This window comes from Oryctolagus cuniculus, chromosome 18 (genome assembly GCF_051225735.1).
Source record: "Oryctolagus cuniculus isolate XC-2025 breed Fujian yellow rabbit chromosome 18, ASM5122573v1, whole genome shotgun sequence".
NCBI classification, from domain to species: domain Eukaryota; kingdom Metazoa; phylum Chordata; class Mammalia; order Lagomorpha; family Leporidae; genus Oryctolagus; species Oryctolagus cuniculus.
Genome location: NC_142884.1, coordinates 31,941,991 through 32,014,079, shown reverse-complemented (window position 1 = coordinate 32,014,079; position 72,089 = coordinate 31,941,991).

The window sequence follows — 72,089 nt, the reverse complement described above, 5'->3', positions numbered from 1 at the left end:
TGGCATATTGAGTTCAGGGCACAAGAGGAAGGTTCTTTTTCAATCAGGGCACAGCTGTTGGCTTGCTCCACTTCTGGCTTGCTGTCATTGTTTTGGGTGCCTCAGCTGATTTGTGGTTTCTTGTGTGGCAATTTACTAAATGTTTTCGGGGTCTGAGTTGGTTTTGTCTTCTTCCTTCCCAAATTTTGTATTCTGATGCAATACAAGCAAGATTTTGGACAGAGTAGCCATTATGAAAGAAAAAAAAAAAAACCACAGCAAATTGACCTTTCAGGATTAGAAATCCATAGGCAACACAACCAAGATGAGATTCTGTGTTTTGGAAAATGACATGGAACGCTTCTGCTGAGGTGACAGATTCTAATTCCCTCCAAATGGAGTGTGAGAGCGATTTTGAGCTGAATTCAATCAGAATTCCAAAGTCAGTCTGTGGAAGGGGGGGATGAATCTGGAAACAGCCAGTTTCTTTGTGTCTAAATCCAGCCAAATATCACAAAGGACTCTTGCATTTCTTTGGCTTTTTCACATTTCCCTTATTTATCATGGTTTGTAATGAATTTTCTGATGTGAGCTTTGGTTTTGAGGCTGGCATATTGAGTTCAGGGCACAAGAGGAAGGTTCTTTTTCAATCAGGGCACAGCTGTTGGCTTGCTCCAATTCTGGCTTGCTGTCATTGTTTTGGGTGCCTCAGCCGATTTGTGGTTTCTTGAGTGCCAATTTCCTAAATGTTTTCTGGGTCTGAGTCGGTTTTGCCTTCTTATTCCCAAATTTTGTATTCTGATGCAATACAAGCAAGATTTTGGAGAGTAGCCATTATGAAAGAAAGAAAAAAAAAAAAAAAACACAGCGCATTGCCCTTTCAGGATTAGAAATCTACAGGCAACACGACCAAGATGAGTTTCTGTGTTTTGGAAAATGACATAGAACGCTTCTGCTGAGGGGACAGATTCTAATTCCCTCCCAAATGAGTGTGAGTGCGATTTTGAGGTGAATTCAATCAGAATTCCAGAGTCAGTCTGTGGAAGGGGGGGATGAATCTGGAAACAGCCAGTTTCTTTGTGTCTAAATCCTGCCAAATATCACAAAGGACTCTTGCATTTCTTTGGCTTTTTCACATTTCCCTTATTTATCATGGTTTGTAATGAATTTTCTGATGTGACCTTTGGTTTTGAGGCTGCAATATAGAGTTCAGGGCACCAGAGGAATGGTCTTTTTCAAACAGGGCACAGCTGTTGGTGTGCTCCAATTCTGGCTATTGTCTTTGTTTTGGGTGCCTCAGCTGAAATTTGGTTTCTTGAGTTTCACTGTGATTGTCAGGTTAATTCAGTCAGAATTCCATAGGCAGTCAGCTTTAGTGGTGGATGAATCTGGGAACAGCCGGTTTCCTTGCAACTAAATCAAGCCCTATATCATTATAGATTCTTGCATTTTTTTGGCTTTTTTCTCTTTTTTCTTATTTATCATGGTTTGTAATGAATTTTCTGATGTGAGCTTTGGTTTTGAGGCTGGCATATTGAGTTCAGGGCACAAGAGGATGGTTCTTTTTAATCAGGGCACAGCTGTTGGCTTGCTCCACTTCTGGCTTGCTGTCATTGTTTTGAGTGCCTCAGCCGATTTGTGGTTTCTTGTGTGGCAATTTCCCAAATGTTTTCAGGGTCTGTGTTGGCTTTGCCTTCTTCCTTCCCAAATTTTGTATTCTGATGCAATGCAAAGAAGAGTTTGTACAGAATAGCCATTATGAAATAAAAAACACAACAAATAGGCGTTTGAAGCTTAGAAATCTACAGGAAACATGACCAAGGTGAGTTTTTGTGTTTATGAAAATAAAATGGAACACTTTGGCTGAGGTGACAGATATTAATTGCCTCCAAACTGAGTTTCACTGTGATTTTCAGGTTAATTCAGTCAGAATTCCACAGGCAGTCAGCTGGAGGGGTGGATGAATCCGGGAACAGCCGGTTTCCTTGCGACTAAATCAAGCCCTATATCATTATGGATTCTTGCATTTTTTTGGCTTTTTTCTCTTTTTTCTTATTTATCATGGTTTGTAATGAATTTTCTGATGTGAGCTTTGGTTTTGAGGCTGGCATATTGAGTTCAAGGCACAAGAGGAAGGTTCTTTTTCCATCAGGGCACAGCTGTTGGCTTGCTCCACTTCTGGCTTGCTGTCATTGTTTTGGGTGCCTCAGCTGATTTGTGGTTTCTTGTGTGGCAATTTCCTAAATGTTTTCGGGGTCTGAGTTGGTTTTGCCTTCTTCCTTCCCAAATTTTGTATTCTGATGCAATACAAGCAAGATTTTGGACAGAGTAGCCATTATGAAAGAAAAAAAAAAACACAGCAAATTGACCTTTCAGGATTAGAAATCCATAGGCAACACAACCAAGATGAGATTCTGTGTTTTGGAAAATGACATGGAACGCTTCTGCTGAGGGGACAGATTCTAATTCCCTCCAGATGGAGTGTGAGAGCGATTTTGAGGTGAATTCAATCAGAATTCCAAAGTCTGTCTGTGGAAGGGGGGGATGAATCTGGAAACAGCCAGTTTCTTTGTGTCTAAATCCTGCCAAATATCACAAAGGACTCTTGCATTTCTTTGGCTTTTTCACATTTCCCTTATTTATCATGGTTTGTAATGAATTTTCTGATGTGAGCTTTGGTTTTGAGGCTGGCATATTGAGTTCAGGGCACAAGAGGAAGGTTCTTTTTCAATCAGGGCACAGCTGTTGGCTTGCTCCAATTCTGGCTTGCTGTCATTGTTTTGGGTGCCTCAGCCGATTTGTGGTTTCTTGAGTGCCAATTTCCTAAATGCTTTCTGGGTCTGAGTCGGTTTTGCCTTCTTATTCCCAAATTTTGTATTCTGATGCAATACAAGCAAGATTTTGGAGAGTAGCCATTATGAAAGAAAAAAAAAAAAAAACACAGCACATTGTCCTTTCAGGATTAGAAATCTACAGGCAACACAACCAAGATGAGTTTCTGTGTTTTGGAAAATGACATAGAACGCTTCTGCTGAGGGGACAGATTCTAATTCCCTCCCAAATGAGTGTGAGTGCGATTTTGAGGTGAATTCAATCAGAATTCCAAAGTCAGTCTGTGGAAGGGGGGGATGTATCTGGAAACAGCCAGTTTCTTTGTGTCTAAATCCAGCCAAATATCAAAAAGGACTCTTGCATTTCTTTGGCTTTTTCACATTTCCCTTATTTATCATGGTTTGTAATGAATTTTCTGATGTGACCTTTGGTTTTGAGGCTGCAATATAGAGTTCAGGGCACCTGAGGAATGGTCTTTTTCAAACAGGGCACAGCTGTTGGTGTGCTCCAATTCTGGCTATTGTCTTTGTTTTGGGTGCCTCAGCTGAAATTTGGTATCTTGAGTTTCACTGCAATTGTCAGGTTAATTCAGTCAGAATTCCACAGGCAGTCAGCTTTAGTGGTGGATGAATCTGGGAACAGCCGGTTTCCTTGCAACTAAATCAAAACCAATATCATTATGGATTCTTGCATATCTTTGGCTTTTTTCTCTTTTTTCTTATTTATCATGGTTTGTAATGAATTTTCTGATGTGAGCTTTGGTTTTGAGGCTGCAATATGGAGTTCAGGGCACAAGAGGAAGGTTCTTTTTCAATCAGGGCACAGCTGTTGGCTTGCTCCAATTTTGGCTTGCTGTCATTGCTTTGGGTACCTCAGCTGACTTTTGGTTTCTTAAGCGGCAATTTCATAAATGTTTCCTGGGTCTGAGTTGGTTTTGTCTTGTTCCTTTCCACATTTTGTATTCTGACACAATGCAAACAAGAGTTTGGGCACAGTAGCCAGTATGAAATAAAAAACACAACAAAAACAGACGGTTTCCTTGCGACTAAATCAAGCCCAATATCATTATGGATTCTTGCATTTCTTCGCTTTTTTTGCATTTTTGTTATTTATCATGGTTTGTAATGAGTTTTCTGATGTGAGCTTTGGTTTTCAGGCTGGCATGTTGAGTTCAGGGCACTGGATTAATGGTCTTTTTCAAACAGGGCACAGCTGTTGGTTAGCTCCAATTCTATCTTTCTGTCATGGTTTTGGGTGCCTCAGCAGATGTGTGGTTTATTGAGCGGAAATTTCCTAAATGTTTTCTGGGTCTGAGTTGGTTTTGCCTTCTTCCTTCCCAAATTTTGTATTCTGAGGCAATACAAACAAGAGTTTGGACAGAGTAGCCATCATGAAATAAAAAAGAAAACAAATAGGCATTTGAAGCTAAGAAATCTACAGGTAACATGACCAAGGTGAGTTTTTGTGTTTTGGAAAATCAAATAGAACACTTTGGCTGAGGTGACAGATTTCAATAGACTCTAAACTTAGTTTCACTGCGAATATCAGGTTAATTCAGTCAGAATTCCACAGGCAGTCACCTGGAGGGTTCGATGAATCCGGGAACAGCCGGTTTCCTTGTTACTAAATCCTACCCAATATCACTAAGAACTGGCGCATTTCTTTGCTCATTTCTCATTTTTCTTATTTATCCTGGTTTGTAATGAATTTTCTGATGTGAGCATCGATTTTGAGGCTGGCATATTGAGTTCAGGGCACAAGAGGAAGGTTCTTTTTCAATCAGGGCACAGCTGTTGGCTTGCTCCACTTCTGGCTTGCTGTCATTGTTTTGGGTGCCTCAGCCGATTTGTGGTTTCTTGAGTGCCAATTTCCTAAATGTTTTCTGGGTCTGAGTTGCTTTTGCCGTCTTCCTTCCCAAATTTTGTATTCTGACGCAATACGAACAAGAGTTTGGACAGAGTAGCCATTATGAAATAAAAACCACAGCAAATAGGGCTTTGAAGCTTATAAATCTACAGGTAACAAGACCGAGGTGAGTTTTTTTGTTTTGGAAAATCAAATGGAACAATTTGGCTGAGGTGACAAATATTAATTGCCTCCAAACTGAGTTTCACTGCGATTTACAGGTTAATTCAGTCAGAATTCCACAGGCAGTCAGCTGGAGGGATGGAAGAATCCGGGAACAGCCGGTTTCCTTGAGACTAAAAAAGCCCAATATCATTATGGATTCTTGCATTTCTTTGGCTTTTTTCTCATTTTTCTTATTTATCATGGTTTGTAATGTATTTTCTGATGTGAGCTTTGGTTTTGAGGCTGGCATATTGAGTTCAGGGCACAAGAGGAAGGTTCTTTTTCAATCAGGGCACAGCTGTTGGCTAGTTCCAATTGGCTTGCTGTCATTGTTTTGGGTGCCTCAGCTGACTTTTGGTTTCTTCAGCAGAAATTTCCTAAATGTTTTCTGGGTCTGAGTTGGTTTTGTCTTCTACCTTCAAAAATCTTGTATTCTGATGCAATACAAGCAGAGTTTGGACAGAGTAGCCATTATGAAAAAAAAAAAAAAAAAACAGCATATTGCCCTTTCAGGATTAGAATTCTACAGGCAACACGACCAATATGAGTTTCTGTGTTTTGGAAAATGACATGGAACCGTTCTGCTGAGGGGACAGATTCTAATTCCCTCCAAATACAGTGTGAGTGAGATTTTGAGGTGAATTCAATCAGAATTCCAAAGTCAGTCTATGGAAGGGGGGATGAATGTTGAAACAGACAGTTTCCTTTTCTCTAAATCCAGTAAATATCACAAAGGACTCTTGCATTTCCTTGGCTCTTTCACATTTCCCTTATTTATCAAGGTTTGAAATGAAATTTCTGATGTGAGTTTTGGTTTTAAGGCTGCAATATGGAGTTCAGGGCACCGGAGGAATGGTCTTTTTCAAACAGTATACAGCTGTTGGCTTGCTCCAATTCTGGCTTGCTGTCATTGTTTTGGGTGCCTCAGCTGACTTCAGGTTTCCTGAGTGGCAATTTCCTAAATGTTTTCTGGGTCTGAATTGGTTTTGCCTTCTTCCTTCACAAATTTTGCATTCTAACACAATGCAAACAAGAGTTTCGACAGAGTAGCCATTATGAAATAAAAAACACAACAAAAGATGTTCGAAGCATATAAATCTACAGATAACACGACCAAGGTGAGTTTTTGTGTTTTGGAAAATCAAATGGATCACTTTGGCTGAGGTGACAGATATTAATTGCCTCCAAACTGAGTTTCACTGCGATTTTCAGGTTAATTCAGTCAGAATTCCACAGGCAGTCAGCTGGAGGGGTGGATGCATCTAGTAACAGCCGGTTTCCTTGTGACTGAATCAAGCCCAATATCATTATGGATTCTTGCATTTCTTTGGCTTTTTTCTGATTTTCCTTATTTATCATGGTTTGTAATGAATTTTCTGATGTGAGCTGTGGTTTTGAGGCTGGCATATTGAGTTCAGGGCACAAGAGGATGTTCTTTTTCAATCAGGGCACAGCTGTTGGCTTGCTCCAATTCTGACTTGCTATCATTGGTTTTGGTGCCTCAGCCAATTTGTGGTTCTTTGAGCGGCAATTTCCTAAATGTTTTCTGGGTCTGAGTTGGTTTTGCCTTCTTCCTTCCCAAATTTTGTATTCTGCCACAATACAAACAAGAGTTTAGGCACAGTATCCATTATGAAATAAAAAACACAACAGATAGGTGTTTGTAGCTTAGAAATCTACAGGTAACAGGACCAAGGTGAGTTTTTCTGTTTTGGAAAATACAATGGAAACTTTGGCTGAGGTGACAGATATTAATTGCCTCCAAACTGAGTTTCACTGCGATTTTCAGGATAATTCAGTCAGAACTCCACAGGCAGTCAGCTGGAGGGGTGGATGAATCCGAGAACAGCCGGTTGCCTTGCGACTAAATCCAGCACAATATCACTAAGAACTCGTGCATTTCTTTTTCTTTTTTCTCATTTTTCTTATTAATTATGGTTTGTAATGAATTTTCAGATGTGAGCTTTGGTTTTCAGGCTGGCATATTGAGTTCAGGGTGCAAGAGGACAGTTCTTTTTTAATCAGGGAACAGCTGTTGCCTTGCTCCAATTCTGGCTTGCTGTCATTGGTTTGGGTGCCTCAGCCGATTTCTGGTTTCTTCAGTGGCAATTTCCTAAATGTTTACTGGTTCAGAGTTGGTTTTGCCTTCTTATTCCCAAATTTTTTATTCTGACACAATGCAAACAATAGTTTGGACAGAGTAGCCATCATGAAATAAAAAAGAAAACAAATAGGCATTTGAAGCTACAGGTAACATGACCAAGTTGAGTTTTTGTGTTTTGGAAAATCAAATGGAACACTTTGGCTGAGGTGACAGATAGTAATTGCCTCCAAACTGAGTTTCACTGCAATTTTCAGGTTAATTCAGTCGGAATTCCACAGGCAGTCAGCTGGAGGGGTGGATGCATCCGGGAACATCTGGTTTCCTTGTGACTAAATCAAGCCCAATATCATTATGGATTCTTGCATTGCTTTGGATTTTTCTCATTTTTCTTTTGTATCATGGTTTGTAATGAATTTTCTGATGTGAGCTTTGGTTTTGAGGCTGGCATATTGAGTTCAGGGCACAAGAGGATGGTTCTATTTCAAACAGGGCACAGCTGTTGGCTTGCTCCAATTCTGGCTTGCTGTCATTGTTTTGGGTGCCTCAGCTGATTTTGGTTTCTTGAGCGGCAATTTCCTAAATGTTTTATGGGTCTGAGTTGGTTTTGCCTTCTTCCTTCCCAAATTTTGTATTCTGAGGCAATACAAACAAGAGTTTTGACAGAGTAGCCATTATGAAATAAAAAACACAACAAATAGGCGTTTGAAGCTTATACATCTACAGGTAACAAGACCAAGTGAGTTTTTGTGTTTTGGAAAATAAAGTGGAACACTTTGGCTGAGGTGACAGATAGTAATTGCCTCCAAACTGATTGTCACTGCGATTTTCAGGTTAATTCAGTCAGAATTCCACAGGCAGTCAGCTGGAGGGGGGGATGAATCTTGGACGAGCCGATTTCCATGCGACTAAATCAAGCCCAATATCATTATGGATTCTTGCATTTCTTTGGCTTTTTCTCATTTTTCTTATTTATCATGGTTTGTAATGAATTTTCTGATGTGAGCTTTGGTTTTAAGCTGGCATATTGAGTTCAGTGCACAAGAGGAGGGTTGTTTCTCAATCAGGGCACAGCTGTTGGGTTGCTCCAATTCTGGCTTGCTGTCATTGTTTTGGGTGCCTCAGCTGATTTGTGGATTCTTGAGTGGCAATATCCTAAATGTTTTCTGGGTCTGAGTTACTTTTGCCTTCTTATTCCCAAATTTTGTATTCTGATGCAATACAAGCAAGATTTTTACAGAGTAGCCATTATGAAAGAAAAAAAAAAAAACAAAGCAAATTGGCCTTTCAGGATTAGAACTGTACAGGCAACACAATCAAGATGAGTTTCTGTGTTTTGGAAAGTGACCCCTTCTGCTGAGGGGACAGATACTAATTTCCTCCAAATTGAGTGTGAGTGCAATTTTGAGGTGAATTCAATCAGAATTCCAAAGTCAGTCTGTTTAAGGGTGGGATGAATCCTGAAACAGCCAGTTTCCTTGTGTCTAAATCCAGCCAAATACCACAAAGGACTCTTGAATTTCTTTGGCTTTCTCAGATTTCCCTTATTTATCGTGGTTTGTAATGAATTTTCTGATGTGAGCTTTGGTTTTGAGGCTGGCATATTGAGTTCAGGGCACAAGAGGAAGGTTCTTTTTCAATCAGGGCACAGCTGTTGGCTTGCTCCAATTCTGGCTTGCTGTCATTGTTTTGGGTGCCTCAGCTGATTTGTGGTTTCTCGAGCAGTAATTTCCTAAATATTTTCTGGGTCTGAGTTGGTTTTGCCTTCTTCCTTCCCAAATTTTGTATTCTCATGCAATACAAACAAGAGTTTGGACAGAGTAGGTATTATGAAATAAAAAGTACAACAAATAGGCGTTTGAAGCTCAGAAATCTACAGGTAACACGACCAAGGTGAGTTTTTGTGTTTTGGAAAAGAAAATGGAACACTTTGGCTGAGGTGACAGATATTAATTGCCTCCAAACTGAGTGTCCCTGTGATTTTCAGGTTAATTCCATCAGAATTCCACAGGCATTAAGCTGCAGGGGTGGATGAATCCAGGAACAGCTGGTTTCCTTGCGACTAAATCAAGCCCAATATCATTATGGATTCTTGCATTTCTTTGGCTTTTTCTCATTTCTCTTATGTATCATGGTTTGTAATAAATTTTCTGATGTGAGCTCTGGTTTTAAGGCTGGCATATTGGGTTCAGGGAACAAGAGGATGGTTCTTTTCAATCAGGGCACAGCTGTTGGCCTCCTCCAATTCTGGCTTGCTGTCAATGTTTTGAGTGCTTCAGCAAATTTGTGGATTCTAGTGTGTCAATTTACTAGATGTTTTTTGGGTCTGTGTTGGTTTTGCCTTCTTCCTTCCCAAATTTTGTATTCTGATGCAATACAAACAAGAGTTTGGACAGAGTAGGTATTATGAAATAAAAAACACAACAAATAGGCATTTGAAGCTTAGAAATCTACAGGTAACACGACCAAGGTGAGTTTTTGTGTTTTGGAAAATCAAATGGAACACTTTGGCTGAGGTGACAGATATTAATTGCCTCCAAACTGAGTTTCACTGTGATTTTCAGGTTAATTCAGTCAGAATACCACAGGCAGTCAGCTGCAGGGGTGGATGAATCCTGGAACAGCCTGTTTCCTTCGAGTGAATCAAGCCCAATATCATAATGGATTCTTGCATTTCTTTGGCCTTTTTCTTATTTATCATGTTTTGTAATGAATTTTCTGAGGTGTGCTTTGGTTTTGAAGCTGCAATATGGAGTTCAGGATCCGCGGGAATGGTCTTTTTCCTTTTTTTTTTTTTCTTGACAGGCAGAGTGGACAGTGAGAGAGAGAGACAGGGAGAAATTTCTTCCTTTGCCGTTGGTTCACCCTCCAATGGCCGCCGCGGCCAGTGTGCTGCGGCGGGCGCACCGCGCTGATCCGATTGCAGGAACCAGGAGCCAGGTGCTTTTCCTGGTCTCCCATGGGGTGCAGTGCCCCAGCACTTGGGCCATCCTCCACTGCACTCCCTGGCCACAGCAGAGGGCTGGCCTGGAAGAGGGGCAACCGGGACAGAATCCGCACCCAGACCGGGACTAGAACCTGGTGTGCTGGGGCCGCTAGGTGGAGGATTAGCTTAATGAGCCGCGGAGCCGGCTGGGAATGGTCTTTTTCAAACAGGGCACAGCTCTTGGCCTGCTCCAATTCTGGCTTGCTGTCATTGTTTTGGGAGCCTCAGACGATTTGTGGTTTCTTGAGCGGCAATATCCTAAATGTTTTCTGCGTCTAAGTTGGTTTTGCCTTCTTCCTTCCCAAATTTTGTATTCTGCCACAATACAAACAAGAGTTTGGGCAGAGTAGCCATTTTGTAATGAAAAACACAGCAAATAGGCGTTTGAAGCTTAGAAATCTACAGGTAACACGACCAAGGTGAGTTTTTGTGTTTTGGAAAATCAAATGGAACACTTTGCCTGAGGAGACAGATATTAATTGCCTCCAAACTGAGTTTCACTGCGATTTTCAGGTGAATTCAGTCAGAATTCCACAGGCAATCAGCAGGAGCGGTGGATGAATCCGGGAATAGCCGGTTTCCTGGCGACTAAATCCAGCCCAATATCATTATGGATTCTTGCATTTCTTTTGCTTTTTTCTCATTTTTCTTATTTATCATGGTTTGTAATGAATTTTTTGATGTGAGCTTTGGTTTTGAGGCTGGCATATTGAGTTCAGGTCACCAGAGGAAGGTTCTTTTTCAATCAGGGCACAGCTGTTGGCATGCTCCAATTCTGCCTTGCTGTCATTGTTTTGGGTGCCTCAGCTGACTTTTGGTTTCTTGAGTGGCAATTTACTAAATGTTTTCTGGATCTTAGTTGGTTTTGCCTTCTTCCTTCCCAAATATTGTATTCTGACACGATACAACCAATAGTTTGGAGAGAGTTGCCATTATGAATTAAAAAACACTACAAATAGGCCTTTGAAGCTTAGAAATCTACAGGTAACATAACCAAGGTATGTTTTTATGTTTTGGAAAATCAAATGGAATACTTTGGCTGAGGTCACAGATATATATTGCCTCCAAAGTGAGTTTCACTGCGATTTTCTGGTTAATTCAGTCAGAATTCCACAGGCAGTCAGCAGGAGTGGTGGATGAATCTGGGAACAGCCGGTTTCCTTGCGACTCAATCAAGCCCAATATCATTATGGATTCTTGCATTTCTTTGGCTTTTTTCTCATTTTTCTTATTTATCATGGTGTGTAATGAATTTTCTGATGTGAGCTTTGGTTTTGAGGCTGGCATATGGAGTTCAGGGTACCGGAGGAATACTCTTTTTAAAACAGGGCATAGCTGTTGGCCAGCTCCAAATCTGGCTTGCTATCATTTCTTTGGGTGCCTCAGCTGAATTTTGGTTTCTTGAGCGGCAATTTCCTAAATGTTTGCTGGGTCTGAGTTGGTTTTGCCTTCTTCCTTCCCAAATTTTCTTTTCTGATGGCATGCAAACAAGAATTTCGGCAGAGTAGCCATTATGAAATAAAAAACACTACAAATATGCGCTTAAAGCTTAGAAATCTACAGGTAATACGACCAAGGTGAGTTTTTGTGTTTTAGAAAATCAAATGGAACACTTTGCCTGAGGAGACAGATATTAATTGCCTCCAAACTGAGTTTCACTGCGATTTTCAGGTGAATTCAGTCAGAATTCCACAGGCAGTCAGCTGGAGGGGTGGATGAATCTGGGAACAACCGGTTTCCTTGCGACTAAATCAAACCTAATATCATTATGGAATCTTGCATTTCTTTGGTTTTATTCTCATTTTTCTTATTTATCATGGTGTGTAATGAATTTTCTGATGTGAGCTTTGGTTTTGAGTCTGGAAGATGGAGTTCAGGGCAGAAGAGGATGGTTCTTTTTCAATCAGGGCACAGCTCTTTGCTTGCTCCAATTCTGGTTTAATGTAATTGGTTTGGGTACCTCTGCTGACTTTTGGTTTCTTGAGCGGCAATTTCCTAAATGTTTTCTGCGTCTGAGTTGGTTTTGCCTTCTTCCTTGTCAAATTTTGTATTCTGACGCAATACAAAAAAGAGTTTGTTTAAAGTAGCCATTATGAAATAAAAACCACAACAAATATGCTTTTGAAGCTTAGAAATCTGCAGGTAACTCGACCATGGTGAGTTTTTGTGTTTTGGAAAATCAAATGGAACACTTTGGCTGAGGTGACAGATATTAATTGCTTCCAAACTGAGTTTCACTGTGATTTTCAGGTTAATTCAGTCAAAATTCCACAGGTAGTCAGCTGGAGGGGGGGATGAATCTGGGAAGAGCTGATTTCCTTGAGACTAAATCAAGCCCAATATCATTATGGATTCTTGCATTTCTTTGGCTTTTTTCTCATTTTTCTTATGTATCATGGTTTGTAGTGAATTTTCTGATGTGAGCTTTGGTTTTGAGTCTGCAATATGGAGTTCAGGGCACAAGAGGAAGGTTCTTTTTCAAACAGGGCACAGCCATTTGCTTGCTCCAGTTCTGGCTTGCTGTCATTGTTTTGGGTGCCTCAGCTGATTTTTGGTGTGTTGAGTGGCAATTTCCTAAATGTTTTCTGGATCAGAGTTGGTTTTGCCTTCTTCCTTCCCAAATTTTGTATTCTGACGCCATACAAACAAGAGGTTGGACAGAGTAGCCATTATGAAATAAAAAAAAACACAAGAAATAGGAGTTTGAAGCTTAGAAATCTACAGGTAACACGACCAAGGTGAGATTTTGTGTTTTGGAAAATCAAATGGAACACTTTGGCTGAGGTGACACATATTAATTGCCTCCAAACTGAGTTTCACTGCGATTTTCAGGTTAATTCTGTCAGAATTCCACAGGCAGTCAGCTGGAGGGGTGGATGAATCCGGGAAAGATGGTTTCCTTGCGACTAAATCAAGCCCAATATCATTATGGATTCTTGCATTTCTTTGGCTTTTTTCTCATCTTTCTTATTTATCATGGTTTGTAATGAATTTTCTGATGTGAGCTTTGGTTTTGAGGCTGGCATTTTGAGTTCAGGGCACCGGAGGAATGGTCCTTTTCAAACAGGGCACAGCTGTTGGCCTGCTCCAATTCTGGCTTGCTGTCATTTTATTTTGGGTGCCTCAGCTTATTTGTGGTTTCTTGAGCGGCAATTTTCTGAATGTTTTCTGGGTCTGAGTTGCTTTTGCCTTCTTCCTTGTCAAATTTTGTATTCTGACGCAATACAAACAAGAGTTTCAGCAGAGTAGCCATTATGAAATAAAAAACACAACAAATAGGCATTTGAAGCTTAGAAATCTACAGGTAACACGACCAAGGTGAGTTTTTGTGTTTTGGAAAATCAAATGGAACACTTTGGCTGAGGTGACAGATATTAATTGCCTCCAAAAAGAGTTTCAATGCGATTTTCAGGTTAATTCAGTCAGAATTCCACAGGCTGTCAGCTGGAGGGGTGGATGAATCCGGGAACAACCGGTTTCTTTGCGACTCAATCAAGCCCAATAGCATTATGGATTCTTGCATTTCTTTGGCTTTTTTCTTCGTTTTCATATTTATCATCGTTTCTAATGAATTTTCTGATGTGAGTTTTGGTTTTGAGGCTGCAATATGGAGTTCAGAGTAACGGAGGAATGGTCTTTTTCAAACAGGGCACAGCTGTTGGCCTGCTCCAATTCTGGTTTGCTGTCATTCTTTTGAGTGCCTCAGCCGATTTGTGGATTCTTGAGCGGCAATTTCCTACATGTTTTCTGGGTCTGAGTTGGTTTTGCCCCCTTCCTTCCCAAATTTTGTATTCTGACGCCATAGAAAGAAGAGTTTGGGTAGAGTAGCCATTATGAAATAAAAAACACAACACATAGGCGTTTGAAGCTTAGAAATCTACAGGTAACACGACCAAGGTGAGTTTTTGTGTTTTGGAAAATAAAATGGAACACTTTGGCTGATTTGAGAGATATTAATTGCCTCCAAACTGAGTTTCACTGCGATTTTCAGGTTAATTCTGTCAGAATTCCACAGGAAGTCAGCTGGAGGGGTGGATGAATCCGGGAACAGCCCGTTTCCTTGCGACTAAATCAAGCCCAATATCATTATGGATTCTTGCATTTCTTTGGATTTTTCACATTTTTCTTATTTATCATGGTTTGTAATGAATTTTGTGATGTCAGCTTTGGTTATGAGGCTGCAATATGGAGTTCAGGGCACCGGGGGAATGGTCTTTTTCAATCAGGGCACTGCTGTTAGTCTGCTCTAATTCTGGCTTGCTGTCATTGCTTTGAGTGCCTCAGCCGATTTGTGGTTTCTTGAGCGGCAATTTCCTACATGTTTTCTGGGTCTGAGTTGATTTTGCCTTCTTCCTTCCCAAATTTTGTATTCTGACGCAATACAAACAAGAGTTTTTGCAGAGTAGCCATTTTGTAATGAAAAACATAGCATATAGGCGTTTGAAGCTTAGAAATCTACAGGTAACACGACCAAGGTGAGGTTATGTGTTTTGGATAATAAAATGGTCTGAGGTGACAGATATTAATTGCCTCCAAACTGAGTTTCACTGCGATTTTCAGGTGAATTCAGTCAGAATTCCACAGGCAGTCAGCTGCAGTGGTCGATGAATCCAGGAACAGCCGGTTTCCTTGAGACTAAATCAAGCCCAATATCATTATGTATTCTTGCATTTCTTTGGCTTTTTTCTCATTTTCCTTATTTTTCATGGTTTGTAATGAATTTTCTGATGTGAGCTTTGGTTTTGAGGCTGCAATATGGAGTTCAGGGCACCAGAGGAATGGTCTTTTTCAAACACGGCACAGCTGTTGGCCTGCTCCAATTCTGCCTTGCTGTCATTGTTTTGAGTGCCTCAGCCGATTTGTGGTTTTTTGAGCGGCAATTTCTTAAATGTTTTCTGGTTCTGAGTTGGTTTTGCCTTCTTCCTTCCCAAATTTTGTATTCTGACGCAATACAAACAAGAGTTTGTTTAAAGTAGCCATTATGAAATAAAAAACACTACAAATAGGCATTTTAAGCTTAGAAATCTACAGGTAACATGACCAAGGGGAGTTTTTGTGTTTTGGAAAATAGAATGGAACACTTTGGCTAGGTGATAGATATTAATTGCCTCCAAACTGAGTTTCACTGCGATATTCAGGTTAATTCAGTCAGAATTCCACAGGCAGTCCGCTGAAGGGGTGGATGAATCCGGGAACAGCCGGTTTCCTTGCGACTAACTCAAGCCCAATATCATTATGGATTCTTGCATTTTTTTGCTTTGTTTTCCGTTTTCTTATTTATCATGGTTTGTAATGAATTTTCTGATGTGAGCTTTGGTTTTGAGGCTGGCGTATTGAGTTCAGGGCACAAGAGGAAGGTTCTTTTTCAATCAGGGCACAGCTGTTGGCCTGCTCCAATTCTGGCTTGCTGTCATTGTTTTAAGTACCTCAGCCGATTTGTGGCTTCTTGAGCGGAAATTTTAAATGTTTTCTGGACAGAGTAGCCATTATGGAATAAAAAATACAACTAATAGGTGTTTGAATCTTAGAAATCTACAGGTAACACGAGCAAGGTGAGTTTTTGTGTTTTGGATAATAAAATGGTCTGAGGTGACAGATATTAATTGCCCCCAAACTGAGTTTCCCTGCGATTTTCAGGTTAATTCAGTCAGAATTCCACAGGCAGTCAGCTGGAGGGGTGGATGAATCCGGGAACAGCCGGTTTCCTTGTGACTGAACCAAGCCCAATATCATTATGGATTCTTGCATTTCTTTGGCTTTTTTCTCATTTTTCTTATTTATCATGGTTTGTAATGAATTTTCTGATGTCAGCTTTGGTTTTGAGGCTGCAATATGGAGTTCAGGGCACCGGAGGAATAGTCTTTTTCAAACAGGGCACAGCTGTTGGCCTGCTCCAATTCTGGCTTGCTGTCATTGTTTTGAGTGCCTCAGCCGATTTGTGGTTTCTTGAGCGGCAATTTCCTAAATGTTTTCTGGGTCTGAGTTGGTTTTGCCTTCTTCCTTCCCAAATTTTGTATTCTGACGCAATACAAACAAGAGTTTGGGCAGAGTAGCCATTATGAAATAAAAAACACTATAAATAGGCGTGTGAAGCTCAGAAATCTACAGGTAACAGGACAAGATGAGGTTTTGTGTTTTGGCAAATAAAATGGAACACTTTGGCTGAGGTGACAGATATTAATTGCCTCCAAACTGAGTTTCACTGCGATTTTCAGGTTAATTCAGTCAGAATTCCACAGGCAGTCAGCTGGAGGGGTGGATGAATCTGGGAACAGCCAATTTCCTTGCGACTAAATCAAGTCCAATATCATTATGGATTCTTGCATTTCTTTGGCTTTTTTCTCATTTTTCTTATTTGTAATGGTTTGTAATGCATTTTCTGATGTGAGCTTTGGTTTTGAGGCTGGCATATTGAGTTCAGGGCACAAGAGGATGGTTCTGTTTCAATCAGGGCACAGTTGTTGATTTTCTCCAATTCCGGCTTGCTGTCATTGTTTTGGATGCCTCAGATGATTCGTGGTTTCTTGAGTGGCAATTTCATAAATGTTTTCTGTGTCTGAGTTGGATTTGCCTTCTTATTCCCAAATTTTGTATTCTGATGCAATGCAAAGAAGAGTTTGGACAGAGTAGCCATTATGAAATAAACAACACAACAAATAGGCATTTGAAGCTTGGAAATCTACAGGTAACAAGACCAAGGTGAGTTTTTGTGTTTTGGAAAATAAAATGGAACTCTTTGGCTGAGGTGACAGATATTAATTGCCTCCAAACTGAGTTTCACTGCAATTTTCAGGTTAATTCAGTCAGAATTCCACACGCAGTCAGCTGGAGTGTTGGATGAATCCGGGAACAGCCGGTTTCCTTGCAACTAAATCCAGCTCAATATCATTATGGTTTCTTGCATTTCTTGGCTTTTTTCTCATTTTTCTTATGTATCGTGGTTTGTAATGAATTTCCTGATGTGAGCTTTGGTTTTGAGGCTGGAATATGGAGTTCAGGGTACCGGAAGAATGGCCTTTTTCAATCAGGACTCAGCTGATTGCCTGCTCCAATTCTGGCTTGCTGTCATGGTTTTGGGAGCCTCAGCTGACTTTTGGTTTCTTGAGTGGCAATTTCCTAAATGTTTTCTGGGTCTGAGTTGGCTTTGCCTTCTACCTTCCGAAATTTTGTATGTTGATGCAATACAAGCAAGATTTTGGACAGAGTAGCCATTATGAAATAAAAAACACAACAAATAGGTGTTTGACGCTTTGAAATCTATAGGAAACATGACCAAAGTGAGTTTTTTTGTTTTGGAAAATAAAATGGAACACTTTGGCTGAGGTGAAAGATATTAATTGTCTCCAAACCGAATTTCACTGCCATTTTGAGGTGAATTCAGTCAGAATCCCTATTCACTCAGCTGGGAGTTGTGGATGAATCTGGAAACAGCTGTTTTCTTAGGAATAAATCAAGCCCAATATCACTAAGAAAACTTGCATTTCTTTGGCTTTTTTCTGATTTTTCCTATTTATCATGGTTTGAAATGAATTTTCTGATGTGAGCTTTGGTTTTGTGGCTGGCATATTGAGTTTAGGGCACAAGAGGAAGGTTCTTTTTCAATCAGGGCACAGCTGTTGGCGTGCTCCAGTTCTGCTTGCTGTCATTGTTTTGGATTCCTTAGCTGATTTGTGGATTCTTTTTCTGCAGTTTCCTAAATGTTTTCTGGGTCTGAGTCGGATTTGCCTTCTTATTCCCAAATTTTGTATTCTGACGCAATACAAGCAAGATTTTGGACAGAGTAGCCATTATGAAAGAAAAAAAAAAAAAACACAGTAAATTGCCCTTTCAGGATTAGAAGTCTACAGGCAACACGACTAAGATGAGTTTTTGTGTTTTGGAAAATGACATGGAACACTTCTGCTGAGGGGACAGATACTAATTCCCTCCAAATTGAGTGTGAGTGCGATTTTGAGGTGAATTGAGTCAGAATTCCAAAGTCAGTCTGTGGAAGGGGGGGATGAATCTGGAAACAGCCTGTTTCCTTCTGTCTAAATCCAGCCAAATACCACAAAGGACTCTTGAATTACTTTGGCTTTCTCAGATTTCCCTTATTTATCATTGTTTGTAATGATTTTTTTTTTGTGAGCATTGGTTTTGAGGCTGGAATATGGAGATCAGGGCACTGGATTAATGGTCTAGTTCAATCAGGGCACAGCTGTTGGCTTGCTCCAATTCTGGCTTGCTTTCAAGGTTTTGGGTGCCTCAGCCCATTTGTGGTTTCTTGAGCGGCAATTTCCTACATGTTTTCTGGCTCTGAGTAGGTTTTGCCTTCTTCCTTCCCAAATTTTGTATTCTGGCGTAATACAAACAAGAGTTTGGACAGAGTAGCCATTATGAAATAAAAAACACAACAAATATGCGTTTGAAGCTTATATATGTACTGGTCACAAGACCAAGGTATGATTTTTTGTTTTCGAAATTAAAATTGAACACTCTGGCTGAGGTGACAGATATTAATTGCCTCCAGAACCGAGTTTCACTGCGATTTTCAGATTAATTCAGTAAATTCAGTTAGGATTCCACAGGCTTGCATTTCTTTGGCTTTTTCTCATTTCCATTATTTATCATGGTTTGTAATGAATTTTCTGATGTGAGCTTTGGTTTTGAGGCTGGAATATGGACTTCAGGGTACTGGAGGAATGGTCTTTTTCAAACAGGGCACAGCTGTTGGCTTGCTCCAATTCTGGCTTGCTGTCATTGTTTTGGGTGCCTCAGCTCAATTTTGGTTTGTTGAGCGGCAATTTCCTAAATGTTTTCTTGGTCTGATTTGGTTTTGCCTTCCTCCTTCCCAAATTTTGTATTCTGACGCCATACAAACATGAGTTTGGGCAGAGTACCGATTATGAAATACAAAACACGACAAATGGGCATTTGAAGCTTAAAAATCTACAGGTTACATGACCAAGGTGAGTTTTTGTGTTTTGGAAAAAAAAATGTTACACTTTGGCTGAGGTCACAGATATTAATTGACTCCAAACTGAGTTTCACTGTGATTTTCAGGGTAATTCAGTCAGAATTCCACAGGCAGTCAGCTGGAGGGGTGGATGAATCCGGGAACAGCCGGTTTCCTTGCGACTAAATCAAGCCCAATATCATTAAGGATTCTTGCATTTCTTTGGCTTTTTTCTCTTTTTTCTTATTTATCATGGTTTGTAATGAATTTTCTGATGTGAGCTTTGGTTTGGAGGCTGGCATATTGAATTCAGGGCACAAGAGGAAGGTTCTTTTTCAATCAGGGCACAGCTGTTGGCTTGCTCCAATTCTGGCTTGCTGTCATAGTTTTGGGTGCCTCAGCCGATTTGTGGATTCTTGAGCGGCAATTTCCTTAATGTTTTCTGGGTCTGAGTCGGTTTTGCCTTCTTATTCCCATATTTTGTATTCTGATGCAATACAAGCAAGATTTGGACAGAGTAGCCATTATGAAAAAAAAAAAACACAGAAATTGCCCTTTCAGGATTAGAAATCTACTGGCAACATGATCAACATTAGTTTCTGTGTTTTGGAAAATGACATGGAACCCTTCTGCTGAGGGGACAGATTCTAATTCCCTCCAAATTGAGTGTGAGTGGGATTTTCAGGTGAAATCAATCAGAATTCCAAAGTCAGTCAGTGGAAGGGGGGATGAATCTTTAAACAGCCAGTTTCCTTGTGTCTAAATCCAGCCAAATATCACTAAGAACTCGTGCATTTCTTTGGCTTTTGTCTCATTTTTCTGATTTATCATGGTTTGTAATGAATTTTCTGATGTGAGCTTTGGTTTTGAGGCTGGCATATTGAGTTCAGGGCACCGGATCAATGGTCTTTTTCAAACAGGACACAGCTGTTGGCTTGTTGCAATTCTGGCTTGCTGTCATTGTTTTGCGTGCCTCAGCTGTTTTTGGTTTCTTTAGCGGCAATTTCCTACATGTTTTCTGGGTCTGAGTTGGTTTTGCCTTCTTCCTTTCCAAATTTTGTATTCTGACGTAATACAAACAAGAGTTTGGACAGAGTAGCCATTATGAAATAAAAAACACAACAAATATGCGTTTGAAGCTTATATATGTACAGGTAACACGAGCAAGGTAAGTTTTTGTGTTTTCGAAAGTAAAATTGAACACTCTGGCTGAGGTAACAGATATTAATTGCCTCCAAAACCGAGTTTCACTGTAATTTTTTTGTTAATTCATTCAGAAACCAAAGACACTCAGTTGGGAGGTGTGGATGAATCTGGAAACAGCCGTTTACATGGCCATAATTCAAGCCCAATATCCCTAAGAACTCCTGCATTTCTTTGGCTTTTTTCTCATTTTTCTTATTTATCATGGTTTGTAATGAATTTTCTGATGTGAGCTTTGGTTTTCAGGCTGGCATATGGAGTTCAGGGCACAAGAGGAAGGTTCTTTTTCAATCAGGGCAAAGCTGTTCTCTTTCTCCAATTCTGGCTTGCTGTCATTGTTGTGGGTTCCTCAGCTGACTTTTGGTTTCTTGAGTGGCAATTTCCTAAATGTTTTCTGGGTCTGAGTTGGTTTTGCCTTCTTCCTTCCCAAATTTTGTATTCTGACGCAATACAAACAAGAGTTTGGACAGAGTAGCAATTATGAAAAAAAAAACAAAACAAATAGGCATTTGAAGTTTTGAAATCTACAGGTAAGAAGACTAAGGTGAGTTTTTGGGTTTTGGAAGATAAAATGGAACACTTTGGCTGAGCTGACAGATATTAATTGCCTCCAAACCGAGTTTCACTGCGATTTCTTTGTTAATTCATTCAGAAACCAAAGACACTCAGTTGGGAGGTGTGGATGAATCTGGAAACAGCCGTTTACATGGCAAAAAATCAAGCCCAATATTACTAAGAACTCCTGCATTTCTTTGGCTTTTTTCTCATTTTTCTTATTTATCATGGTTTGTAATGAATTTTCTGATGTGAGCTTTGGTTTTGAGGCTGGTATATTGAGCTCAGGGCACAAGAGGAAGGTTCTTTTTCAATCAGGGCACAGCTGTTGGCTTGCTCCAATTCTGGCTTGCTGTCATAGTTTTGGGTGCCTCAGCCGATTTGTGGTTTCTTGAGCAGCAATTTCCTAAATGTTTTCTGGGTCTGAGTCGGTTTGGCCTTCTTATTCCCAAATTTTGTATTCTGAATCAATACAAGCAAGATTTTGGCAGAGTAGCCATTACGAAAGAAAAAAAAATACACAGCAAATTGCCCTTTCAGGATTAGAAATCTACAGGCAACTCGACCAAGATGAGTTTCTGTGTTTTGGAAAATGACATGGAACACTTCTGCTGAGGGGACAGATTCTAATTCCCTCCAAATTGAGTGTGAGTGCGATTTTGAGGTGAATTCAATCAGAATTCCAAGGTCTGTCTGTGGAAGGGGGGGATGAATCTGGAAACAGCCAGTTTCTTTGTGTCTAAATCCAGCCAAATACCACAAAGGACTCTTGAATTACTTTGGCTTTCTCAGATTTCCCTTATTTATCGTGGTTTGTAATGAATTTTCTGATGGGAGCTTTGGTTTTGAGGCTGCAATATGGAGTTCAGGGCACCGCAGGAATGGTCTTTTTAAAACAGGGCACAGCTGTTGGCTTGCTCCAATTCTGTCTTGCTTTCAAGGTTTTGGGTGCCTCTGCTGATTTGTGGTTTCTTGAGCGGCAATTTCCTAAATATTTTCTGGGTCTGAGTTGGTTTTGCCTTGTTCCTTTCCAAATTTTGTATTCTGACGTAATACAAACAAGAGTTTGGACAGAGTAGCCATTATGAAATAAAAAGCACAACAAATATGCGTTTGATGCTTATATATGTACAGGTAACACGAGCAAGGTAAGTTTTTGTGTTTTCGAAAGTAAAATTGAACACTCTGGCTGAGGTGACAGATATTAATTGCCTCCAAAACCGAGTTTCACTGCGATTTTTTTGTTAATTCATTCAGAAACCAAAGACACTCAGTTGGGAGGTGTGGATGAATCTGGAAACAGCCGTTTACATGGCCATAATTCAAGCCCAATATCCCTAAGAACTCCTGCATTTCTTTGGCTTTTTTCTCATTTTTCTTATTTATCATGGTTTGTAATGAATTTTCTGATGTGAGCTTTGCTTTTGAGGCTGGCATATTGAGTTCAGGGCACAAGAGGAAGGTTCTTTTTCAATCAGGGTACAGCTGTTGGCTTGCTCCAATTCTGGCTTGCTGTCATTGTTGTGGGTTCTTCAGCTGACTTTTGGTTTCTTGAGTGGCAATTTCCTAAATGTTTTCTGGGTCTGAGTTGGTTTTGCCTTCTTCCTTCCCAAATTTTTTATTCTGACGCAGTACAAACAAGAGTTTGGACAGAGTAGCAATGATGAAATAAAAAACACAACAAATAGGCATTTGAAGCTTTGAAATCTACAGGTAAGAAGACTAAGGTGAGTTTTTGAGTTTTGGAAGATAAAATGGAACACTTTGGCTGAGGTGACAGATATTAATTGCCTCCAAACCGAGTTTCACTGCGATTTTCAGGTTAATTCAGTCAGAAACCACAGACATTCAGCTGGGAGGTGTGGATGAATCTGGAAACAGCCATTTACATGGCAAAAAATCAAGCCCAATATTACTAAGAACTCCTGCATTTCTTTGGCTTTTTTCTCATTTTTCTTATTTATCATGGTTTGTAATGAATTTTCTGATGTGAGCTTTGGTTTTCAGGCTGGCATATGGAGTTCAGGGCACAAGAGGAAGGTTCTTTTTCAATCAGGGCACAGCTGTTGGCTTGCTCCAATTCTGGCTTCCTGTCATTGTTTTGGGTGCCTCAGCTGATTTGTGGTTTCTTGAGCGGCAATTTCCTAAATGTTTTCTGGGTCTGAGTCGGTTTTGCCTTCTTATTCCCAAATTTTGTATTCTGATGCAATACAAGCAAGATTTTTTCAGAGTAGCCATTATAAAAGAAAAAAAAAAACACAGCAAATTGCCCTTTCAGGATTAGAAATCTACAGGCAACGCGACCAAGATGAGTTTCTGTGTTTTGGAAAATGACATGGAACACTTCTGCTGAGGGGACAGATTCTAATTCCCTCCAAATTGAGTGTGAGTGCGATTTTGAGGTGAATTCAATCAGAATTCCAAAGTCTGTCTGTGGAAGGGGGGGATGAATCTGGAAACAGCCAGTTTCCTTCTGTCTAAATCCAGCCAAATACCACAAAGGACTCTTGAATTTCTTTGGCTTTCTCAGATTTCCCTTATTTATCATGGTTTGTAATGAATTTTCTGATGGGAGCTTTGGTTTTGAGGCTGCAATATGGAGTTCTGGGCACTGGATTAATGGTCTTGTTCAATCAGGGCACAGCTGTTGGCTTGCTCCAATTCTGTCTTGCTTTCAAGGTTTTGGGTGCCTCAGCTGATTTGTGGTTTCTTGAGCGGCAATTTCCTAAATGTTTTCTGGGTCTGAGTTGGTTTTGCCTTCTTCCTTCCCAAATTTAGTATTCTGATGCAATGCAAAGAAGAGTTTGTACAGAGTAGCCATTATGAAATAAACAACACAAGAAATAGGCGTTTCAAGATTTTAAATCTGCAGGTAACACGACCAAAGTGAGTTTTTTTGTTTTGGAAAATAAAATGGAAAACTTTGGCTGAGGTGACAGATATTAATTGCCTCCAAACGGAGTTTCACTGTGATTTTCGGGTTCATTCTGTGAGAATTCCACAGGCAGTCAGCTTTAGGCGTGGATGAATTTGGGAACTGCTGGCTTCCTTGCGACTAAACCAACCCAATATCATTATGGATTCTTGCATTTCTTTGGCTTTTTTTCTGATTTTTCTTATTTATCATTGTTTGTAATGAATTTTCTGATGTGAGCTTTGGTTTTGAGGCTGCAATATGGAGTTCGGGGCACAAGAGGAAGGTTCTTTTTCAATCAGGGCACAGCTGTTGTCTTGCTGCAATTCTGCTTGCTGTCATTGTTTTGGGTGCCTCAGCTGATTTGTGGATTCTTGTGTTGCAGTTTCCTAAATGTTTTCTGGGTCTGAGTCGGATTTGCCTTCTTATTCCCAAATTTTGTATTCTGATGCAACATAAGCAAGATTTTGGACAGAGTAGCCATTATGAAAGAAAAAAAAAACACAGCAAATTGCCCTTTCAGGATTAGAAATCTATAGGCAACACGACCAAGATGAGTTTCTGTGTTTTGGAAAATGACATGGAACCCTTCTGCTGAGGGGACAGATTCTAATTCCCTCCAAATTGAGTGTGAGTGCGATTTTGAGGTGAATTCAATCAGAATTCCAAAGTCTGTCTGTGGAAGGGGGGGGATGAATCCGGAAACAGCCAGTTTCCTTCTGTCTAAATCCAGCCAAATACCACAAAGGACTCTTGAATTTCTTTGGCTTTCTCAGATTTCCCTTATTTATCATGGTTTGTAATGAATTTTCTGATGGGAGCTTTGGTTTTGAGGATGGAATATGGAGTTCAGGGCACTGGATTAATGGTCTTGTTCAATCAGGGCACAGCTGTTGGCTTGCTCCAATTCTGTCTTGCTTTCAAGGTTTTGGGTGCCTCAGCCGATTTGTGGTTTCTTGAGCGGCAATTTCCTAAATGTTTTCTGGGTCTGAGTTGGTTTTCCCTTCTTCCTTCCCACATTTTGTATTCTGACGCAATACAAACAAGAGTTTTGACAGAGTAGCCATTATGAAATAAAAAAAAAAAAAAAACAACAAATTAGCGTTTGAAGCTTATAAATCTAAGGGTAACATGACCAAGGTGAGTTTTTGTGATTTGGAAAATAAAATGGAACACTTTGGCTGAGGTGACTGATATTATTGCCTCCAAACTGAGTCTTACTGCGATTTTCAGGTTAATTCAGTCGGAATTCCACAGGCAGTCAGCTGGAGCTGTGGATGAATCTGGGAACAGCCGGTTTCCTTGCAACTAAATCAAGCCCACTATCATTATGGATTCTTGCATTTCTTTGGCTTTTTCTCCATTTTCTTATTTATCATGGTTTGTAATGAATTTTCTGATGTGAGCTTTGGTTTTGAGGCTGCAATATTAAGTTCAGGGCACAAGAGGGAGGTTCTTTTTCAATCAGGGCACAGCTGTTGGCTTGCTCCAATTCTGGCTTGCTGTCATTTTTTTGGGTGCCTCAGCCGATTTGTGGTTTCTTGAGCGGCAATTTCCTTAATGTTTTCTGGGTCTGAGTCGGTTTTGCCTTCTTATTCCCATATTTTGTATTCTGATGCAATACAAGCAAGATTGGGACAGAGTAGCCATTATGAAAGAAAAAAAAAACACAGAAATTGCCCTTTCAGGATTAGAAATCTGCTGGCAACATGATCAAGATGAGTTTCTGTGTTTTGGAAAATGACATGGAACCCTTCTGCTGAGGGGACAGATTCTAATTCCCTCCAAATGGAGTGTGAGTGCAATTTTGAGGTGAAATCAATCAGAATTCCAAAGTCAGTCAGTGGAAGGGGGGGATGAATCTTTAAACAGCCAGTTTCCTTGTGTCTAAATCCAGCCAAATATCACTAAGAACTCGTGCATTTCTTTGGCTTTTGTCTCATTTTTCTTATTTATCATGGTTTGTAATGAATTTTCTGATGTGAGCTTTGGTTTTGAGGCTGGCATATTGAGTTCAGGGCACCGGATCAATGGTCTTTTTCAAACAGGACACAGCTGTTGGCTTGTTGCAATTCTGGCTTGCTGTCATTGTTTTGCGTGCCTCAGCTGTTTTTGGTTTCTTTAGTGGCAATTTCCTACATGTTTTCTGGGTCTGAGTTGGTTTTGCCTTCTTCCTTCCCAAATTTTGTATTCTGACGTAATACAAACAAGAGTTTGGACAGAGTAGACATTATGAAATAAAAAACACAACAAATATGCGTTTGAAGCTTATATATGTACAGGTAACACGAGCAAGGTAAGTTTTTGTGTTTTCGAAAGTAAAATTGAACACTCTGGCTGAGGTGACAGATATTAATTGCCTCCAAAACCGAGTTTCACTGCGATTTTTTTGTTAATTCATTCAGAAACCAAAGACACTCAGTTGGGAGGTGTGGATGAATCTGGAAACAGCCGTTTACATGGCCATAATTCAAGCCCAATATCCCTAAGAACTCCTGCATTTCTTTGGCTTTTTTCTCATTTTTCTTATTTATCATGGTTTGTAATGAATTTTCTGATGTGAGCTTTGCTTTTGAGGCTGGCATATTGAGTTCAGGGCACAAGAGGAAGGTTCTTTTTCAATCAGGGTACAGCTGTTGGCTTGCTCCAATTCTGGCTTGCTGTCATTGTTGTGGGTTCTTCAGCTGACTTTTGGTTTCTTGAGTGGCAATTTCCTAAATGTTTTCTGGGTCTGAGTTGGTTTTGCCTTCTTCCTTCCCAAATTTTTTATTCTGACGCAATACAAACAAGAGTTTGGACAGAGTAGCAATGATGAAATAAAAAACACAACAAATAGGCATTTGAAGCTTTGAAATCTACAGGTAAGAAGACTAAGGTGAGTTTTTGAGTTTTGGAAGATAAAATGGAACACTTTGGCTGAGGTGACAGATATTAATTGCCTCCAAACCGAGTTTCACTGTGATTTTCAGGTTAATTCAGTCAGAAACCACAGACATTCAGCTGGGAGGTGTGGATGAATCTGGAAACAGCCATTTACATGGCAAAAAATCAAGCCCAATATTACTAAGAACTCCTGCATTTCTTTGGCTTTTTTCTCATTTTTCTTATTTATCATGGTTTGTAATGAATTTTCTGATGTGAGCTTTGGTTTTGAGGCTGGTATATTGAGTTCAGGGCACAAGAGGAAGGTTCTTTTTCAATCAGGGCACAGCTGTTGGCTTGCTCCAATTCTGGCTTCCTGTCATTGTTTTGGGTGCCTCAGCTGATTTGTGGTTTCTTGAGCGGCAATTTCCTAAATGTTTTCTGGGTCTGAGTCGGTTTTGCCTTCTTATTCCCAAATTTTGTATTCTGATGCAATACAAGCAAGATTTTTTCAGAGTAGCCATTATAAAAGAAAAAAAAAAACACAGCAAATTGCCCTTTCAGGATTAGAAATCTACAGGCAACGCGACCAAGATGAGTTTCTGTGTTTTGGAAAATGACATGGAACACTTCTGCTGAGGGGACAGATTCTAATTCCCTCCAAATTGAGTGTGAGTGCGATTTTGAGGTGAATTCAATCAGAATTCCAAAGTCTGTCTGTGGAAGGGGGGGATGAATCTGGAAACAGCCAGTTTCCTTCTGTCTAAATCCAGCCAAATACCACAAAGGACTCTTGAATTTCTTTGGCTTTCTCAGATTTCCCTTATTTATCATGGTTTGTAATGAATTTTCTGATGGGAGCTTTGGTTTTGAGGCTGCAATATGGAGTTCTGGGCACTGGATTAATGGTCTTGTTCAATCAGGGCACAGCTGTTGGCTTGCTCCAATTCTGTCTTGCTTTCAAGGTTTTGGGTGCCTCAGCTGATTTGTGGTTTCTTGAGCGGCAATTTCCTAAATGTTTTCTGGGTCTGAGTTGGTTTTGTCTTCTTCCTTCCCAAATTTAGTATTCTGATGCAATGCAAAGAAGAGTTTGTACAGAGTAGCCATTATGAAATAAACAACACAAGAAATAGGCGTTTCAAGATTTTAAATCTGCAGGTAACACGACCAAAGTGAGTTTTTTTGTTTTGGAAAATAAAATGGAAAACTTTGGCTGAGGTGACAGATATTAATTGCCTCCAAACGGAGTTTCACTGTGATTTTCGGGTTCATTCTGTGAGAATTCCACAGGCAGTCAGCTTTAGGCGTGGATGAATTTGGGAACTGCTGGCTTCCTTGCGACTAAACCAACCCAATATCATTATGGATTCTTGCATTTCTTTGGCTTTTTTTCTGATTTTTCTTATTTATCATTGTTTGTAATGAATTTTCTGATGTGAGCTTTGGTTTTGAGGCTGCAATATGGAGTTCGGGGCACAAGAGGAAGGTTCTTTTTCAATCAGGGCACAGCTGTTGTCTTGCTGCAATTCTGCTTGCTGTCATTGTTTTGGGTGCCTCAGCTGATTTGTGGATTCTTGTGTTGCAGTTTCCTAAATGTTTTCTGGGTCTGAGTCGGATTTGCCTTCTTATTCCCAAATTTTGTATTCTGATGCAACATAAGCAAGATTTTGGACAGAGTAGCCATTATGAAAGAAAAAAAAAAACACAGCAAATTGCCCTTTCAGGATTAGAAATCTATAGGCAACACGACCAAGATGAGTTTCTGTGTTTTGGAAAATGACATGGAACCCTTCTGCTGAGGGGACAGATTCTAATTCCCTCCAAATTGAGTGTGAGTGCGATTTTGAGGTGAATTCAATCAGAATTCCAAAGTCTGTCTGTGGAAGGGGGGGGATGAATCCGGAAACAGCCAGTTTCCTTCTGTCTAAATCCAGCCAAATACCACAAAGGACTCTTGAATTTCTTTGGCTTTCTCAGATTTCCCTTATTTATCATGGTTTGTAATGAATTTTCTGATGGGAGCTTTGGTTTTGAGGATGGAATATGGAGTTCAGGGCACTGGATTAATGGTCTTGTTCAATCAGGGCACAGCTGTTGGCTTGCTCCAATTCTGTCTTGCTTTCAAGGTTTTGGGTGCCTCAGCCGATTTGTGGTTTCTTGAGCGGCAATTTCCTAAATGTTTTCTGGGTCTGAGTTGGTTTTCCCTTCTTCCTTCCCACATTTTGTATTCTGACGCAATACAAACAAGAGTTTTGACAGAGTAGCCATTATGAAATAAAAAAAAAAAAAAACAACAAATTAGCGTTTGAAGCTTATAAATCTAAGGGTAACATGACCAAGGTGAGTTTTTGTGATTTGGAAAATAAAATGGAACACTTTGGCTGAGGTGACTGATATTATTGCCTCCAAACTGAGTCTTACTGCGATTTTCAGGTTAATTCAGTCGGAATTCCACAGGCAGTCAGCTGGAGCTGTGGATGAATCTGGGAACAGCCGGTTTCCTTGCAACTAAATCAAGCCCACTATCATTATGGATTCTTGCATTTCTTTGGCTTTTTCTCCATTTTCTTATTTATCATGGTTTGTAATGAATTTTCTGATGTGAGCTTTGGTTTTGAGGCTGCAATATTAAGTTCAGGGCACAAGAGGGAGGTTCTTTTTCAATCAGGGCACAGCTGTTGGCTTGCTCCAATTCTGGCTTGCTGTCATTTTTTTGGGTGCCTCAGCCGATTTGTGGTTTCTTGAGCGGCAATTTCCTTAATGTTTTCTGGGTCTGAGTCGGTTTTGCCTTCTTATTCCCATATTTTGTATTCTGATGCAATACAAGCAAGATTGGGACAGAGTAGCCATTATGAAAGAAAAAAAAAACACAGAAATTGCCCTTTCAGGATTAGAAATCTGCTGGCAACATGATCAAGATTAGTTTCTGTGTTTTGGAAAATGACATGGAACCCTTCTGCTGAGGGGACAGATTCTAATTCCCTCCAAATGGAGTGTGAGTGCAATTTTGAGGTGAAATCAATCAGAATTCCAAAGTCAGTCAGTGGAAGGGGGGGATGAATCTTTAAACAGCCAGTTTCCTTGTGTCTAAATCCAGCCAAATATCACTAAGAACTCGTGCATTTCTTTGGCTTTTGTCTCATTTTTCTGATTTATCATGGTTTGTAATGAATTTTCTGATGTGAGCTTTGGTTTTGAGGCTGGCATATTGAGTTCAGGGCACCGGATCAATGGTCTTTTTCAAACAGGACACAGCTGTTGGCTTGTTGCAATTCTGGCTTGCTGTCATTGTTTTGCGTGCCTCAGCTGTTTTTGGTTTCTTTAGTGGCAATTTCCTACATGTTTTCTGGGTCTGAGTTGGTTTTGCCTTCTTCCTTCCCAAATTTTGTATTCTGACGTAATACAAACAAGAGTTTGGACAGAGTAGACATTATGAAATAAAAAACACAACAAATATGCGTTTGAAGCTTATATATGTACAGGTAACACGAGCAAGGTAAGTTTTTGTGTTTTCGAAAGTAAAATTGAACACTCTGGCTGAGGTGACAGATATTAATTGCCTCCAAAACCGAGTTTCACTGCGATTTTTTTGTTAATTCATTCAGAAACCAAAGACACTCAGTTGGGAGGTGTGGATGAATCTGGAAACAGCCGTTTACATGGCCATAATTCAAGCCCAATATCCCTAAGAACTCCTGCATTTCTTTGGCTTTTTTCTCATTTTTCTTATTTATCATGGTTTGTAATGAATTTTCTGATGTGAGCTTTGGTTTTCAGGCTGGCATATGGAGTTCAGGGCACAAGAGGAAGGTTCTTTTTCAATCAGGGCAAAGCTGTTCTCTTTCTCCAATTCTGGCTTGCTGTCATTGTTGTGGGTTCCTCAGCTGACTTTTGGTTTCTTGAGTGGCAATTTCCTAAATGTTTTCTGGGTCTGAGTTGGTTTTGCCTTCTTCCTTCCCAAATTTTTTATTCTGACGCAATACAAACAAGAGTTTGGACAGAGTAGCAATGATGAAATAAAAAACACAACAAATAGGCATTTGAAGCTTTGAAATCTACAGGTAAGAAGACTAAGGTGAGTTTTTGGGTTTTGGAAGATAAAATGGAACACTTTGGCTGAGCTGACAGATATTAATTGCCTCCAAACCGAGTTTCACTGCGATTTCTTTGTTAATTCATTCAGAAACCAAAGACACTCAGTTGGGAGGTGTGGATGAATCTGGAAACAGCCGTTTACATGGCAAAAAATCAAGCCCAATATTACTAAGAACTCCTGCATTTCTTTGGCTTTTTTCTCATTTTTCTTATTTATCATGGTTTGTAATGAATTTTCTGATGTGAGCTTTGGTTTTGAGGCTGGTATATTGAGCTCAGGGCACAAGAGGAAGGTTCTTTTTCAATCAGGGCACAGCTGTTGGCTTGCTCCAATTCTGGCTTGCTGTCATAGTTTTGGGTGCCTCAGCCGATTTGTGGTTTCTTGAGCAGCAATTTCCTAAATGTTTTCTGGGTCTGAGTCGGTTTGGCCTTCTTATTCCCAAATTTTGTATTCTGAATCAATACAAGCAAGATTTTGGCAGAGTAGCCATTACGAAAGAAAAAAAAATACACAGCAAATTGCCCTTTCAGGATTAGAAATCTACAGGCAACTCGACCAAGATGAGTTTCTGTGTTTTGGAAAATGACATGGAACACTTCTGCTGAGGGGACAGATTCTAATTCCCTCCAAATTGAGTGTGAGTGCGATTTTGAGGTGAATTCAATCAGAATTCCAAGGTCTGTCTGTGGAAGGGGGGGATGAATCTGGAAACAGCCAGTTTCTTTGTGTCTAAATCCAGCCAAATACCACAAAGGACTCTTGAATTACTTTGGCTTTCTCAGATTTCCCTTATTTATCGTGGTTTGTAATGAATTTTCTGATGGGAGCTTTGGTTTTGAGGCTGCAATATGGAGTTCAGGGCACCGCAGGAATGGTCTTTTTAAAACAGGGCACAGCTGTTGGCTTGCTCCAATTCTGTCTTGCTTTCAAGGTTTTGGGTGCCTCTGCTGATTTGTGGTTTCTTGAGCGGCAATTTCCTAAATATTTTCTGGGTCTGAGTTGGTTTTGCCTTGTTCCTTTCCAAATTTTGTATTCTGACGTAATACAAACAAGAGTTTGGACAGAGTAGCCATTATGAAATAAAAAGCACAACAAATATGCGTTTGATGCTTATATATGTACAGGTAACACGAGCAAGGTAAGTTTTTGTGTTTTCGAAAGTAAAATTGAACACTCTGGCTGAGGTGACAGATATTAATTGCCTCCAAAACCGAGTTTCACTGCGATTTTTTTGTTAATTCATTCAGAAACCAAAGACACTCAGTTGGGAGGTGTGGATGAATCTGGAAACAGCCGTTTACATGGCCATAATTCAAGCCCAATATCCCTAAGAACTCCTGCATTTCTTTGGCTTTTTTCTCATTTTTCTTATTTATCATGGTTTGTAATGAATTTTCTGATGTGAGCTTTGCTTTTGAGGCTGGCATATTGAGTTCAGGGCACAAGAGGAAGGTTCTTTTTCAATCAGGGTACAGCTGTTGGCTTGCTCCAATTCTGGCTTGCTGTCATTGTTGTGGGTTCTTCAGCTGACTTTTGGTTTCTTGAGTGGCAATTTCCTAAATGTTTTCTGGGTCTGAGTTGGTTTTGCCTTCTTCCTTCCCAAATTTTTTATTCTGACGCAATACAAACAAGAGTTTGGACAGAGTAGCAATGATGAAATAAAAAACACAACAAATAGGCATTTGAAGCTTTGAAATCTACAGGTAAGAAGACTAAGGTGAGTTTTTGAGTTTTGGAAGATAAAATGGAACACTTTGGCTGAGGTGACAGATATTAATTGCCTCCAAACCGAGTTTCACTGCGATTTTCAGGTTAATTCAGTCAGAAACCACAGACATTCAGCTGGGAGGTGTGGATGAATCTGGAAACAGCCATTTACATGGCAAAAAATCAAGCCCAATATTACTAAGAACTCCTGCATTTCTTTGGCTTTTTTCTCATTTTTCTTATTTATCATGGTTTGTAATGAATTTTCTGATGTGAGCTTTGGTTTTGAGGCTGGTATATTGAGTTCAGGGCACAAGAGGAAGGTTCTTTTTCAATCAGGGCACAGCTGTTGGCTTGCTCCAATTCTGGCTTCCTGTCATTGTTTTGGGTGCCTCAGCTGATTTGTGGTTTCTTGAGCGGCAATTTCCTAAATGTTTTCTGGGTCTGAGTCGGTTTTGCCTTCTTATTCCCAAATTTTGTATTCTGATGCAATACAAGCAAGATTTTTTCAGAGTAGCCATTATAAAAGAAAAAAAAAAACACAGCAAATTGCCCTTTCAGGATTAGAAATCTACAGGCAACGCGACCAAGATGAGTTTCTGTGTTTTGGAAAATGACATGGAACACTTCTGCTGAGGGGACAGATTCTAATTCCCTCCAAATTGAGTGTGAGTGCGATTTTGAGGTGAATTCAATCAGAATTCCAAGGTCTGTCTGTGGAAGGGGGGGATGAATCTGGAAACAGCCAGTTTCTTTGTGTCTAAATCCAGCCAAATACCACAAAGGACTCTTGAATTACTTTGGCTTTCTCAGATTTCCCTTATTTATCATGGTTTGTAATGAATTTTCTGATGGGAGCTTTGGTTTTGAGGCTGCAATATGGAGTTCTGGGCACTGGATTAATGGTCTTGTTCAATCAGGGCACAGCTGTTGGCTTGCTCCAATTCTGTCTTGCTTTCAAGGTTTTGGGTGCCTCAGCTGATTTGTGGTTTCTTGAGCGGCAATTTCCTAAATGTTTTCTGGGTCTGAGTTGGTTTTGCCTTCTTCCTTCCCAAATTTAGTATTCTGATGCAATGCAAAGAAGAGTTTGTACAGAGTAGCCATTATGAAATAAACAACACAAGAAATAGGCGTTTCAAGATTTTAAATCTGCAGGTAACACGACCAAAGTGAGTTTTTTTGTTTTGGAAAATAAAATGGAAAACTTTGGCTGAGGTGACAGATATTAATTGCCTCCAAACGGAGTTTCACTGTGATTTTCGGGTTCATTCTGTGAGAATTCCACAGGCAGTCAGCTTTAGGCGTGGATGAATCTGGGAACTGCTGGCTTCCTTGCGACTAAACCAACCCAATATCATTATGGATTCTTGCATTTCTTTGGCTTTTTTTCTGATTTTTCTTATTTATCATTGTTTGTAATGAATTTTCTGATGTGAGCTTTGGTTTTGAGGCTGCAATATGGAGTTCGGGGCACAAGAGGAAGGTTCTTTTTCAATCAGGGCACAGCTGTTGTCTTGCTGCAATTCTGCTTGCTGTCATTGTTTTGGGTGCCTCAGCTGATTTGTGGATTCTTGTGTTGCAGTTTCCTAAATGTTTTCTGGGTCTGAGTCGGATTTGCCTTCTTATTCCCAAATTTTGTATTCTGATGCAACATAAGCAAGATTTTGGACAGAGTAGCCATTATGAAAGAAAAAAAAAACACAGCAAATTGCCCTTTCAGGATTAGAAATCTATAGGCAACACGACCAAGATGAGTTTCTGTGTTTTGGAAAATGACATGGAACCCTTCTGCTGAGGGGACAGATTCTAATTCCCTCCAAATTGAGTGTGAGTGCGATTTTGAGGTGAATTCAATCAGAATTCCAAAGTCTGTCTGTGGAAGGGGGGGGATGAATCCGGAAACAGCCAGTTTCCTTCTGTCTAAATCCAGCCAAATACCACAAAGGACTCTTGAATTTCTTTGGCTTTCTCAGATTTCCCTTATTTATCATGGTTTGTAATGAATTTTCTGATGGGAGCTTTGGTTTTGAGGATGGAATATGGAGTTCAGGGCACTGGATTAATGGTCTTGTTCAATCAGGGCACAGCTGTTGGCTTGCTCCAATTCTGTCTTGCTTTCAAGGTTTTGGGTGCCTCAGCCGATTTGTGGTTTCTTGAGCGGCAATTTCCTAAATGTTTTCTGGGTCTGAGTTGGTTTTCCCTTCTTCCTTCCCACATTTTGTATTCTGACGCAATACAAACAAGAGTTTTGACAGAGTAGCCATTATGAAATAAAAAAAAAAAAAAAACAACAACAAATTAGCGTTTGAAGCTTATAAATCTAAGGGTAACATGACCAAGGTGAGTTTTTGTGATTTGGAAAATAAAATGGAACACTTTGGCTGAGGTGACTGATATTATTGCCTCCAAACTGAGTCTTACTGCGATTTTCAGGTTAATTCAGTCGGAATTCCACAGGCAGTCAGCTGGAGCTGTGGATGAATCTGGGAACAGCCGGTTTCCTTGCAACTAAATCAAGCCCACTATCATTATGGATTCTTGCATTTCTTTGGCTTTTTCTCCATTTTCTTATTTATCATGGTTTGTAATGAATTTTCTGATGTGAGCTTTGGTTTTGAGGCTGCAATATTAAGTTCAGGGCACAAGAGGGAGGTTCTTTTTCAATCAGGGCACAGCTGTTGGCTTGCTCCAATTCTGGCTTGCTGTCATTTTTTTGGGTGCCTCAGCCGATTTGTGGTTTCTTGAGCGGCAATTTCCTTAATGTTTTCTGGGTCTGAGTCGGTTTTGCCTTCTTATTCCCATATTTTGTATTCTGATGCAATACAAGCAAGATTGGGACAGAGTAGCCATTATGAAAGAAAAAAAAAACACAGAAATTGCCCTTTCAGGATTAGAAATCTGCTGGCAACATGATCAAGATTAGTTTCTGTGTTTTGGAAAATGACATGGAACCCTTCTGCTGAGGGGACAGATTCTAATTCCCTCCAAATGGAGTGTGAGTGCAATTTTGAGGTGAAATCAATCAGAATTCCAAAGTCAGTCAGTGGAAGGGGGGGATGAATCTTTAAACAGCCAGTTTCCTTGTGTCTAAATCCAGCCAAATATCACTAAGAACTCGTGCATTTCTTTGGCTTTTGTCTCATTTTTCTGATTTATCATGGTTTGTAATGAATTTTCTGATGTGAGCTTTGGTTTTGAGGCTGGCATATTGAGTTCAGGGCACCGGATCAATGGTCTTTTTCAAACAGGACACAGCTGTTGGCTTGTTGCAATTCTGGCTTGCTGTCATTGTTTTGCGTGCCTCAGCTGTTTTTGGTTTCTTTAGTGGCAATTTCCTACATGTTTTCTGGGTCTGAGTTGGTTTTGCCTTCTTCCTTCCCAAATTTTGTATTCTGACGTAATACAAACAAGAGTTTGGACAGAGTAGACATTATGAAATAAAAAACACAACAAATATGCGTTTGAAGCTTATATATGTACAGGTAACACGAGCAAGGTAAGTTTTTGTGTTTTCGAAAGTAAAATTGAACACTCTGGCTGAGGTGACAGATATTAATTGCCTCCAAAACCGAGTTTCACTGCAATTTTTTTGTTAATTCCTTCAGAAACCAAAGACACTCAGTTGGGAGGTGTGGATGAATCTGGAAACAGCCGTTTACATGGCCATAATTCAAGCCCAATATCCCTAAGAACTCCTGCATTTCTTTGGCTTTTTTCTCATTTTTCTTATTTATCATGGTTTGTAATGAATTTTCTGATGTGAGCTTTGGTTTTGAGACTGGTATATTGAGCTCAGGGCACAAGAGGAAGGTTCTTTTTCAATCAGGGCACAGCTGTTGGCTTGCTCCAATTCTGGCTTGCTGTCATTGTTGTAGGTTCCTCAGCTGACTTTTGGATTCTTGAGTGGCAATTTCCTAAATGTTTTCTGGGTCTGAGTTGGTTTTGCCTTCTTCCTTGCCAAATTTTGTATTCTGACGCAATACAAACAAGAGCTTGGGCAGAGTAGCCATTATGAAATAAAAAACAAAACAAATAGGCATTTGAAGTTTTGAAATCTACAGGTAAGAAGACTAAGGTGAGTTTTTGAGTTTTGGAAGATAAAATGGAACACTTTGGCTGAGGTGACAGATATTAATTGCCTCCAAACGGAGTTTCACTGCGATATTCAGGTTAATTCAGTCAGAAACCACAGACACTCAGCTGGGAGGTGTGGATGAATCTGGAAACAGCCGTTTACATGGCAATAAATCAAGCCCAATATTACTAAGAACTCCTGCATTTCTTTGGCTTTTTTCTCATTTTTCTTATTTATCATGGTTTGTAATGAATTTTCTGATGTGAGCTTTGGTTTTGAGGCTGGTATATTGAGTTCAGGGCACAAGAGGAAGGTTCTTTTTCAATCAGGGCACAGTTGTTGGCTTGCTCCACTTCTGGCTTGCTGTCATTGTTTTGGGTGCCTCAGCCGATTTGTGGTTTCTTGAGCGGCAATTTCCTAAATGTTTTCTGGGTCTGAGTCGGTTTTGCCTTCTTATTCCCAAATTTTGTATTCTGATGCAATACAAGCAAGATTTTGGCAGAGTAGCCATTATAAAAGAAAAAAAAAAAACACAGCAAATTGCCCTTTCAGGATTAGAAATCTACAGGCAACGCGACCAAGATGAGTTTCTGTGTTTTGGAAAATGACATGGAACACTTCTGCTGAGGGGACAGATTCTAATTCCCTCCAAATTGAGTGTGAGTGCGATTTTGAGGTGAATTCAATCAGAATTCCAAGGTCTGTCTGTGTAAGGGGGGGATGAATCTGGAAACAGCCAGTTTCCTTCTGTCTAAATCCAGCCAAATACCACAAAGGACTCTTGAATTTCTTTGGCTTTCTCAGATTTCCCTTATTTATCATGGTTTGTAATGAATTTTCTGATGGGAGCTTTGGTTTTGAGGCTGCAATATGGAGTTCTGGGCACTGGATTAATGGTCTTGTTCAATCAGGGCACAGCTGTTGGCTTGCTCCAATTCTGTCTTGCTTTCAAGGTTTTGGGTGCCTCAGCTGATTTGTGGTTTCTTGAGCGGCAATTTCCTAAATGTTTTCTGGGTCTGAGTTGGTTTTGCCTTCTTCCTTCCCAAATTTAGTATTCTGATGCAATGCAAAGAAGAGTTTGTACAGAGTAGCCATTATGAAATAAACAACACAAGAAATAGGCGTTTCAAGATTTTAAATCTGCAGGTAACACGACCAAAGTGAGTTTTTTTGTTTTGGAAAATAAAATGGAAAACTTTGGCTGAGGTGACAGATATTAATTGCCTCCAAACGGAGTTTCACTGTGATTTTCGGGTTCATTCTGTGAGAATTCCACAGGCAGTCAGCTTTAGGCGTGGATGAATCTGGGAACTGCTGGCTTCCTTGCGACTAAACCAACCCAATATCATTATGGATTCTTGCATTTCTTTGGCTTTTTTTCTGATTTTTCTTATTTATCATTGTTTGTAATGAATTTTCTGATGTGAGCTTTGGTTTTGAGGCTGCAATATGGAGTTCAGGGCACAAGAGGAAGGTTCTTTTTCAATCAGGGCACAGCTGTTGTCTTGCTGCAATTCTGCTTGCTGTCATTGTTTTGGGTGCCTCAGCTGATTTGTGGATTCTTGTGTTGCAGTTTCCTAAATGTTTTCTGGGTCTGAGTCGGATTTGCCTTCTTATTCCCAAATTTTGTATTCTGATGCAACATAAGCAAGATTTTGGACAGAGTAGCCATTATGAAAGAAAAAAAAAACACAGCAAATTGCCCTTTCAGGATTAGAAATCTATAGGCAACACGACCAAGATGAGTTTCTGTGTTTTGGAAAATGACATGGAACCCTTCTGCTGAGGGGACAGATTCTAATTCCCTCCAAATTGAGTGTGAGTGTGATTTTGAGGTGAATTCAATCAGAATTCCAAAGTCTGTCTGTGGAAGGGGGGGGATGAATCCGGAAACAGCCAGTTTCCTTCTGTCTAAATCCAGCCAAATACCACAAAGGACTCTTGAATTTCTTTGGCTTTCTCAGATTTCCCTTATTTATCATGGTTTGTAATGAATTTTCTGATGGGAGCTTTGGTTTTGAGGATGGAATATGGAGTTCAGGGCACTGGATTAATGGTCTTGTTCAATCAGGGCACAGCTGTTGGCTTGCTCCAATTCTGTCTTGCTTTCAAGGTTTTGGGTGCCTCAGCCGATTTGTGGTTTCTTGAGCGGCAATTTCCTAAATGTTTTCTGGGTCTGAGTTGGTTTTCCCTTCTTCCTTCCCACATTTTGTATTCTGACGCAATACAAACAAGAGTTTTGACAGAGTAGCCATTATGAAATAAAAAAAAAAAAAAACAACAACAAATTAGCGTTTGAAGCTTATAAATCTAAGGGTAACATGACCAAGGTGAGTTTTTGTGATTTGGAAAATAAAATGGAACACTTTGGCTGAGGTGACTGATATTATTGCCTCCAAACTGAGTCTTACTGCGATTTTCAGGTTAATTCAGTCGGAATTCCACAGGCAGTCAGCTGGAGCTGTGGATGAATCTGGGAACAGCCGGTTTCCTTGCAACTAAATCAAGCCCACTATCATTATGGATTCTTGCATTTCTTTGGCTTTTTCTCCATTTTCTTATTTATCATGGTTTGTAATGAATTTTCTGATGTGAGCTTTGGTTTTGAGGCTGCAATATTAAGTTCAGGGCACAAGAGGGAGGTTCTTTTTCAATCAGGGCACAGCTGTTGGCTTGCTCCAATTCTGGCTTGCTGTCATTTTTTTGGGTGCCTCAGCCGATTTGTGGTTTCTTGAGCGGCAATTTCCTTAATGTTTTCTGGGTCTGAGTCGGTTTTGCCTTCTTATTCCCATATTTTGTATTCTGATGCAATACAAGCAAGATTGGGACAGAGTAGCCATTATGAAAGAAAAAAAAAACACAGAAATTGCCCTTTCAGGATTAGAAATCTGCTGGCAACATGATCAAGATTAGTTTCTGTGTTTTGGAAAATGACATGGAACCCTTCTGCTGAGGGGACAGATTCTAATTCCCTCCAAATGGAGTGTGAGTGCAATTTTGAGGTGAAATCAATCAGAATTCCAAAGTCAGTCAGTGGAAGGGGGGGATGAATCTTTAAACAGCCAGTTTCCTTGTGTCTAAATCCAGCCAAATATCACTAAGAACTCGTGCATTTCTTTGGCTTTTGTCTCATTTTTCTGATTTATCATGGTTTGTAATGAATTTTCTGATGTGAGCTTTGGTTTTGAGGCTGGCATATTGAGTTCAGGGCACCGGATCAATGGTCTTTTTCAAACAGGACACAGCTGTTGGCTTGTTGCAATTCTGGCTTGCTGTCATTGTTTTGCGTGCCTCAGCTGTTTTTGGTTTCTTTAGTGGCAATTTCCTACATGTTTTCTGGGTCTGAGTTGGTTTTGCCTTCTTCCTTCCCAAATTTTGTATTCTGACGTAATACAAACAAGAGTTTGGACAGAGTAGACATTATGAAATAAAAAACACAACAAATATGCGTTTGAAGCTTATATATGTACAGGTAACACGAGCAAGGTAAGTTTTTGTGTTTTCGAAAGTAAAATTGAACACTCTGGCTGAGGTGACAGATATTAATTGCCTCCAAAACCGAGTTTCACTGCGATTTTTTTGTTAATTCATTCAGAAACCAAAGACACTCAGTTGGGAGGTGTGGATGAATCTGGAAACAGCCGTTTACATGGCCATAATTCAAGCCCAATATCCCTAAGAACTCCTGCATTTCTTTGGCTTTTTTCTCATTTTTCTTATTTATCATGGTTTGTAATGAATTTTCTGATGTGAGCTTTGCTTTTGAGGCTGGTATATTGAGTTCAGGGCACAAGAGGAAGGTTCTTTTTCAATCAGGGCACAGCTGTTGGCTTGCTCCAATTCTGGCTTGCTGTCATTGTTGTGGGTTCCTCAGCTGACTTTTGGTTTCTTGAGTGGCAATTTCCTAAATGTTTTCTGGGTCTGACACGGTTTTTCCTTCTTAATCCCAAATTTTGTATTCTGACGCAATACAAACAAGAGTTTGGACAGAGTAGCAATGATGAAATAAAAAACACAACAAATAGGCATTTGAAGCTTAGAAATCTACAGGTAAGAAGACTAAGGTGAGTTTTTGAGTTTTGGAAAATAAAATGGAACACTTTGGCTGAGGTGACAGATATTAATTGCCTCCAAACCGAGTTTCACTGCGATTTTCAGGTTAATTCAGTCAGAAACCACAGACACTCAGCTGGGAGGTGTGGATGAATCTGGAAACAGCCGTTTACATGGCAATAAATCAAGCCCAATATTACTAAGAACTCCTGCATTTCTTTGGCTTTTTTCTCATTTTTCTTATTTATCATGGTTTGTAATGAATTTTCTGATGTGAGCTTTGGTTTTGAGACTGGTATATTGAGCTCAGGGCACAAGAGGAAGGTTCTTTTTCAATCAGGGCACAGCTGTTGGCTTGCTCCAATTCTGGCTTGCTGTCATTGTTGTAGGTTCCTCAGCTGACTTTTGGATTCTTGAGTGGCAATTTCCTAAATGTTTTCTGGGTCTGAGTTGGTTTTGCCTTCTTCCTTGCCAAATTTTGTATTCTGACGCAATACAAACAAGAGCTTGGGCAGAGTAGCCATTATGAAATAAAAAACAAAACAAATAGGCATTTGAAGTTTTGAAATCTACAGGTAAGAAGACTAAGGTGAGTTTTTGAGTTTTGGAAGATAAAATGGAACACTTTGGCTGAGGTGACAGATATTAATTGCCTCCAAACGGAGTTTCACTGCGATATTCAGGTTAATTCAGTCAGAAACCACAGACACTCAGCTGGGAGGTGTGGATGAATCTGGAAACAGCCGTTTACATGGCAATAAATCAAGCCCAATATTACTAAGAACTCCTGCATTTCTTTGGCTTTTTTCTCATTTTTCTTATTTATCATGGTTTGTAATGAATTTTCTGATGTGAGCTTTGGTTTTGAGGCTGGTATATTGAGTTCAGGGCACAAGAGGAAGGTTCTTTTTCAATCAGGGCACAGTTGTTGGCTTGCTCCACTTCTGGCTTGCTGTCATTGTTTTGGGTGCCTCAGCCGATTTGTGGTTTCTTGAGCGGCAATTTCCTAAATGTTTTCTGGGTCTGAGTCGGTTTTGCCTTCTTATTCCCAAATTTTGTATTCTGATGCAATACAAGCAAGATTTTGGCAGAGTAGCCATTATAAAAGAAAAAAAAAAAAAACACAGCAAATTGCCCTTTCAGGATTAGAAATCTACAGGCAACGCGACCAAGATGAGTTTCTGTGTTTTGGAAAATGACATGGAATACTTCTGCTGAGGGGACAGATTCTAATTCCCTCCAAATTGAGTGTGAGTGCGATTTTGAGGTGAATTCAATCAGAATTCCAAGGTCTGTCTGTGTAAGGGGGGGATGAATCTGGAAACAGGCAGTTTGCTTCTGTCTAAATCCAGCCAAATACCACAAAGGACTCTTGAATTTCTTTGGCTTTCTCAGATTTCCCTTATTTATCATGGTTTGTAATGAATTTTCTGATGGGAGCTTTGGTTTTGAGGCTGCAATATGGAGTTCTGGGCACTGGATTAATGGTCTTGTTCAATCAGGGCACAGCTGTTGGCTTGCTCCAATTCTGTCTTGCTTTCAAGGTTTTGGGTGCCTCAGCTGATTTGTGGTTTCTTGAGCGGCAATTTCCTAAATGTTTTCTGGGTCTGAGTTGGTTTTGCCTTCTTCCTTCCCAAATTTAGTATTCTGATGCAATGCAAAGAAGAGTTTGTACAGAGTAGCCATTATGAAATAAACAACACAAGAAATAGGCGTTTCAAGATTTTAAATCTGCAGGTAACACGACCAAAGTGAGTTTTTTTGTTTTGGAAAATAAAATGGAAAACTTTGGCTGAGGTGACAGATATTAATTGCCTCCAAACGGAGTTTCACTGTGATTTTCGGGTTCATTCTGTGAGAATTCCACAGGCAGTCAGCTTTAGGCGTGGATGAATCTGGGAACTGCTGGCTTCCTTGCGACTAAATCAAGCCCAATATCATTATGGATTCTTGCATTTCTTTGGCTTTTTTTCTGATTTTTCTTATTTATCATTGTTTGTAATGAATTTTCTGATGTGAGCTTTGGTTTTGAGCCTGGCATATTGAGTTCAGGGCACAAGAGGAAGGTTGTTTTTCAATCAGGGCACAGCTGTTGGCTTGCTGCAATTCTGGCTTGCTGTCATTGTTTTGGGTGCCTCAGCCGATTTGTGGTTTCTTGAGCGGCAATTTCCTAAATGTTTTCTGGGTCTGAGTCGGTTTTGCCTTCTTCCTTCCAAAATTTTGTATTCTGATGCAATACAAGCAAGATTTTGGCAGAGTAGCCATTATGAAAGAAAAAAAAAAAACACAGCAAATTGCCCTTTCAGGATTAGAAATCTACAGGCAACTCGACCAAGATGAGTTTCTGTGTTTTGGAAAATGACATGGAACCCTTCTGCTGAGGGGACAGATTCTAATTCCCTCCAAATGGAGTGTGAGAGTGATTTTGAGGTGAATTCAATCAGAATTCCAAAGTCTGTCTGTGGAAGGGGGGGATGAATCCGGAAACAGCCAGTTTCTTTGTGTCTAAATCCAGCCAAATACCACAAAGGACTCTTGAATTTCTTTGGCTTTCTCAGATTTCCCTTATTTATCATGGTTTCTAATGAATTTTCTGATGTGAGCTTTGGTTTTGAGGCTGGAATATGGAGTTCAGGGCACTGGATTAATGGTCTAGTTCAATCAGGGCACAGCTGTTGGCTTGCTCCAATTCTGGCTTGCTTTCAAGGTTTTGGGTGCCTCAGCCGATTTGTGGTTTCTTGAGCGGCAATTTCCTAAATGTTTTCTGGGTCTGAGTTGGTTTTCCCTTCTTCCTTCCCACATTTTGTATTCTGACGCAATACAAACAAGAGTTTGGACAGAGTAGCCATCATGAAATAAAAAAAAAAAAAACAACAACAAATTAGCGTTTGAAGCTTGTGAATCTAAGGGTAACACGACCAAGGTGAGTTTTTGTGATTTGGAAAATCAAATGGAACACTTTGGCTGAGGTGACTGATATTATTGCCTCCAAACTGAGTCTTACTGCGATTTTCAGGTTAATTCAGTCAGAATTCCACAGGCAGTCAGCTGGAGGGGTGGATGAATCCGGGAACAGCCGGTTTCCATGCAACTAATTCAAGCCACTATGATTATGGATTCTTGCATTTCTTTGGCTTTTTTCTCTTTTTTCTTATTTATGATGATTTGTAATGAATTTTCTGATGTGAGCTTTGGTTTTGAGGCTGGCATATTGAGTTCAGGGCACAAGAGGAAGGTTCTTTTTCAATCAGGGCACAGCTGTTGGCTTGTTCCAATTCTGTCTTGTTTTAAGTTTTTGGGTGCCTCAGCGGTGTTTGGTTTCTTGAGAGGCAATTTTCTAAATGTTTTCTGGGTCTGAGTTGGTTTTGCCTTCTTCCTCCCCAAATTTTGTATTCTGACGCAATACAAACAAGAGTTTGGACAGAGTAGCCATTATGAAATAAAAAACACAACACATAGGCATTTGAAGCTTATAAATCTACAGGTAACACGAACAAGGTGAGTTTTTGTGTTTTGGAAAATAAAATGGAACACTTTGGCTGAGGTGACAGTTATATATTGCCTCCAAACTGAGTTTCACTGGGAATTTCAGGTTAATTTAGTCAGAAGTCTACAGGCAGTCAGCTTTAGGGTTGGATGAATCCGGGAACAGCCGGTTTCCTTGAGACTAAATCAAGCCCAATATCATTATGGATTCTTGCATTTCTTCGGCTTTTTTCTCATTTTTCTTATTCATCATGGTTTGTAATGAATTTTCTTGTGTGATCTTTGGTTTTGAGGCTGGCATATTGAGTTCAGGGCACCAGAGGAATGGTCTTTTTCAAACAGGGCTCAGCTGTTGGCTTGCTCCAATTCTGGCTTGCTGTCAATTTTTTGTGTCCCTCAGCCAATTTGTGGATTCTTGAGTGGTAATTTCCTAAATGTTTTCTGGGTCTGAGTTGGTTTTGCCTTCTTATTCCCAAATTTTGTATTCTGATGCAATACAAGCAAGATTTTGGACAGAGTAGCCATTATGAAAGAAAAAAAAAAAACACACCAAATTACCCTTTCAGGATTAGAAATCTACAGGCAACATGAGCAAGATGAGTTTCTGTGTTTTGGAAAATGACATGGAACACTTCTGCTGAGGGGACAGATAGTAATTCCCTCCAAATTGAGTGTGAGTGCGATTTTGAGGTGAATTGAGTCAGAATTCCAAACTCAGTCTGTGGAAGGGGAGGATGAATCTTTAAACAGCCAGTTTCCTTCTGTCTAAATCCAGGCAAATATCACAAAGGACTCTTGCATTTCTTTGGCTTTTTCACATTTCCCTTATTTATCATGGTTTGTAATGAAATTTCTGATGTGAGCTTTAGTTTTGAGGCTGGCATATTGATTTCAGGGCAAAAGAGGAAGATTCTTTTTCAATCAGGGCACAGCTGTTGGCTTGCTCCAATTCTGGCTTGCTGTCCTTGTTTTGGGTGCCTCAGCTGATTTGTGGTTTCTTGAGCGGCAATTTCCTAAATGTTTTCTGGGTCTGAGTTGGTTTTGCCTTCTTCCTTCCCAAATGTTGTATTCTGACGCCATACAAACAAGAGTTTGGGCAGAGTAGCCATTATGAAATAAAAAACACAACAAATAGGCATTGGAAGCTTAGAAATCTACGGGTAACTCAACCAAGGTGAGGTTTTGTGTTTTGGAAAATGAAATGGAAGACTTTGGCTGAGGTGACAGATATTAATTGCCTCCAAACTGAGTTTCACTGTGATTTTCAGGTGAATTCAGTGAGAATTCCACAGGCAGTCAGCTGGAGGGGTGGATGAATCCGGGAACAGCCGGTTTCCTTGCGACTAAATCTAGCCCAATATCATTATGGATTCTTGCATGTCTTTGTCTATTTTCTCATTTTTCTTATTTATCATGGTTTGTAATGAATTTTCTGATGTGAGCTTTGGTTTTGAGGCTGCAATATGCAGTTCAGGGAACCTGAGGAATGGTCTTTTTTAATCAGGGCACAGCTGTTGCCTTGCTCCAATTCTGGCTTGCTGTCATTGGTTTGGGTGCCTCAGCCAATTTGTCGTTTCCTCAGTGGCAATTTCCTAAATGTTTACTGGTTCTGAGTTGGTTTTGCCTTCTTCCTTCCCAAATTTTGTATTCTGAAGAAATATAAACAAGAGTTTAGACAGAGTAGCCATTATGAAATTAAAAGCACAACAAATAGGCGTTTGAAGCTTAGAAATCCACGGGTAACACGACTAAGGTGAGTTTTTGATTTTGGAAAATAAAATGGAACACTTTGGCTGAGGTGACAGATATTAATAGTCTCCAAACTGAGTTTCACTGCGATTTTCAGGTTAATTCTTTCAGAAGTCCACAGGCAGTCAGCTGGAAGGGTGGATGGATCTGGGAACAGCCGGTTTCGTTGTGACTGAATCAAGCCCAATATCATTATGGATTCTTGCATTTCCTTGGCTATTTTCTCATTTTTCTTTTTATCATGGTTTGTAATGAATTTTCTGATGTGAGCTTTGGTTTTGATGCTGGCATATTGGGTTCAGGGCACAAGAGGAAGGTTCTTTTTCAATCAGGGCACAGCTATTGGTTTGCTACAATTCTGTCTTGCTTTAAAGGTTTTGGGTGCCTCAGCATTGTTGTTTTTTGATCCACATTTTCTGAATGTTTTCTGGGTCTGAGTTGGTTTTGCCTTCTTCCTTCCCAAATTTTCTGACGCAATACAAACAAGAGTTTGGACAGAGTAGCCATTATGAAATTAAAAACACAACATTACGCATTTGAAGCTTAGATATCGATAGGTAACACGACCAAGGTGAGTTTTTGTGTTTTAGAAAGTGTCATGGAACACTTCTGCTGAGGGGACAATATCTAATTCCCTCCAAAGTGAGTTTCACTGCGATTTCCAGGTTAATTCAGTCAGAATACACATTCACTCAGCTGGGAGGTGTGGAAGAATCTGCAAACAGCAGTTTACATGGGAATAAATGAAGCCCAATATCACTAAGAACTCCTGCATTTCTTTGGCTTTTTTCTCATTTTTCTTATTTATCATGGTTTGTAATGAATTTTCTGATGTGAGCTTTGGTTTTGAGGCAGGCATATTGAGTTCAGGGCACAGCTGTTGGCTTGCTCCAATTCTGGCTTGCTGTCCTTGTTTTGGGTGCCTCAGCTGACTTTTGGTTTCTTGAGCGGCAATTTCCTAAATGTTTTCTTGGTCGGAGATGGTTTTGCCTTCTTCCTTCCCAAATTTTGTATTCTGACGCAATATAAACTAGAGTTTGGACAGAGTAGCCATTATGAAATAAAAAACACAACACATAGGCGTTTGAAGCTTAGAAATCTACAGGTAACACGACCAAGGTGAGTTTTTGTGTTTTGGAAAATAAAATGGAACACTTTGGCTGAGGTGACAGATATTAATTGCCTCCAAACTGAGTTTCACTGTGATTTTCAGGTTAATTCAGTGAGAATTGCACAGGCAGTCACCTGGAGGGGTGGATGAATCCAGGACTAGCCGGATTTCTTACGACTAAATCAAGCCCAATATCATTATGGATTCTTGCTTTTCTTTGGCTTTTTTCTCATTTTTCTTATTTATCATGGTTGGTAATGAATTTTTGATGTGAGCTTTGCATTTGAGGCTGCAATAAGAACTTCCGGGCACAAGAGAAATGTTCTTTTTCAATCAGGGCACAGCTGTTGGCTTGCTCTAATTTGGCTTGCTGTCATTGTTTTGGGTGCCTCAGCAAATTTGAGGTTTCTTGAGTGGCAATTTCCTAAATGTTTTCTGGGTCTGACACGGTTTTTTCTTCTTATTCCCAAATTTTTTATTCTGACTCAATACAAACAAGAGTTTGGACAGAGTAGCCATTATGAAATAAAAAACACAACAAATAGGCGTTTGAAGCTTAGAAATCTACAGGTAACACGACCAAGGTGAGTTTTTGTGTTTTGGAAAATAAAATGGAACACTTTGGCTCAGGTGACATATATTAATTGCCTCCAAACTGAGTTTCCCTGTGATTTTCAGGTTAATTCAGTGAGAATTGCACAGGCAGTCACCTCGAGGTGTGGACGAATCCAGGAATAGCCGGATTCCTTACGACTAAATCAATCCCAATATCATTATGGATTCTTGCATTTCTTTGGCTTTTTTCTCATTTTTCTTATTTATCATGGTTTGTAATGAATTTTCTGATGTGCGCTTTGTTTTTGAGGTTGGCATATTGAGTTCAGGGCACAAGAGGATGGTTCTTTTTCAATCAGGGCACAGCTGTTGGCTTGCTCCAATTCTGGCTTGCTGTCATTGTTTTGGGTGCTTCAGCCGATTTGTGGTTACTTGAGTGGTAATTTACTAAATGCTTTCTGGGTCTGAGTTGGTTTTGCCTTCTGCCTTCCCAATTTTTGTATTCTGATGCAATACAAGCAAGATTTTGGACAGAGTAGCCATTATGAAAAAAAAGAAAATACGGCAAATTGCCCTTTCAGGATTCAAAAGCTACAGGGAACAAGACCAAGATGAGTTTCTGTGTTTTGGATAATGACTTGGAACACTTCTGCTGAGGGGACAGATTCTAATTACCTTCCAATTGAGTGTGAGTGCGATTTTGAGGTGAATTCCATCAGAATTCCAAAGTCAGTCTGAGGAAGGGGTTGATGAATCTGGAAACAGCCAGTTTCCTTGTGTCTAAATCCAGCCAAATATCACAAAGGACTCTTGCATTTATTTGACTTTTTCACATTTCCCTTATTATCAAGGTTTGCAATGAATATTCTGATGTGAGCTTTGGTTTTGAGACGGCAATATGGAGTTCAGGGCACCGGAAGAATGGTCTTTTTAAAACAGGGCACAGCTGTTAGCTTGCTCCAATTCTGGATTGCTGTCATTGGTTTTGGGGTTTCAGCTGACTTTTGGTTTCTTGAGCGGCAATTTTCTAAATTTTTTCTGGGTCTGAGTTAGTTTTGCCTTATTCCTTCCCAAATTTTGTATTCTGACACAATGCAACAAATAGACATTTACAGATTATAAATCTGCTGGTAACACGCCAATATGATTTTTTTTGTTTTGGAAAATAAAATGGAACACTTTGGCTGAGGTGACAGATATTAATTGCCTCCAAACTGAGTTTCACTGCGATTTTCTGATAAATTCAGTCGGAATTCCACAGGCAGTCAGCTGGAGCTGTGGATGAATCTGGGAACAGCCGATTTCCTTGCGACTAAATCAAGCCCAATATCATTATGGATTCTTGCATTTCTTTGGCTTTTTTCTCATCTTTCTTATTTATCATGGTTTGTAATGAATTTTCTGGTGTGAGCTTTGGTTTTGAGGCTGGCATATTGAGTTCAGGGCACAAGTGGAAGGTTCTTTTTCAATCAGGTCACAGCTGTTGGCCTGCTCCAATTCTGGCTTGCTGTCATTGTTTGGGTGCCTCAGGAGATTTGTGGTTTCTTGAGTGCCAATTTCCTAAATGTTTTCTGGGTCTGAGTCGGTTTTGCCTTCTTATTCCCAAATTTTGTATTCTGATGCAATACAAGCAAGATTTTGGACAGAGTAGCCATTATGAAAGAAAAAAAAAAAACACATCAAATTGCCCTTTCAGAATGAGAAATGTAGGCAATATGAACAAGATGTGTTTCTGTGTTTTGGAAAATGACATGGAACCCTTTTGCTGAGGGGACAGATTCTAATTCCCTCCAAATTTGGTTTCTTGTGTGGCATTTTCCTGAAAGTTTTCTGGGTCTGTGTTGGTTTTGCCTTTTTCCTTCCCAAATTTTGTATTCTGACGCAATATAAACTAGAGTTTGGACAGAGTAGCCATTATGAAATAAAAAACACAACACATAGGCATTTGAAGCTTAGAAATCTACAGGTAACACGACCAAGGTGAGTTTTTGTGTTTTGGAAAATAAAATGGAACACTTTGGCTGAGGTGACAGATATTAATTGCCTCCAAACTGAGTTTCACTGTGATTTTCAGGTTAATTCAGTGAGAATTGCACAGGCAGTCACCTGGAGGGGTGGATGAATCCAGGACTAGCCGGATTTCTTACGACTAAATCAAGCCCAATATCATTATGGATTCTTGCTTTTCTTTGGCTTTTTTCTCTTTTTTCTTATTTATCATGGTTGGTAATGAATTTTTGATGTGAGCTTTGCATTTGAGGCTGCAATAAGAACTTCCGGGCACAAGAGAAATGTTCTTTTTCAATCAGGGCACAGCTGTTGGCTTGCTCTAATTGTGGCTTGCTGTCATTGTTTTGGGTGCCTCAGCAAATTTGAGGTTTCTTGAGTGGCAATTTCCTAAATGTTTTCTGGGTCTGACACGGTTTTTTCTTCTTATTCCCAAATTTTTTATTCTGACTCAATACAAACAAGAGTTTGGACAGAGTAGCCATTATGAAATAAAAAACACAACAAATAGGCGTTTGAAGCTTAGAAATCTACAGGTAACACGACCAAGGTGAGTTTTTGTGTTTTGGAAAATAAAATGGAACACTTTGGCTCAGGTGACATATATTAATTGCCTCCAAACTGAGTTTCCCTGTGATTTTCAGGTTAATTCAGTGAGAATTGCACAGGCAGTCACCTCGAGGCGTGGACGAATCCAGGAATAGCCGGATTCCTTACGACTAAATCAATCCCAATATCATTATGGATTCTTGCATTTCTTTGGCTTTTTTCTCATTTTTCTTATTTATCATGGTTTGTAATGAATTTTCTGATGTGCGCTTTGTTTTTGAGGTTGGCATATTGAGTTCAGGGCACAAGAGGATGGTTCTTTTTCAATCAGGGCACAGCTGTTGGCTTGCTCCAATTCTGGCTTGCTGTCATTGTTTTGGGTGCTTCAGCCGATTTGTGGTTACTTGAGTGGTAATTTACTAAATGCTTTCTGGGTCTGAGTTGGTTTTGCCTTGTTATTCCCAAATTTTGTATTCTGATGCAATACAAGCAAGATTTTGGACAGAGTAGCCATTATGAAAAAAAAGAAAATACGGCAAATTGCCCTTTCAGGATTCAAAAGCTACAGGGAACAAGACCAAGATGAGTTTCTGTGTTTTGGATAATGACTTGGAACACTTCTGCTGAGGGGACAGATTCTAATTACCTTCCAATTGAGTGTGAGTGCGATTTTGAGGTGAATTCCATCAGAATTCCAAAGTCAGTCTGAGGAAGGGGTTGATGAATCTGGAAACAGCCAGTTTCCTTGTGTCTAAATCCAGCCAAATATCACAAAGGACTCTTGCATTTATTTGACTTTTTCACATTTCCCTTATTATCAAGGTTTGCAATGAATATTCTGATGTGAGCTTTGGTTTTGAGACGGCAATATGGAGTTCAGGGCACCGGAAGAATGGTCTTTTTAAAACAGGGCACAGCTGTTAGCTTGCTCCAATTCTGGATTGCTGTCATTGGTTTTGGGGTTTCAGCTGACTTTTGGTTTCTTGAGCGGCAATTTTCTAAATTTTTTCTGGGTCTGAGTTAGTTTTGCCTTATTCCTTCCCAAATTTTGTATTCTGACACAATGCAACAAATAGACATTTACAGATTATAAATCTGCTGGTAACACGCCAATATGATTTTTTTTGTTTTGGAAAATAAAATGGAACACTTTGGCTGAGGTGACAGATATTAATTGCCTCCAAACTGAGTTTCACTGCGATTTTCTGATAAATTCAGTCGGAATTCCACAGGCAGTCAGCTGGAGCTGTGGATGAATCTGGGAACAGCCGATTTCCTTGCGACTAAATCAAGCCCAATATCATTATGGATTCTTGCATTTCTTTGGCTTTTTTCTCATCTTTCTTATTTATCATGGTTTGTAATGAATTTTCTGGTGTGAGCTTTGGTTTTGAGGCTGGCATATTGAGTTCAGGGCACAAGTGGAAGGTTCTTTTTCAATCAGGTCACAGCTGTTGGCCTGCTCCAATTCTGGCTTGCTGTCATTGTTTGGGTGCCTCAGGAGATTTGTGGTTTCTTGAGTGCCAATTTCCTAAATGTTTTCTGGGTCTGAGTCGGTTTTGCCTTCTTATTCCCAAATTTTGTATTCTGATGCAATACAAGCAAGATTTTGGACAGAGTAGCCATTATGAAAGAAAAAAAAAAAACACATCAAATTGCCCTTTCAGAATGAGAAATGTAGGCAATATGAACAAGATGTGTTTCTGTGTTTTGGAAAATGACATGGAACCCTTTTGCTGAGGGGACAGATTCTAATTCCCTCCAAATTTGGTTTCTTGTGTGGCATTTTACTGAAAGTTTTCTGGGTCTGTGTTGGTTTTGCCTTTTTCCTTCCCAAATTTTGTATTCTGCCGCAGTAGAAACAAGAGTTTGGACAGAGTAGCCATTTTGTAATGAAAAACACAACAAATAGGCATTTGTAGCTTAGAAATCTACAGGTAACACGACCAAGGTGAGCTTTTGTGTTTTGGAAAATAAAATGGAACACTTTGGCTGAGGTGACAGATATTAATTGCCTCCAAACTGAGTTTCACTGCGATTTTCAGGTTAATTCAGTCAGAATTCCACAGGCAGTCAGATGGAGGGGTGGATGAATCCGGGAACAGCCAGTTTCCTTGCAACTGAATCAAGCCCAATATCATTCTGGATTCTTGCATTTCTTTGCCTTTTTTCTCATTTTTGTTATTTATCATGATTTGTAATGAATTTTCTGATGTGACCTTTGGTTTTGAGGCTGGCATATTGAGTTCAGGCCACCGGGGGAATGGTCTTTTCCAAACAGGGCACAGCTGTTGGCTTGCTCCACTTCTGGCTTGCTGTCATTGTTTTGGGTGCCTCAGCCGATTTGTGGTTTCTTGAGTGGCAATTTCCTAAATGTTTTCTGGGTCTGAGTTGGTTTTCCTTCTTCCTTCCCAAATTTTGTATTCTGACACAATACAAACAAGAGTTTGGACAGAGTAACCATTAGGAAATAAAAAACACAACAAATAGGCTTTTGAAGATACAGGTAACACGACCAAGGTGAGATTTTGTGTTTTGGAAAATAAAATGGAACACTTTGGCTGTGGTGACAGATATTAACTGCCTCCGTTCAGGTTAATTCAGTCAGAATTCCACAGGCAGTCACCTGGATGGGTGGATGAATCCGGGAACAGCCGGTTTCCTTGCAACTAAATCCAGCCCAATATCATTCTTGATTCTTGCATTTCTTTGTCTATTTTCTCATTTTTCTTATTTATCATGGTTTGTAATGAATTTTCTGATGTGAGCTTTTGTTTTGAGGCTGCAGTATGGAGTTCAGGGCACCGGAGGAATGGTCTTTTTCAATCAGGGCACAGCTGTTGGCCTGCTCCAATTCTGGCTTGCTGTCATTGTTTTGGGTGCCTCCGCCGATTTGAGGTTTCTTGAGTGGCAATTTCCTAAACGTTTTCTGAGTCTCAGTTGGTTTTGTCCTCTTCCTTCCCAAATTTTGTATTCTGACGCAACAGAAACAAGAGTTTGGACAGAATAGCCATTATGAAATAAAAAAACACATCAAATAGGCTTTTGAAAGCTACAGGTAACACGACCAAGGTGAGATTTTGTTTTGGAAAATGAAATGGAACACTTTGGCTGTGGTGACAGATATTAACTGCCTCCGTTCAGGTTAATTCAGTCAATATTCCTCAGGCATCAGCTGGAGAGGTGGATGAATCTGGGAATATACGGTTTCCTTGCGACTAAATCAAGCCCAATATCATTATGAATTCTTGAATTTCTTTGGCCTTTTTCTCATTTTTCTTAATTTTAGTGGTTTGTAATGAATTTTCTGATGTGAGCTTTGGTTTTGAGGCTGGCATATGGAGTTCAGGGCACAAGAGGAAGGCTCTTATTCAATCAGGTCACAGCTGTTGGCTTGCTCCAATTCTGGCTTGCTGTCATTGTTTTGGGTGCCTCCGCCGATTTGAAGTTTCTTGAGCATCAATATCCTAAATGTTTTCTGGGTCTGAGTTGGTTTTCCTTCTTCCCAAATTTTGTATTCTGACACAATACAAACAAGAGTTTGGACAGAGTAGCCATTAGGAAATAAAAAACACAACAAATAGGCTTTTGAAGCTACAGGTAACACGACCAAGGTGAGATTTTGTGTTTTGGAAAATCAAATGGAACAAGTTGGCTGTGGTGACAGATATTAACTGCCTCCGTTCAGGTTAATTCAGTCAGAATTCCACAGGCAGTCAGCTGGAGGGGTGGATGAATCCGGGAATAGCCGGTTTCCTTGCAACTAAATGAAGCCCAATATCATTATGGATTCTTGCATTTCTTTGGCTTTATTCTCATTTTTCTTATTTATCATGGTTTGTAATGAATTTTCTGATGTGAGCTTTGGATTTGAGGCTGCAATATGGAGTTCAGGGCACCGGAGGAATGGTCTTTTTCAATCAGGGCACAGCTGCTGGCTTGCTCCAATTCTGGCTTGCTGTCATTGTTTTGGGTGCCTCCGCCGATTTGAGGTTTCTTGAGTGGCAATTTCCTAAACGTTTTCTGAGTCTCAGTTGTTTTTGTCCTCTTCCTTCCCAAATTTTGTATTCTGACGTAATACAAGCAAGATTTTGGACAGAATAGACATTATGGAATAAAAAACACATCAAATAGGCTTTTGAAAGCTACAGGTAACACAACCAAGGTGAGATTTTGTGTTTTGGAAAAAGATATGGAACACTTTTGCTGAGGTGACAGATATTAATTGCCTCCAAACCGAGTTTCACAGCGAATTTCATTTTAATTCAGTCAGAAACCACAGACACTCAGCTGGGAGGTATAGAAGAATCTGGAAACAGCCATTAACAAGGGAATAAATCAAGCCCAATATCACTATGAACTCCTGCATTTCTTTGGATTTTTTCTGATTTTTCTTATTTATCATGGTTTGTAATGAATTTTCTGATCTGAGGTTTGGTTTTGAGGTTGCAATATCGAGTTCAGGACACCGGAGGAATGGTCTTTTTCAATCAGGGCACAGCTGTTGGCTTGCTCCAATTCTGTCTTGCTTTCAAGGTTTTGGCTTCCTCAGCGGCCCTTTGTTTCTTGAGCGGCAATTTCCTAAATGTTTTCTGTGTCTGAGTTGGTTTTCCTTCTTCCTTCCCAAATTTTGTATTCTGACGCAATACAAACAAGAGTTTGGACAGAGTAGCCATTATGAAATAAAAAACACAACAAATAGGCGTTTGAAGCTTAGAAATCTACAGGTAACACAACCAAGGTGAGTTTTTGTGTTTTGGAAAATCAAATGGAACACTTTGGCTGAGGTGACAGATATTAATTGCCTCCAAATTGAGTTTCACTGCGATTTTCAGGTTAATTCAGTCAGAATTCCACAAGCTGTCAGCTGGAGGGGTGGATGAATCCGGGAACAGCCGGTTTCCTTGCGACTAAATCAAGCCCAATATCATTATGGATTCTTGCATTTCTTTGGCTTTTTTCTCATTTTTCTTATTTATCATGGTTTGTAATGAATTTTCTGATGTGATCTTTGGTTTTGAGGCTGCAATATGGAGTTCAGGGCACCGGAGGAATGGTCTTTTTCAAACAGGTCACAGCTGTTGGCCTGCTCCAATTCTGGCTTGCTGCCATTTATTTGGGTGCCTCAGCTGACTTTCGGTTTCTTGAGTGGCAATTTCCTAAATGTTTTCTGAGTCTCAGTTGTTTTTTTCCTCTTCCTTCCCAAATTTTCTTTTCTGATGGCATACAAACAAGACTTTGGACAGAGTAGACATTATGAAATAAAAAACACATCAAATAGGCTTTGGAAAGCTACAGGTAACACGACCAAGGTGAGATTTTGTGTTTTGTAAAAAGACATGGAACACTTTTGCTGAGGTGACAGATATTAATTGCCTCCAAACCGAGTTTCACAGCGAATTTCATTTTAATTCAGTCAGAAACCACAGACACTCAGCTGGGAGGTGTAGAAGAATCTGGAAACAGCCATTAACAAGGGAATAAATCAAGCCCAATATCACTAAGAACTCCTGCATTTCTTTGGATTTTTTCTGATTTTTCTTTTTTATCATGGTTTGTAATGAATTTTCTGATCTGAGGTTTGGTTTTGAGATTGCAATATCGAGTTCAGGACACCGGAGGAATGGTCTTTTTCAATCAGGGCACAGCTGTTGGCTTGCTCCAATTCTGTCTTGCTTTCAAAGATTTGGGTTCCTCAGCGGCCCTTTGTTTCTTGAGCGGCAATTTCCTAAATGTTTTCTGGGTCTGAGTTGGTTTTGCCTTCTTCCTTCCCAAATTTTGTAATCTGACGCAATAGAAACAAAAGTTTGGGCAGAGTAGCCATTATGAAATAAAAAACACAACAAATAGGCATTTGAAGCTTAGAAATCTACAGGTAACACAACAAAGGTGAGTTTTTGTGTTTTGGAAAATCAAATGGAACACTTTGGCTGAGGTGACAGATATTAATTGCCTCCAAACTGAGTTTCACTGGGATTTTCAGGTGAATTCAGTCAGAATTCCACAGGCAGTCAGCTGGAGGGTTGGATGAATCCGGGAACAGCCCGTTTCCTTGCGACTGAATCAAGCCCAATGTCATTATGGATTCTTGCATTTCTTTGGCTTTTTTCTCATTTTTCTTATTTATCATGGTTTGTAATGAATTTTCTGATGTCAGCTTTGGTTTTGAGTCTGCAATATGGAGTTCAGGGCACCAGAGGTATGGTCTTTTTCAAACAGGGCACAGCTGTTGTGCTGCTCCAATTCTGGCTTGCTGTCATTGTTTTGAGTGCCTCAGCCGATTTGTGGTTTCTTGAGCGGCAATTTCCTAAAGGTTTTCTGGGTCTGAGTTGGTTTTGCCTTCTTCCTTCCCAAATTTGTATTCTGACGCAATACAAACAAGAGTTTCAGCAGAGTAGCCATTAGGAAATAAAAAACACAACAAAAAGGCGTTTGAAGCTTAGAAATCTACAGGTAACACGACCAAAGTGAAGTTTTGTGTTTTGGAAAATCAAATGGAACACTTTGGCTGAGGTGACAGATATTAATTGCCTCCAAACTGAGTTTCACTGCGATTTTCAGGTTAATTCAGTGAGAATTCCACAGGCAGTCAGCAGGAGGGGTGGATGAATCTGGGAGCAGCCGGTTTCCTAGCGACTAAATCCAGCCCAATATCAGAAAGGTCTCCTGTATTTCTTTGGCATTTTTCTCATTTTTTGATTTATCCTGCTTTGTAATGAATTTTCTGATGTGAGATTTGGTTTTGAGGCTGCAATATGGAGTTTAGGGCACAAGAGGAAGGTTTTTTTTTTTTTAAACAGGGCACAGCTCTTGGCTTGCTCCAATTCTGGCTTGCTGTCATTGTTTTGCATGCCTCAGCTCAATTTTGGTTTGTTGAGTGGCAATTTCCTAAATGTTTTCTGGGTCTGAGTTGGTTTTGCCTTCTTCCTTCCAAAATTTTGTATTCTGTCGCATTACAAACAAGAGTTTGGACAGAGCAGCCATTATGAAATAAAAAACACAACAAATAGGTGTTAGAAGCTTAGAAATCTACAGGTAACACGACCAAGGTGAGTTTTTGTGTTTTGGAAAATGAAATGGAACACTTTGGCTGAGGTTACAGATATTAATTTCCTCCAAACTGAGTTTCACTGCGATTTTCAGGTTAATTCAGTCAGAATTCCACAGGCAGTCAGCTGGAGGGGTGGATGAATCCGGGAACAGCCCATTTCCTTGCGACTGAATCAAGCCCAATGTCATTATGGATTCTTGATTTCTTTGGCTTTTTTCTCATTTTTCTTATTTATCATGGTTTGTAATGAATTTTCTGATGTCAGCTTTGGTTTTGAGGCTGTAATATGGCGTTCAGGGCACCAGAGGTATGGTCTTTTTCAAACAGGGCACAGCTGTTGTGCTGCTCCAATTCTGGCTTGCTGTCATTGTTTTGAGTGCCTCAGCCGATTTGTGGTTTCTTGAGCGGCAATTTCCTAAAGGTTTTCTGGGTCTGAGTTGGTTTTGCCTTCTTCCTTCCCAAATGTTGTATTCTGACGCAATACAAACAAGAGTTTGGGCGGAGTAGCCATTATGAAATAAAAAACACAACAAAAAGGCGTTTGAAGCTTAGAAAAATACAGGTAACACGACCAAGGTGAGTTTTTGTGTTTTGGAAAATCAAATGGAACACTTTGTTGAGGTCACAGATATTAATAGCCTCCAAACTGAGTTTCACTGCGATTTTCAGGTTAATTCAGTGAGAAGTCCACAGGCAGTCAGCTGGAGGTGTGGATGAATCCGGGAACAGCCGGTTTCCTTGCGACTAAATCAAGCCCAATATCATTCTTGATTCTTGCATTTCTTTGGCTTTTTTCTCCTTTTTCTTTTTTTTTTTTTTTTTTTTTTTTTTTTTAATTTTTTTTGACAGGCAGAGTGGACAGTGAGAGAGAGAGACAGAGAGAGAAAGGTCTTCCTTTGCCGTTGGTTCACCCTCCAATGGCCGCCGCTGCAGCCGGCGCACCGCGCTGATCCGATGGCAGGAGCCAGGAGCCAGGTGCTTTTCCTGGTCTCCCATGGGGTGCAGGGCCCAAGCACCTGGGCCATCCTCCACTGCACTCCCTGGCCATAGCAGAGAGCTGGCCTGGAAGAGGGGCAACCGGGACAGAATCCGGCGCCCTGACCGGGACTAGAACCCGGTGTGCCGGCGCCGCAAGGCGGAGGATTAGCCTATTGAGCCACGGCGCCGGCTTCCTTTTTCTTATTTATCATGGTTTGTAATGAATTTTCTGATGTGAGCTTTGGTTTTATGGCTGCAATATGGAGTTCAGAGCACCGGGGGAATGGTCTTTTTCAAACAGGGCACAGCAGTTGGCCTGCTCCAATTCTGGCTTGCTGTCATTGTTTTGGGTGCCTCAGCCGATATGTGGTTTGTGAGCGGCAATTTCCTAAATGTTTTCTGGGTCTGAGTTGGTTTTGCCTTCTTCCTACCCAAATGTTGTATTCTGACGCCATACAAACAAGAGTTTCGGCAGAGTAGCCATTATGAAATAGAAAAACACAACAAATAGGCGTTTGAAGCTTAGAAATCTACAGGTAACACGACCAAGGTGAGATTTGTGTTTTGCAAAATCAAATGGAACACTTTGGCTGAGGTGACAGATATTAATTGCCTCCAAAGTGAGTTTCACTGCGATTTTCAGGTTAATTCAGTCAGAATTACACAGGCAGTCAGCTGGAGGGGCGGATGATTCCGGGAACAGCCGGTTTCCTTGCGACTGAATCAAGCCCTATATCATTATGGATTCTTGCTTTTCTTTTCTTTTTTCTCCTTTTTCTTATTTATCATGGTTTGTAGTGAATTTTCTGATGTGAGCTTTGGTTCTGAGGCTGGCATATTGAGTTCAGGGCAGAAGAGGAAGGTTCTTTTTCAAACAGGGCACAGCTGTTGGCTTGCTCCACTTCTGGCTTGCTGTCATTGCTTTGGGTGCCTCAGCTAACTTTTGGTTTCTTGAGCGGCAATTTCCTGAATATTTTCTGGGTCTGAGTTGGTTTTGCCTTCTTCCTTCCCAAATTTTGTATTCTGACGCCAAACAAACAAGAGTTTGGGCAGAGTAGCCATTATGAAATAAAAAACACAACAAATAGGCGTTTGAAGCTTAGAAATCTACAGGTAACATGACCAAGGTGATTTTTTATGTTTTGGAAAATAAAATGGAAGACTTTGGCTGAGGTGACAGATATTAATTGCCTCCAAACTGAGTTTCACTGCGATTTTCAGGTTAATTCAGTCAGAATTCCACAGGCAGTCAACTGGAGGGGTGAATGAATCCGCGAACAGCCGGCTTCCATGTGACTAAATCAAGCCCAATAACATTACGGATTCTTGCATTTCTTTGGCTTTTTTCTCCTTTTTCTTATTTATCATGGTTTGTAATGAATTTTCTGATATGAGCTTTGGATTTGAGGCTGCAAAATGGAGTTCAGGGAGCAAGAGGAAGGTTCTGTTTCAAACAGGGCACAGCTATTGGCCTGCCTCAATTCTGGCTTGCTTTCATTGTTTGGGATCCTCAGCTGATTTGTGGTTTCTTGAGTGGCAATTTGCTAAATGTTTTCTGGGTCTGAGTTGTTTTTCCCTTCTTCCTTCCCAAATTTTGTATTCTGACGCCATACAAACAAGAGTTTGGGTAGAATACCCATTATGAAATAGAAAAACACAACAAATAGGCATTTGAAGTTTAGAAATCTACAGGTAACACGACCAAGGTGAGTTTTTGTGTTTTGCAAAATAAAATGGAACACTTTAGCTGAGGTGACAAATATTAATTGTCTCCAAAATGAGTTTCACTGCTATTTTGATGTTAATTCAGTCAAAATTCCATAGGCAGTCAGCTGGAGGGGTGGATGAATCCGGGAGCAGCCGGTTTCCTTGCGACTATATCAAGCCCGATATCATTACGGATTCTTGCATTTCTTTGTCTTTTTTCTCCTTTTTCTTATTTATCATGGTTTGTTATGAATTTTCTGATGTGAGCTTTGGTTCTGAGGCTGGCATATTGAGTTCAGGGTAAAAGAGGAAGGTTCTTTTTCAAACAGGGTACAGCTGTTGGCTTGCTCCAATTATGGCTTGCTGTCATTGTTGTGGGTGCCTCAGCCGATTTGTATTTCTTGAGCGGCAATTTCCTAAATGTTTTCTGGGCCTGAGTTGGTTTTGCCTTCTTCCTTCCCAAATTTTGTATTCTGACGCCATACAAACAAGAGTTTGGGCAGAGTGGCCATTATGAAATAAAAAACACAACAAATAGGCATTTGAAGCTTAGAAATCTACAGGTAACACGACCAAGGTGAGTTTTTGTGTTTTGGAAAATAAAATGGAACACTTTGGCTGAGGTGACAGATATTAATTGCCTCCAAACTGAGTTTCACTGCGATTTTCAGGTTAATTCAGTCAGAATTCCACAGGCAGTCAGCTGGAGCAGAGGAAGAATCCAGCTACAGCCGGTTTCCTTGTGACTAATAAGGCCAAATGTCATTATGGATTCTTGCATTTCTTTGGCTTTTTTCTCATTTTTCTTATTTATCATGGTTTGTAACGAATTTTCTGATGTGAGCTTTGGTTTTATGGCGGCAATATGGAGTACAGGGCACCGGGGCAATGGTCTTTTTCAACAGGGCACAGCTGTTGGCCTGCTCCAATTCTGGCTTGCTGTCATTGTTTTGGGTGCCTCAGCCGATATGTGGTTTGTGAGCGGCAATTTCCTAAATGTTTTCTGGGTCTGAGTTGGTTTTGCCTTCTTCCTTCCCAAATTTTGTATTCTGAGGGCATACAAACAAGAGTTTGGGGAGAGTAGCCATTATGAAATGAAACACAAAACAAATAGGCATTTGAAGCTTAGAAATCTACAGGTAACACGACCAAGGTGAGTTTTTGTGTTTTGGAAAATCAAATGGAACACTTTGGCTGAGGTGATAGATATTAATTGCCTCCAAACTGAGTTTCACTGCGATTTTCAGGTTAATTCAGTCAGAATTACACAGGAAGTCAGCTGGAGGGGTGGATGATTCCGGGAACAGCCAGTTTCCTTGCGACTGAATCAAGCCCAATATCATTATGGATTCTTGCTTTTCTTTTGGTTTTTTCTCCTTTTTCTTATTTATCATGGTTTGTAATGAATTTTCTGATGTGAGCTTTGTTTCTGAGGCTGGCATATTGAGTTCAGGGCAGAAGAGGAAGGTTCTTTTTCAAACAGGGCACAGCTGTTGGCTTGCTCTAATTCTGGCTTGCTGTCATTGCTTTGGGTGGCTCAGCTGACTTTTGGTTTCTTTAGCGGCAATTTCCTAAAGGTTTTCTGGGTCTGAGTTGGTTTTGCCTTCTTCCTTCCCAAATGTTGTATTCTGACGCAATACAAACAAGAGTTTGGACAGAGCAGCCATTATGAAATAAAAAACACAACAAATAGGTGTTAGAAGCTTAGAAATCTACAGGTAACACGACCAAGGTGAGTTTTTGTGTTTTGGAAAATGAAATGGAACACTTTGGCTGAGGTTACAGATATTAATTGCCTCCAAACTGAGTTTCACTGCGATTTTCAGGTTAATTCAGTCAGAATTCCACAGGCAGTCAGCTGGAGGGGTGGATGAATCCGGGAACAGCCCATTTCTTTGCGACTGAATCAAGCCCAATGTCATTATGGATTCTTGATTTCTTTGGCTTTTTTCTCATTTTTCTTATTTATCATGGTTTGTAATGAATTTTCTGATGTCAGCTTTGGTTTTGAGGCTGTAATATGGCGTTCAGGGCACCAGAGGTATGGTCTTTTTCAAACAGGGCACAGCTGTTGTGCTGCTCCAATTCTGGCTTGCTGTCATTGTTTTGAGTGCCTCAGCCGATTTGTGGTTTCTTGAGCGGCAATTTCCTAAAGGTTTTCTGGGTCTGAGTTGGTTTTGCCTTCTTCCTTCCCAAATGTTGTATTCTGACGCAATACAAACAAGAGTTTGGGCGGAGTAGCCATTATGAAATAAAAAACACAACAAAAAGGCGTTTGAAGCTTAGAAAAATACAGGTAACACGACCAAGGTGAGTTTTTGTGTTTTGGAAAATAAAATGGAACACTTTGTTGAGGTCACAGATATTAATAGCCTCCAAACTGAGTTTCACTGCGATTTTCAGGTGAATTCAGTCAGAAGTCCACAGGCAGTCAGCTGGAGGTGTGGATGAATCCGGGAACAGCCGGTTTCCTTGCGACTAAATCAAGCCCAATATCATTCTTGATTCTTGCATTTCTTTGGCTTTTTTCTCCTTTTTCTTATTTATCATGGTTTGTAATGAATTTTCTGATGTGAGCTTTGGTTTTATGGCTGCAATATGGAGTTCAGAGCACCGTGGGAATGGTCTTTTTCAAACAGGGCACAGCAGTTGGCCTGCTCCAATTCTGGCTTGCTGTCATTGTTTTGGGTGCCTCAGCCGATATGTGGTTTGTGAGCGGCAATTTCCTAAATGTTTTCTGGGTCTGAGTTGGTTTTGCCTTCTTCCTACCCAAATGTTGTATTCTGACGCCATACAAACAAGAGTTTCGGCAGAGTAGCCATTATGAAATAGAAAAACACAACAAATAGGCGTTTGAAGCTTAGAAATCTACAGGTAACACGACCAAGGTGAGATTTGTGTTTTGCAAAATCAAATGGAACACTTTGGCTGAGGTGCCAGATATTAATTGCCTCCAAAGTGAGTTTCACTGCGATTTTCAGGTTAATTCAGTCAGAATTACACAGGCAGTCAGCTGGAGGGGCGGATGATTCCGGGAACAGCCGGTTTCCTTGCGACTGAATCAAGCCCTATATCATTATGGATTCTTGCTTTTCTTTTCTTTTTTCTCCTTTTTCTTATTTATCATGGTTTGTAGTGAATTTTCTGATGTGAGCTTTGGTTCTAGGCTGGCATATTGAGTTCAGGGCAGAAGAGGAAGGTTCTTTTTCAAACAGGGCACAGCTGTTGGCTTGCTCCACTTCTGGCTTGCTGTCATTGCTTTGGGTGCCTCAGCTAACTTTTGGTTTCTTGAGCGGCAATTTCCTGAATATTTTCTGGGTCTGAGTTGGTTTTGCCTTCTTCCTTCCCAAATTTTGTATTCTGACGCCAAACAAACAAGAGTTTGGGCAGAGTAGCCATTATGAAATAAAAAACACAACAAATAGGCGTTTGAAGCTTAGAAATCTACAGGTAACATGACCAAGGTGATTTTTTATGTTTTGGAAAATAAAATGGAAGACTTTGGCTGAGGTGACAGATATTAATTGCCTCCAAACTGAGTTTCACTGCGATTTTCAGGTTAATTCAGTCAGAATTCCACAGGCAGTCAACTGGAGGGGTGAATGAATCCGCGAACAGCCGGCTTCCATGTGACTAAATCAAGCCCAATAACATTACGGATTCTTGCATTTCTTTGGCTTTTTTCTCCTTTTTCTTATTTATCATGGTTTGTAATGAATTTTCTGATATGAGCTTTGGATTTGAGGCTGCAAAATGGAGTTCAGGGAGCAAGAGGAAGGTTCTGTTTCAAACAGGGCACAGCTATTGGCCTGCCTCAATTCTGGCTTGCTTTCATTGTTTGGGATCCTCAGCTGATTTGTGGTTTCTTGAGTGGCAATTTGCTAAATGTTTTCTGGGTCTGAGTTGTTTTTCCCTTCTTCCTTCCCAAATTTTGTATTCTGACGCCATACAAACAAGAGTTTGGGTAGAATACCCATTATGAAATAAAAAACACAACAAATAGGCATTTGAAGTTTAGAAATCTACAGGTAACACGACCAAGGTGAGTTTTTGTGTTTTGCAAAATAAAATGGAACACTTTAGCTGAGGTGACAAATATTAATTGTCTCCAAAATGAGTTTCACTGCTATTTTGAGGTTAATTCAGTCAAAATTCCATAGGCAGTCAGCTGGAGGGGTGGATGAATCCGGGAGCAGCCGGTTTCCTTGCGACTATATCAAGCCCGATATCATTACGGATTCTTGCATTTCTTTGTCTTTTTTCTCCTTTTTCTTATTTATCATGGTTTGTTATGAATTTTCTGATGTGAGCTTTGGTTCTGAGGCTGGCATATTGAGTTCAGGGTAAAAGAGGAAGGTTCTTTTTCAAACAGGGTACAGCTGTTGGCTTGCTCCAATTATGGCTTGCTGTCATTGTTGTGGGTGCCTCAGCCGATTTGTATTTCTTGAGCGGCAATTTCCTAAATGTTTTCTGGGCCTGAGTTGGTTTTGCCTTCTTCCTTCCCAAATTTTGTATTCTGACGCCATACAAACAAGAGTTTGGGCAGAGTGGCCATTATGAAATAAAAAACACAACAAATAGGCATTTGAAGCTTAGAAATCTACAGGTAACACGACCAAGGTGAGTTTTTGTGTTTTGGAAAATCAAATGCAACACTTTGGCTGAGGTGACAGATATTAATTGCCTCCAAACTGAGTTTCACTGCGATTTTCAGGTTAATTCAGTCAGAATTCCACAGGCAGTCAGCTGGAGGGGTGGATGAATCCGGGAACAGCTGGTTTCCTTGCAACTTAATCAAGAACAATATCATTATGGATTCTTGCATTTTTTTGGTTTTTTCTCCTTTTTCTTATTTATCATGGTTTCTAATAAATTTTCTGTTGTAAGCTTTGGTTTTGAGGCTGGTATCTTGAGTTCAGGGCACAAGAGGAAGGTTTTTTTTCTATCAGGGCACAGCTGTTGGCTTGCTCAAATTCTGGCTTGCTGTCGTAGTTTTGGGTGCCTCAGCAAATTTGAGGTTTCTTGAGCAGGAATTTCCTAAATGATTTCTGGGTCTGAGTTGGTTTTGCCTTGTTCGTTCCCAAATTTTGTATTCTGACGCCATACAAACAAGAGTTTGGGTAGAATAGCCATTATGAAATAAAAACACAACAAATAGGCATTTGAACCTTAGAAATCTACAGGTAACACAACCAAGGTGAGTTTTTGTGTTTTGGAAAATAAAATGAAACAGTTTGGCTGAGGTGACAGATATTAATTGCCTCCAAACTGAGTTTCCCTGGGATTTTCAGGTTAATTCAGTCAGAATTCCACAGGCAGTCAGCTGGAGCAGTGGATGAATCCGGGAACAGCCGGTTTCCTTGCGACTATAACAACTCCGATTTCATTATGGATTCTTCCATTTCTTTGGCTTTTTTCTCCTTTTTCTTATTTATCATGGTTTGTAATGAATTTTCTGATGTGAGCTTTGGTTTTGAGGCTGCAATATGGAGTTCAGGGCACGAGAGAAAGGTTCTTTTTCAAAAAGGGTAAAGCTGTTGGGTTGCTCCAATTCTGGCTTGCTGTCATTGTTTTGGGTGCCTCAGCCGATTTGTATTTCTTGAGCGGCAATTTCCTAAATGTTTTCTGGGTCTGAGTTGGTTTTGCCTTCTTCCTTCCCAAATTTTGTATTCTGACGCAATACAAACAAGAGTTTGGACAGAGTAGCCATTATGAATTAAAAAAGACAACAAATAGGCGTTTGAACCTTAGAAATCTAAAGGTAACACGACCAAGGTGAGTTTTTGTGTTTTGGAAAATAAAATGGAACACTTTGGCTGAAGTGACAGATATTAATTGCCTCCAAACTGAGTTTCACTGCGATTTTCAGGTTAATTCAGTCAGAATTCCACAGGCAGTCAGCTGGAGGGGTGGATGAACCCGGGAACAGCTGGTTTCCTTGCAACTTAATCAAGAACAACATCATTATGGATTCTTGCATTTTTTTGTTTTTTTCTCATTTTACTTATTTATCATGGTTTGTAATAAATTTTCTGTTGTAAGCTTTGGTTTTGAGGCTGGTATATTGAGTTCAGGGCACAAGAGGAAGGTTTTTTTTCTATCAGGGCACAGCTGTTGGTTTGCTCAAATTCTGGCTTGCTGTCGTAGTTTTGAGTGCCTCAGCCGATTTTGGTTTCTTGAGCTGGAATTTCCTAAATGTTTTCTGGGTCTGAGTTGGTTTTGCCTTCTTCCTTCCCAAATTTTGTGTTCTGACGCCATACAAACAAGAGTTTCAGTGGAGTAGCCATTATGAAATAAAAACACAACAAATAGGCGTTTGAACCTTAGAAATCTACAGGTAACACAACCAAGGTGAGTTTTTGTGTTTTGGAAAATAAAATGTAACAGTTTGGCTGAGGTGACAGATATTAATTGCCTCCAAACTGAGTTTCACTGGGATTTTCAGGTTAATTCAGTCAGAATTCCACAGGCAGTCAGCTGGAGCAGTGGATGAATCCGGGAACAGCCCGTTTCCTTGCGACTCTATCAACTCTGATTTCATTATGGATTCTTCCATTTCTTTGGCTTTTTTCTCCTTTTACTTATTTATCATGGTTTGTAATGAATTTTCTGATTTGAGCTGTGGTTTTGAGGCTGGCATATTGAGTTCAGGGCACGAGAGGAATGGTCTTTTTCAAACAGGGCAAAGCTGTTGGCCTGCTTCAATTCTAGCTTACTGTCATTGTTTTGGGTGCCTCAGCCGATTTGTGGTTTCTTGAGCCTCAATTTCCTAAATGTTTTCTGGGTCTGAGTTGCTTTTCCCTTCTTCCTTTCCAAATTTTGTATTCTGACGCCATACAAACAAGACTGTGGGCAGAGTAGCCATTATGAAATAAAACACAAAACAAATAGGCATTTGAAGCTTAGAAATCTACAGGAAACACGACCAAGGTGAGGTTTTGTGTTTTGGAAAATAAAATGGAACACTTTGGCTGAGGTGACAGATATTAATTGCCTCCAAACTGAGTTTCCCTGCGATTTTCAGGTTAATTCAGTCAGAATTCCACAGGCAGTCAGCTGGAGGGGTGAATGAATCCGGGAACGGCCGGTTTCCCTGCGACTAAATCAAGCCCAATATCATTATGGATTTTTGCATTTCTTTGGCTTTTTTCTCTTTTTTCTTATGTATCATGGTTTGTAATGAATTTTCTGATGTGAGCTTTTGTTTTGAGCCGGCAATATTGAGTTCAGGGCACAAGAGGAATGGTCTTTTTCAATCAGGGCACAGCTGTTGGCTTGCTCCAATTCTGGCTTGCTGTCATTGTTTTGGGTGCCTCAGCCGATTTGTATTTCTTGAGCGGCAATTTCCTAAATGTTTTCTTGGTCTGAGTTGGTGTTTCCTTCTTCCTTCCCAAATGTTGTATTCTGACGCAATACAAACAAGAGTTTGGACAGAGTAGCCATTATGAATTAAAAAAGACAACAGATAGGCGTTTGAACCTTAGAAATCTACAGGTAACTCGACCAAAGTGAGGTTTTGTGTTTTGGAAAATCAAATGGAACACGTTGGCTGAAGTGACAGATATTAATTGCTTCCAAACTGAGGTTCACTGCGATTTTCAGGTTAATTCAGTCAGAATTCCACAGGCAGTCAGCTGGAGGGGTGGATGAACCCGGGAACAGCTGGTTTCCTTGCAACTTAATCAAGAACAATATCATTATGGATTCTTGCATTTTTTTTGGTTTTTTCTCCTTTTTCTTATTTATCATGGTTTGTAATGAATTTTCTGTTGTAAGCTTTGGTTTTGAGGCTGGTATATTGAGTTCAGGGCACAAGAGGAAGGTTCTTTTTCAATCAGGGCACAGCTGTTGGCTTGCTCAAATTCTGGCTTGCTGTCGTAGTTTTGAGTGCCTCAGCCGATTTGTGGTTTCTTGAGCGGCAATTTCGTAAATGTTTTCTGGGTCTGAGTTTGTTTTGCCTTCTTCCTTCCCAAATGTTGTATTCTGACGCAATACAAGCAAGAGTTTGGAAAGTGTAGCCATTATGAAATAAAAATAACACTACAAATAGGCGTTTGAAGATTATATTCTACAGGTAACACGACCGAGGTGAGTTTTTGTGTTTTGCAAAATAAAATGAAACAGTTTGGCTGAGGTGAAAGATATTAATTGCCTCCAAACTGAGTTTCCCTGGGATTTTCAGGTTAATTCAGTCAGAATTCCACAGGCAGTCAGCTGGAGCAGTGGATGAATCCGGGAACAGCCGGTTTCCTTGCGACTATATCAACTCCGATATCATTATGGATTCTTGCATTTCTTTGGCTTTTTTCTCCTTTTTCTTATTTATCATGGTTTGTAATGAATTTTCTGATGTGAGCTTTGGTTTTGAGGCTGGCAAATTGAGTTCAGGGCACGAGAGGAATGGTCTTTTTCAATCAGGGCACAGCTGTTGGCTTGCTCCAATTCTGGCTTGCTGTCCTTGTTTTGGGTGCCTCGGCCATTAGGAAAGAAAAAAAAAAAACACAGAAAATTGCCCTTTCGGGAGTAGAAATCTACAGGCAGCACGACCAATATGAGTTTCTGTGTTTGGGAAATGACATGGAACCCTTTTCCTGAGGGGACAGATTCTAACTCCCTAAAAATTGAGTGTGAGTGCGATTTTGTGGTCAATTCACTCAGAATTCCAAAGTCAGTCTGTGGAAGGGGGCAATGAATCTGGAACCAGCCAGTTTCCTTGTGTCTAAATCCAGCCAAATATCACAAAGGACTCTTGCATTTCTTTGGCTTTTTCACATTTCCCTTTTTTATCATGGTTTGTAATGAATTTTGTGATGTGAGCTTTGGTTTTGAGGTGGCAATATTGAGTTCAGGGCACAAGAGGAATGGTCTTTTTCAAACAGGGCACAGCTGTTGGCTTGCTCCAATTCTGGCTTCCTGTCATTGTTTTGGGTGCCTCAGCCGATTTGTGGTTTCTTGAGTGGCAATTTCCTACATATTTTCTGGGTCTGAGTCGGTTTTGCCTTCTTATTCCCAAATTTTGTATTCTGATGCAATAGAAGCAAGATTTTGGACAGAGTAGACATTATGAAAGAAAAATAAAAACACAGCGCATTGTCCTTTTTGGATTAGAAATCTACAGGCAACACGACCAAGATGAGTTTCTGTGTTTTGGAAAATGATATGGAACCCTTCTGCTGAGGGGACAGATACTAATACCCTCCAAATTGAGTGTGAGTGCGATTTTGAGATGAATTCAATCAGATTCCAAAGTCAGTCTGTGGAAGGGGGACGAATCTGGAAACAGCCAGTTTCCTTGTGTCTAAATCCAGTCCAATATTACAAAGGACTCTTGCATTTCTTTGTTTTTTCCACATTTCCCTTATTTATCATGGTTTGTAATGAATTTTCTGATATGAGCTTTGGTTTTGAGGCGGCAATATGGAGTTCAGGGTAACAGAGGAATGGTCTTTTTCAAACAGGGCACAGCTGTTGGCTTGCTCCAATTCTGGCTTGCTGTCATTGTTTTGGGTGCCTCAGCTGACTTTTGGTTTCTTGAGCGGCAATTTCCTAAATGTTTTCTGGGTCTGAGTTGGTTTTGCCTTCTTCCTTCCCAAATTTTGTATTCTGACACCATACAAACAAGAGTTTGGACAGAGTAGCCATTATGAATTAAAAAAGACAACTAATAGGTGTTTGAAGCTTAGAAATTTACAGGCAACATGACCAAGGTGAGTTTTTGTGTTTTGGAAAATCAAATGGAACACTTTGGCTGAGGTGACAGATATTAATTGCCTCCAAACTGAGTTTCACTGTGATTTTCAGGTTAATTCAGTCAGAATTCCACAAGCAGTCAGCTGGAGGGGTGAATGAATCCGGGAACGGCCGGTTTCCCTGCGACTAAATCAAGCCCAATATCTTTATGGATTTTTGCATTTTTTTGGCTTTTTTCTCTTTTTTCTTATGTATCATGGTTTGTAATGAATTTTCTGATGTGAGCTTTTGTTTTGAGGTGGCAATATTGCGTTCAGGGCACAAGAGGAATGGTCTTTTTCAATCAGGGCACAGCTGTTGGCTTGCTCCAATTCTGGCTTGCTGTCCTTGTTTTGGGTGCCTCAGCTGACTTTTGGTTTCTTGAGTGGCAGTTTCCTACATGTTTTCTGGGTCTGAGTCAGTTTTGCCTTCTTCCTTCCCAAATTTTGTATTCTGATGCAATACAAGCAAGATTTTGGACAGAGTTAGCTCTGTGTCCATTCTTCTGTCTCTTTACTAGATGAATAAAAAGACAGTGTAAAATGATTTGTAAAGAACTATAAGGTGTCAGCGCTGTGCTGCTGCTGCCAATTGAGGAGTGAAGCAGGAGATGGAAAACACCTCTCTCTCTCTCTCTCTCTCTCTCTCTGTGCCTCTCCTTCTCTGTTACTCTGACTTCTAAATAAAAAAAATGAATCTTAAAAGAAGTATAAACATCAATAAAACACAAATGAAAATTGTATTCTCAAAACTGGATATTAAACCATGCCTTCTACACCTCTGTTAAAAGTTACATTCTATCATAGTCATTTATGATTTCTAGGGCCAAAGTAGTAAATAAGATTTTTCTGGAAGAGACAGAGGTTATGAGGGAGCCAGGATTTGGGGTCAGTTAGCAGAAGTGAGTGTCACTCTTTCAGATTTGATGCAGGAAAGGAACAGCAACTGATCCCTGAGATTTTGGTGTGGGAAGGAAAGGAAGGAGGGACTTAACAAAAGCAAATGCCCTCTGGTTGTGGGCACCCACCCCTGACTGCAGCTTTTCGGAGGAACAGCTGGTGTCTCTAGGGATGCTGCAGCCTGGACTCCATTTCCCAGAGTTCCCAGTAGCTCCGAGGTATTCTGCTTTCCAAATACCTGTGGGCATGCACCTCCCACTGCCAGTCCCTGGGGCTCAGAGTTGGACCAGGGGAGTTCATTCCTTGATCAGTGTCAACCCTGGGGGCTATGCTGCTCCTTCTCTGGCATTTACTGCAACTCCTGCTCTGCACGTGCGATCCCAGGCAGTTTCCGAGTGCTCACCCTGAGCCTGCCTCCTGCTGCTTCTTCCCTCTTCATCCACCAACTGTGGGTCCCACATGCCAGGGACTCTCTTCTCCACACTCCCAATTTCACTCCCCGTGTATCTGGAAGAAAGGGTACCTGCTCCAGGGACTTTCTGCTGCAGGTTTGGCATGCAGGAAGGGGCGGAGACACATGTGGGAGAAGTGTGCCAGCGATCCTGGCAGCTTCTCCCGAGGTCAGGGCTGGGACCCGGGCTGCTCTGTCTCCCACCTCTATTTCCCAGGCTCAAAGTGCCCGGACTCTCTCCTGCAGTACCTCACCTAAACTGTCCCTAATGTGCTTTATTTAGTGGTTACAGGAGAGAGGGGGCAGTGTTCTGGGAACCTGCACTCACAGGGAAGGAAGGCAGAAAGACTCCTGATCTCCACAGTTAAATAAGCCGGGTTCCCACTGTGGGTGGTCTCAGAATGCAGTCTGGCCTGGTCTCTTGATGTTTCCTGGGCTGGTTCCTGCAGGGTGGGGCTGGATGGCCCTCAGGAGGGAGCCTGGGGCAGCAGAGGGGTGGGCAGGAGGATCTGTCTAGGATCTGCCCCACTGCTCTCATCCTGCACCTCATCTTCCTGGTGGGGAGCAGTGTGAAGCGTGAATAGCTGCTTTGTGTGTTGATCCCTCTCAAGTATTAATTATCAAATTTTTCCAATGTGGAATTTGAAGCTGTTCCAGAAACATGGGGTGGGAAATCTCCCTTCTTTCAAACAGGCACAGAGACAGTGGAGGATCCAAGGAGTTTCTATTAATGGCCCTAGGCTCAGCTGGAATGATTTCCTGAGAATTGAGCATCAAATTCAAGTTTCTTAGCTGTTACAGCATTGGTGGGTTTAAATGGCAGCCTACATGATTAGAACCACATTTCCAATGGTCAGTGGGTCCAGTATGTTTGTAAAAGAGATGCCAGGGACAGATTTATTAGGACAGATTTATGACTGGAGTTTACAAAAGCAGAACTTAGGACATCTTCCCTCCCTAGACAAGATTTCAGTGGGCAGCTGTTTCACTCATTAATTGTGAGCATCCACTTTTAAAGGTTTGTGTTGGATGGGGTCCACTTCTCTTTCTTTGATGATGTATTTGGCTGCTTTTCATTTTCTGTCTTCAGCTATCTCTTCTCCTGTTAGCAAGGCTGTCAACTGTTTTGACCTGCCACTGATCCCTTTGCAAAGTGAGAAGGGAACCAAAATTAATGCAAGTCTACTGTGTTGTCAATAACTGGAGCTACTTTTTTAAAGATTTATTTATTCATTTGAAAGAGTTACACAGAGAGGAGAGAGAGAGAGAGAGAAAGAGAGAGAGGTCTTCCATCCGATGGTTCATTCCCCAATTGGCAGCAATAGCTGGAGGTATGCCAATTTGGAGCCAGTAGCCAGGAGCTCCTTCTGAGATGAAGCTGTTTTTTTAAATAATTATTTATTTATTTGAAAGGCAGAACTTTGTCCAGGTCTCATAGGTGGGTGCAGG